We start from the raw sequence: 72,089 nt of genomic DNA on the forward strand, positions 1-72,089 counted from the left end.
TTATGTTTGTTTTTGGTCTAAAAAGTGTTTTTTGTGTAATATGTGCATTTTTTATCAAATAATTTTTCTTCTGTAACATTAAATTTTTGTTAAAATCAAGCAAGCAGGAGAAAGTTCATAAAAAAATACACAAAAAAAATCCATATTTAAAATTTTTCAGCCTAAGAATGTTTCACAGTATGTATAGAATGATCAGCCATAACATTAAAACCACCCACCTTATATTTTGTAGGTCCACCTTGTGTCACTAAACCAGTTCTGTTGAGGTATGGACTCCACAAGATCTCTGCAAGTATTCTGTGGCATCTGACACCAACAAGTTAGCAACAGATCATTATTGCTGTCCTGTAAGTTGTGCAGTGGGGCCTCCATAGGTTTGATTTTCTGCCACAAATGCTTGATCGGATTGAGAAATTTAGAGGCCATATCAACCCCTTGAACCCTTTGTCATGTCACTCAAAACATACCTGAACAATTACTATTATTTCATAAAAGAAAGGGTGTCCTTCGTGTGCGAAAATTTTAGAGAAGGCCAAGACCCAGAGTATTGTTCAGGTGACAGATTGCCTTTTTTCAATTGTGCATCCTAGTGACATCTCTTCCCCAGCTAAGCGATGCACACCCACCCAGCCATCAAAATGATGTAAAAGAAACTATGATTCATTAGACCAGCCAACCTTCTTCCATTCACCATAGTCCAGCTCTGATGCTCACATGCCCATTGCAGGGGCCTTTAGCACTGAACAAGGGTCAGCACCATGACAATGATCTCAATTTGATTGAGCATGTGTGGGACATGCTTGACCATCATGTCCAGTTCATGGAGGTCCCAACCCTAACAGGACTTTAAGGATATGCTGTGCCATATACCACAGTGCACCCTTTGCTCTTGTGGAGCCCATGCCTTGACAGGTTACAGCTGTTACACAAGCTGTGACACAAGAGATAGCAATGGGCATGTGGTTTTAATCCTTAGTGTACATATATATGGGTGAAACATCTAAATCCATGGAAATCTTACTTTTATAAAATTAGATTTTTTTGTCTTTTTGTTTTAGACCCAGGATGGCTTCGAAACTAACAGTAGTAACAGATCTAACATTACCCCAAGTTTTTTATTTGGGGTAATCTAAAGTCAATAGCTAATTAGTATTGGCCCAGAAAAATGGTTGCGCTAAAGGAAGAAAACATCTCTTCATGTAGCAACATCAGTTCTGATACATTAAAATGTTTGAAATTCTTGTCATCAGCATATGCAATAGTGACAGTCTGAGGATGTCAATTTGATAATTCGCAATAATTTCTCCTTTAAACAGATTTTTGCTTATGGGTTCAGACTTTTTGGCCACCCTGGAATTTAATATTTTGGAAACAAAAGTGGAAATCTACAATGTGCAACATGCAAGAGGAACTTCCAGTGACTATGTTTCCTTTTTTATTACAGTTGACACTGGAGAAAGCAAAAGAAGAAAACTGCAGGCAGTGTTACTTTTCAAGCTGGTTGACTTATTGCACAAATCATGTACTCTCAATACTCCCCAAAAACAAATTACCACACACCCACCCACCCACACAAACGACACACACAAAAACACACACTCATCCGCACCTTACAAACCACAGAAGCCCATAAAAGCTGTACGAACATAAAAGTTTTCTAATAGTTGCACATCCACTAAGGCAATAGTCCACACAGCACTGCAGTGCTTGGTGACTTTCATGAATTCATACTATGATCAATTCTCAATGGCTTTAGAGATTTCTCTTATCCAGCACATGTTACCATAGTTTTAGAGTTCACTTACTTGTTGGGTAATTTTAAAACACACACAATTTCTCTTTTATTCTGAAAAATTATGTTTTTGGTTAAGCAGTATTCAGGGCAATGTGCTTTGTTCATTGTATTGTATATGAAAATGTTTAGTCTCATCTTAAAAATGTGCAAGGGAATGATAATGAATTTAATATGTTGTGGTTATACAGTTTAGGCACTGAACGTTAGGCAAAATGTTCTGTTATTCTATAGTGTAATAAAGTACAATACGAATGTGGTAATATGGCAGTAGAGTATAAGTGGACTTGTATTGTCCTGATTGTTTTTAAAAGTGTGCATTTGGCATTTGTGGTTTCTTGATGGTAAACCCAGCAAACTACAGCGCACTGACACGATCACTGAGCATGCTCATTATGGCCTCTTCTGTCTCCACCTCCTCAGTGACATCAGCGTGAGGGTTAATGAGGTGGGTGGGATACTGCAGGCCATTTTGCTCAGCAAAATGCTCCCAGCGCATATCATCACTCTCGTGTGTAATGTATCGCTCCTGCATCTTACACTCTAGATTACGCAGGTCCAGCCACATTTGGAAGTCCTGTCAAAGAAATAGTAAAGCTTATTAGCTGCAACAAGTATCTTATTATATCTTATATTCTCATTTCCTCCACTACCTACACATTTATATATTAATGGTTTATCATCTTAAATAATAGCAAAAAAATATTTGGGTTTTAAGACTAAGCCATTTCAAAGAAATAATGACATAGAAAACATAAAAAAAAAACTATACATGATCATGGACAAAAGAAATGTTGCACATGTAAATGCAAAACTTTTTTTTCCTGTTATATAAGAAAGTTTGTTTTTTGCAAGGAAGTCAGAATTTGGCACAAATTCACATTTTTGCAGGTTTTGCTTAACAAGAACAAAAATGCTTACTTGCTTCTCAGTAAACTCACTTTTCAATGTGAACATGAAGTAATTGCAAAAATATTCACCTTTTATGGATCAGTAAGTATAAACTGCAACCATATTAGTAACAACCCTACTGAAGTTTTTTCTTGATATAAGCATAAAGAATTAATAAAATAATGCTTTTTAATTGCAATAATATAAAATCATTCCAGGAGAGTAAAAGGGTAATTTTTGAAAAACAAATATGTTAAGAATAATAATAGTTTTTAGTATGTGTACAAAGACAGATTTATGTTCCGATAGAGCTGCTACAGACATGCAACTCTCTGCCTCAGTGGTGTCACACACATGCCATGTGATAAAAGCAGGAACAGTTTAGCTGTCATTTTACTGTTTGTAGTTTCTCCTAATTATGTTGATCAGATTGTTAATGTGTCATTGAGTTCTTTGATTTTCTATCTATCTATCTATCTATCTATCTATCTATCTATCTATCTATCTATCTATCTATCTATCTATCTATTTATCTATCTATTCAATATTCTATTAATCAGACTCACTTGCCCTCTCTCACTCACTCACTTACTTACTCACTCACTCTCACAATATCCCCGGCTATTTCTGGACAGGGTCATGAGAGGCCTGGACCCAATCCTAGGGGACTCTGGCAGAGTACATCCCAGACGGGGCTTGTTCTATATATTACAAAGCTAAAATTACAACTAAAAAGTCTCTACCTGAAATTAACTAAGCAAATCAACAAGTTATTTAACTGATGCAGTAAGTAGCTTCATACTTATTAAACAACCATGTCAGAAGACATATCCTGTGGTTATAGGAACGATATTACCCTGTTTCAGAGGGGTCAAATTATTGGTCTGAATCAAGCAAAGAAAAGAACTAAGAAGATTGCTGAAACTACTAAAATTGGGTTATGAACTGTAAAACATATTATTAAAACCTGGAAGTACAGTACACTGGTAAACCATCATCTTCAAGAAAGAAATCTGGTAAGAAAAACATGCTGAATGAGTATGATTGAACATCATTTAAACGCTTAGTGAAATCAAGTCATGAAAAAAATATAACAGTAGAACTCACAGCTATGTTTAATAGTGAAAGTAAGAGCATTTCCACAAGCATAATACGAGGTGAACTCAAGGAACTGCCTTAAGAAAACCACTTATCGGTGAGGCTAATCAGAAAAAAGGCTTTGCTAGGGAGCATAAAGAATGGACTGTGGAGCAATGGAAAAAGGTAATGTGGTGTAATGAGTCCAGATTTACCTTGCTCCATCATGCCTAGTGCGTACAAACCTATAGGGGCATTATTATCTTTGGTTGATTCTGTTGGTCAGATCTTGATTGGTCAGCAATGTTATGTGCCCAAAAAATTAGGTCAGTTGACTGACACAAATATACAACCAAGGTTGAAATGACCAGGTTTTTTCCTCTCAAAGGAATTTTTTCTTTCCTGACGGCACAGGCATCTTCCAAGGTGACGATGCCGGGATTTCATTAGGTTTAAATTCTGAAAGAGTGGCTCAGGGAGTATGAGACATCATTTTCACACATGGATCGGCCACCACAAAGTCCAGATTTTAACCCCTTTGAGAATCCCTGGGATGTGCTTGAGAAGGCAGTGGTCAAACTGGTCATTAATACAAGATCTTGGAGACTCATTAATGCAACTCTGAACAGAAATAAATGTTGTGACATTGCATAAAGATACTGAAACAATGCCACAGCCGTAATCAAAGAAAAAGATCAATACATTTTGAGTGTGTGTGGCAGGGCAACAACCACATATTCCACATTATCACATAATGTTAACCATTGTTTAATGGTTTTTAAACAAAAAAGGAAAAGAGTCTAAACTATTGTTTAGCCTGATGAATTTGGAAATTAAATAACTTTATAATAATTAATAATTATTTAATAATTTAAATAGTTCAATTCAGTTCAGTTTTATTTAAACAAGGCTTTTAACAATGTTCATTGTCACAAAGAACTTTTAAAGAATCAGATAATTATAAAAATGAGAAAAGTGTGAGGAAATTAACTTATAATTATCAGTTTGTCCCTGATGAGCAAGCCAAGGGCAAGCCAAAGGTAAGGAAAAACTACCTAAGATGGCAATAGAAAGAAGCCTTGAGAGGAACCAGACTCAACCCATCTTCATTTGGGTGATAACGGATAGTAGCGATTGATCTGATCGTTACTGATCTGATCGGCTGGAAGTTCAGTATAACAGGAAAGGTGTTTTAGTTAATATGGAGTCCACTTAAGACTATCGAGGAACCCTATCCAACTATATAACAGCCTTAATATGACAACAAAAATTATGCTGATATTTTGTAGGTTCCTCTTAGCAGCAGACTGACATTTTTTGGCAAGATTTGCTGCAATGGCATAATTGTTTTAGGGTTTTGTGGTTTTAGTGTTAATTGTATGGCTCCATCACTATGCATAAAATCATGCATAAACAGGTCAAGAGTTCACATTAAACATCAGTTTGGGTAAAAAGTGTGATCTGTAATTCTGACTTTGACTGTGGCATGATTACTTACAGAATTCAATAAACTGCTGATCTCCTATGATTTCCACACACATATAACAGTCTATAACAGTCTCTGGAATTTACACAGAATGGTGAAAAAAAACAACAACACTGAGTGGCAAGACTGTAGGGGAAAAGACTTGTTTATGAGAGAGGAGAGATGTGAATGGCCAGACGGAGGATGTGGTAACTCAAATACCCACTCTTTACAACTGTGATGACAGAAACGCTTCTCAGAATGCACAACATGTAGAACCTTTAAGCAGATGGGCTACAACAGCTGAAGACCACATTGGGTTCCACTCCTGTCTGAGGAATCTAAGGCTACAGTAGGCACATGCTCGGCAAAACAGGAAAATATTGTGAAGAGCTAAAAGAAATGCACATTGTTGCAGAGGAACCACAAAGTGTCATGCCCATTGTCCTGAAGACTCATCTTTGTCCATAGCTGCTTTCATCGGTCTTTGTCCATAGGTGCCGGTATTTGGTTATTGGATTCACACCAAAAATAAAAAATAAATAAATAAAGCTGGAGGCGCAAAACATCCAGTCCTAATCAAATGTAAAATTGGTATAAAAATAGAACAATGTGCAGATAGGATTTTCAGCACCATCAATTAAAAAAAGCATAAAAAATTTCAAAAATCAGCCACCTTCCCACAACTTGACCCTGCTATTTCATTTAAAGTTTAATAACTTGTTTTAATAGTAATACTGCTGTCTAATACACTACTACATCTCACTTAGCACTACCTAAAAGTTAAACACCATGGTTTACCCAATTTGGCAACCATACCTATGCCTGTTACAGATTTACCTCTGACTGCTTACACTGGAAACTCTTAAATAAATCTTTATTCACAGAAAATTAACAACAAAAAAAAAAAAAAAATTGAATCAACATTGATTGCAGTATATAGAATGTGTCTGTGTGAATGAGTTACTATAGCAACAACAGTACTATTGTCAGAGCTGTGTTGTTATTTAAAAAAATAAACCTTAAGACCAACCAGAATCGAGAAATCAGCAGTGCTGAGATATACATTTATACATATATCATAACCTACAGTGGCAAAATAAAATATGTGAACATTTGGAAATTTCATAATTTTCTGCATTAATTTGTCATAAAATGTGATCTGATCTTCATCTTAATGTGCCTAAAATAATAACACAAAATTTTTTTATATTTCATGTCATTATTGAACACACACATTCAAAATTCAAAATGGTAGTAAAACAAATAAGTGAACCTTTGAAATCAATCACTGTCTTTTTTGATGTCTTAACTCAAGGATTTAGATTTTTTTTGCTACTAGCACTATAATGTTTTATCATTGTTTCTAATAAAGACATCAGAATTCATTAGAATTTTATTTAAATCTTATTTTAGGCATATTATACAACTCTTGACAAAAAAACATGAAATTCCAAAAGGTTCACATACTTTTTTCTTGTATCTAGCTAACAAAGAAGCAACCTCCATTGCTGGCAGGCGAGCTATCTCTGATATGACGCAGGACAAAAATTTAGCAGGACAGTTTGACCTTGCACTTGTTCATAATGTACTCGATATGAAAGATGATTAATTGACATTACCTAAGAAATGTGATACAAATAATATTTAATGCAGTGTTGCCAAATGGCTCATATGTTGCTCCTCATCTATTAAACATTTGAATTCCATGGCATGTGACACCATTAGAGGCAAGAAGTTCGTGTCTGCAGAAAAACCCCACTCGATTTTTGCACTATTTTCACTGTTCTGTAACACCCTCAGTTCCCCAGGCTGCTATTGTAAATATCTGAAAAGACAACCCAGACCTAAATACACATCAAACGAGATTATTCATTATAAATCTTTTTTTTTATAAATGTTTTGCAAGCTGTAACACTAACTTACCTGTACATAACTGTTATTACCTTACTTTGCTTAGTTGATTCGATATTACATACCATATACCATAACAATAAACAAGTAAACAAGATTTCTATCCACATAATCTCACTTTGGTTGGACTGGATTCTGACAAACAGTGGAAAGCCAAGAGTTATTGTAACTCACATGAGCTCTTCTGTGCGGAAATGTGCTATGAGACAGGAAAACAAGACTGACCTGTAGCCAGGGATGACTCAGGGACTTGTCCACACTGTAGCGTTTCCTCATTTTGACTTGCAGCAGGTTATTAATGAGGTCAATTGCTGGAACAACAAAGCAGGCTGTCAGTGGCTGGGCCATGGTGGGAAAGCCTCAGGATTAGGGGCTCATAGGGATAACGAGCAAAACCAACATTATTAACATTATTTCAGGGGTCACAGAGCTCTGAGAAAACCTGAGAGTCCTTCACCTCGAGGCCTTATCCTGAGGGACTGCTGGGCATTACATGAATAGGCTATGACAAGAACTGAACACACTCTTACTGACCCCTTCTTTCTTTAACCCCGTCCTTCTACTCGCCTTTTATTCCTCTTTCCGTCCCCTTTTCACTCTCCATCAGTCTACACGCCTGCACCTATTTCAAAGAGTACCAAGCTTTTGAGATTTTTACACAACATACTTTTGTTGCCATTATAAAAAAAATTAAAATTAAATACTAATAAATTAAACATTTTATTTATAAAATAATGCAGATTCAACCAAAGGTAATAAGCAAATATAAAGTATTATCTATTTATATAAATAAAAAAAAATAATAAATAAAGGTTTTGTCTGTACATGGGTACAGGACTTGCTCTTTCAATGATATCTTATATTCATATATTCATTTCATACACCGAACCCGAAACCAGTCTCAGAAAATGTCTGTATGTCTCTACAGAATTTAAATAAACTTTTGCAATATTACATATCTGCTTGAAGTTTAACCGGTCAGGGGTAGCTGAGTGGTTAAGGCATTGGACTACGGTTCGGAAGATCCCAGGTTCAAACCCCACAACCACCAAGTTGCCAGTGTTGGGCCCTTGAGCAAGGCCCTTAACCCTCAACTGCTCAGGTGTATAATGAGATAAAAATGTAAGTCGCTCCGGATAAGAGCGTCTGCCAAAATGCCTAAATGTAAATCAAAATGTTGAATATTTATAACATAACAATGTTATAAAGAGTTCTTTGCCGGATTTAATAATCTACTCTAAAATAAGCTACTAATGCACTACTTGCTCAATGCAAACAAACACCTGTACTGTACCAATAGACCAATATTAATTAGAAAAGCTAAACTAAATATTTATACTGGGATTACTTAATATTTTCACAAAATTTCACGAAGAAGTGAATTTAAGTACGCTGGAGTCGTTTTAAGACATACATTTTTATAAACCCTTTTCCCGTCAACGATGGAGCCGCTAAAACAATTCATAACGCAAGTTCTAAATATTTGTGTGTTAATAAGCTGTATAGGCAGTACGTGGAAGTATAAATATACAGTATAAAGCATGAAGTAAGTATATTCTGTCAAATATCAATTAAACTTACATAGTCAGTGGCAACTGCTTTGGATCATTAAAAAGAAAAACAAAAAATATCTGCAAAGGAATAAAAAAAATATCCCAAATCCATTTCCACATGCTGCATAGTGCAGTGTGAATGATAGGCAATCTAACAACATTAGATTACTGATTGACATGCAAGTCTTTAGGGCTCAGCCGAAAGTAAGGGAACAAAAACACCTTGAAAACCACTTTTCCCCCCTCGAAGAATATATACACTTACAAAATACAATTATTCACACTTTACTCATAACATGAATAGTTGGGTTCTATTCAAACTTTATTGAGAACAGATTGTTCCCTAATAAAAAATACGAATAAGTTTTCTCTACAGACAGTGTTTTGTGGTTTAGCCAAACCGATTAACAGTGATGAGCTCCTTTACACAGACTTAAATTTTCAATTAATTGATCCTTTTTTACAGGGACAGAAACACATTTTGCACTCTCACATGCACAGCAAACATGCAGTGTTTTCATTTTTGTTTGTGAAGAACATGTTTCAATTTTGATATAGTCTACTAAACAAGTGCATTAACATAAACCTGTATACAACGATACATCTGCTAGATGATAATGTATTTATTGATAACTAACTCACTCTTATTGATAATTAGATAAGACTTACCACAAACATTAGGACGAGTCTACAGTCTAAAGAGTTTCCCTGAGCCTATCTGTGCACACACCTGTTAAAACTGGATTTTTCCTGATTTGAAAGATTAAAAAGAAACATCTGCTAAATAAATAATATAAATAAATAAATGTAGAACGACTCCAGCTTCCCTGGTGAGTCTCTATTAATTTACAGCATGAAGCACTGAGAGTTTACATTACTGCTACCCAGGAAGCTGGGATCACATTGTTTAAATAATAGGAGATGTGTTCACAAAGCTTGTTTAGTGAGGTCAGACTCACATATTTAATGTTCTTCTGCAAGCTCATCTAAAGACTAAGAAAGTAAACATATGATAGTGTATTCTTGATTGATTAATCAGTAAGAGTCCCTGTATAATTTTAAAAGTTAATTGCAATGACACCTGCATAATCCTGTACCGTGCAGCCATGAAGTATTTAAAACAGTAGACTGTCTATGTAACACTATAATAATGAAGAGGTAAATGCAGTGTGAACAGGACTTGAGATTTGCATAACACTATGTGGCTATTAGTGCTTTGTGCAATTCATCTTATATAAGTCAAGGTGCTTGAGCTCATTTTAAATATTCTCATTATAATGGAATATAGCATAATGCTCTTCATTATGTTCTGTCCATTTAGGCATTCACACACAATGCTTGGCTTTGAAAAGATGCAACATCTAAAATTGGGTGAAAATATGTTTATTCAAGCAGTTCTGGTTTAATCTAGCAATATAGAACAGGAAATAAAGTCTACATACTGTACAAAACCAGCAATGTAACATTATTGTACAAACCCACATAGAACCTGATTGCCTAATGCCACAGAAATGCTTAAACAAAGCCATAAAGTTACTGGTCATGCTTAGATGTGATCGATTCATCCGCTTTGATGTAATGTTAATTATTACCTACCCGAAAATTAAAACCGGTCATATGTTTTTCATATGATGATAGCCCTAGCAATGACTATGTATTTTCCACATTCTCAACTCTAGTGTGATCTCAAGATGATAGAAGATCAAAGGGCCTTCTTCAGAAAACCTGTCAGAATTAGGTATGATCAATGGCGTCAAATAAAACAATCCTACAATACTGAAAATGTAGTTGAGTAAAAGCAATTACTAAGTTGTTCAGGGTTTGCAGATGATTCATCGACTACAGGTGGTTTATGCCTCCTTATGATGGATCGTAGAGCCCAAAAATATGCAGAATTTATTGTCTATTATGAATATCGATAGCTTTGAGCTGTAACTAAATCACATACAGGAGATGGAGCACTTCTGCAAAAATGAATAAATCCAACCCTGCACACTACATTACATTTTGCAAAATTATTTGCAAAAGTGTGCAACAGATTCATAGCTTCTGTAGTCATAGTTAGGTTATGGAGCCCCTTAAGGAACATGTATAAAGAATAAATATTTAAAAAATATCTGTGCAGACAAAAAGGTTTTTGAAGCAGACAAGAAACTGGGTGCACTAGGTGTTTTGGAGCTCTTCATTCCTGGCTATCAGAACTAAGCTCCAATGGGACCACATGTGAACTGGCGATTGGGAAGTTTGGGAATTTTCCTAATGGGCTGGTCTTGTGAGGGCACTTCTTTTTTAAAAAACAGAAAAGTGTCCAAGATAATGGATTTATCCATGTGCAGACAATTGTCACTATGACAGTGGTGAAGATTCCAAATCCTCAAAGGGGAGAGGGCAGGGAGCAGGTGCTGTCTCGTGCTTATATGCTATGTGTTGTCAACTAGCTAAATGAACTAACAGAACAAAATGTTTTTGTTAGCTTCAGTGCTAGAGTTCCACTGCAGGTTTAAATAGACAAACGTCTTTTTACAAAAAAAAAAAAAGGATTTTACGTAAAAAAAAAAAAAACATTTTCAAAGTGTTTTAAAAAACAGTCATCAACTTTGTATTGTAAATTACTAAAATAAAATTATAAATTTATTTTCTTCTAGACTACTCTTTTTGCGTCTTATAACATATAGGGCATGTAACAGTCGATAGCCATCTACTGAACAATGTACAATCTAAACTAACAGATGAACTTTTTAGGGAAGGAGAATAAAAGAGGGGCTACAACCTGCACAGATCCAACATGCACTATTAAATGTCCTTCTGTGACTTCAAAGTACATTCGAGCACAAAACAAATAAATTTAACAGTTATTTGTTGTTGCATTCTTATAAGATATAGAATGAATGGCAGATATATTCCATAATACACCACATATGTATTTGCCTGTGTTAAGGCTGGACTATTCATCATGAATTTAATGAAGGCAACAATATTGAATGCTTATGCTGGACAGCCCAATTGACGTCTGTTGCATGCATTATTAACAAACAGATGAACCTGAGTCAGACTGGGAAAGAGGAAGCCTTTACAGAAATCTCTATGGAGTCCCATATTTTACTACAAGCTAACAGAGGTCTCAGTGGTCCCCCAAAATGTGTTAATGATCAAGCTGATATACCCATTAAGTGATGTATTTTTATACCCTAAACTCCCTCTATTCCAATCCTCGCTCAACACGTCATTTCAGTTTCTGTGTAAATGAGCTACTGCCGAGACCAGAGAGCTACTACTCACCAGAGAACTGCAGGGCTGAGCAACAAGGGGAGGGGATCCCTTATATGAGGTCACGTTAGGGGAAATCTAAGTAACTTGTTTAAAGCTCTGGCCAGTACAAAAATGGAAAAAGAAGAAAAAAATTAAATAAACTAAAAAAACTTTTTTGGCTAGAACTCCTTCGGGAACAGGAGCTGGAACAGTCTCATATACACCTTTATACCATGGAGGTGACCTAGATTTTTTCATTCCTTTATTCATATTAATGATATTCAGGTTTCTATATGTGTACAAATGTACATGTGTAGGTACCAGGAGTATAATACAGTTATACACCCCATAGTCAAATTTGCACTGGATGTTCGGTTCGATGTGTGTTATGAACCGAGTGAATACAGTCTAGCTTTAACTTGTGTTGGGGGATCATTTATCATTTTAGAGCTATGGAATTTGTACAGGTTTGAAATGTCAGATGCACCATTTTAGTTAAAATATTATTCAGCATTCCACCCTAAAGACTAATTTGCTGATAAGATTGATGTTATTTCTACACAACTTGTGTGCAAATTTATACATTAAACTCATAATAAACCAGGCCTGAATGTTAACATACCTTCTGGAGTCACCTTCTTCCATGGGTTGGGTGGGTACATAAAGGCAGCATTTTGGATCTGGTCATGGATATCCTCATCTTCATTAAATGGAAATGTTCCACTGAGGCTGACGTAGATGATGACACCAACACTCCACATGTCTAGTGAGCGGTTGTAGCCCTTGTTCCTCAGCACCTCAGGTGCCAGGTAGGCTGGCGTGCCCACCACTGAACGCCTGAAAGACTTCTCGCCAATAATCCGGGCAAACCCGAAATCGCACAGTTTTACCTGTGTAAAAGATAGAAGTGTGGTCGCTGAGTGCCAAGACGTTGATGCTGGAAGCAGACAGCCCCCTTAACCTGACTGTGGTACAACAAATAGCATCTGTTATTTCTCCCCAACCCCCTTTTCCCACCACAGACACTATAATGAGCAGTTGCCAGAGACAGTGTTAAACTCAAATGAAATTATCATGCAGTTAAAAGCAGTTACAGTACAACTCTCCTGCTGATTCTCTTCTTCACATTTTACATGCACAGAGGAAGCAATGCTCTTTGAGGGCCATCACAGGACCACTGCTGCTGAGCTGAAATTATGCAAAGTGCAAATGACAACTATTTTAGCTATTCTGTTTTCATGTTTTTTTTGTGCTTGTTCTCGAAAATATTTGTTGTAAATAATGCAAGAGAGATTTGGTTTAGTATTCCTCTGAGATGTTTGCTGGTGCCCAAACACAGTGAGTCATTCGTTCTGCTCGAGTGCTTCCAGAGCAAGCTTCACACGCTAGACGGGTAAAACAATGAGGAGATAATTTAGCAGTCTTTCAGCGCAGAGATGCAGGCACACGCTCTGTGTGCCGAATGCAGAATAAACTGTAATTATCATCGCTTATTGTTATTCTTTTGCTTTGGTAAAAGCAGATTAATTTATGTGTATTTTACAGTTTTCTCCCCTCATTTTCTGAATGGTTTTCTGTCAGCATGCTACTCACTTGTGGAAAGGAGTCAGCAGACGCTAGTAAGACATTCTCAGGTTTAAGGTCACAGTGTACAATGTTCTTGAAGTGAAGATGGCGTAGTGCGACAAGGATCTGTCCAAAAACAAACCGTGGCTTTAGTGGAGACTTTCACACTTTTTCATACACTCACTGTTAAAAGGTTTGAGTTTACAATGGAGCAGTGGGACCATTGACCTGTGTCTATGGTGTTTGACGCTGCGTTAACTCGGTATGTGTCTAAGAGACTTACCTGTGTGACAAGAAACTTTGTGATGCGTTCCGGCAGCCTCCCTTTCTCACTAGACAGGATCATCTCTAACATGTCACCATGGAGCTTCTCCATGACAACAAATACACGCTCTGGTGTCTCGAACATGCATTCAAGGTTCACCACCCCAGGGTGGTGAAGATTCTACAGAATACAAAGACAAATCTCTGAGTAAAATATAACAGTATTGATTTTCACTGCACATTTGTGTTTTTAAGTATAAAGTATACCTACACAGTGAAACCTCGGATCGTGAGTAACGCGGTTTGTGAGCCGAGTTTTTTTTTTTTTTATTTACTTGGAAAACGACCAAGTCTTGGTTTACAACGAGTACTGAGTATCATGTATGTTTTACCCGTCTTGCGCTGCGGAATTGTGGGTAATCGTCTCCCCTACTGGGTCTTAGTCCGCGTCTCTTACTGGTATAATCAACATCCGTGCACGCGTTTACTGTTTACTGTAAAACTGTGACCATGTGTGTGCGTAAAACATATTTAATTTTGTGTCTATATGCGTGTGTGTACAGTGCGCGTGTAAAGCAAAAACAAGTCTCATTAGAGAGGTTAAAAAACCCCTTTCTCTCTCTGCTCAGCCTGCTCTTTGTGTCTGTGTGCGCCTCCTTCAGTTCCCCGTCTACTTTCGCCTTCACAGACACACACACACACTCTTTCTCTCTGCTCTACACAGAAACACTGCTCTGTCACAATTCTTTTCAAAGGTGAAGTGCAGGTTAATTTGTTTTATTTTTACTTTACAGCAGTGATTCCGTTAGTGTATTGCTCAATCAAGTGTCATTAGAGAGATTTCTTGTTTATTTTTCCGATAAAACAGTGTTTCCGTTGTGTGTGCGCGTGTGTGTGAAAAGCGTGGAGAAAGGGTCCATCGCAGGGCACACACACATGCTCATTCACACACTATAGGCAATTCGAGAACGGCAATTATCCTAACCTGCAGGTCTTTAAAATGTGGGAGGAAACTGAAGTACCCAGAGGAAACCCACCAAGAGCGAGTAGACCATGCAAACTCAATGCACACAGAGACGGGAATCGAACCCTGACCTTGACGGCGACAGTGCTAACCAATACACCACCGTGCTGCTGTATTATTATACAGTATATTATCATTTTTAGAGGTGCTGAGTGTTTTCTATATGTGTATGTACTTTTTATTAGCATCTTATTTCTTCATCGGGGTTCATAGCTATTATTCATCATTTATTTTATTTCATTTATTTTATCTAGCGAGTTTTAGCAGGAGCTAGAGTTTTTTCCTGGAACAATAGGTGCAAGGTGGTAATATATCCTGGAAAGGATGCCAGGCTATTAGAGGGCACATGTCCATCCACAGGGTTATTAGCATAGGCAATTTACTTAACAGTATGTTATTGGGAGATGAGCGGAAATTAGAGAACCTGGGGTGAATCCAGATAGACACAAGAAACCAGGCAGAACTCCTAATAGACAGTAATCTGAGAACCCATACCAGGCACCCTGGAACTGTCAAGCAACTTTGTGCCATTATACAATGTTTACATTTATAATTTTGACCAATTGGGCAGACACATTTATACCAAACTGCCCTACAATTTATCTGATCAGATAAGAGTTAAGAGCAGTATGCATGGGTAGCTGTGACGGCCCAAAGCCTTTAAACTATTCAGCAACCAGCTATCTATTTTCATATACTTATAATATTCATATATAACTATTCATCTTCTCAGACTAATTACTTAAACGCTTATATGTAAATGTTTGTGTGTGTGTGTGTGTGTGTGTGTGTGTGTGTGTGCGTGTGTGTGTGTGTGTGTGTGTGTGTGTATCCACCTGCAGGATGGCAACCTCATTGCGCAGCTGACTCTCTTGTTTAGTGGGAAAGCGCAGTTTATCTATAATCTTGATTGCCACATCTCTTCCTGTTTTTCTGTGCTTTCCTGCAATGTATAAACCAAACAAAAAAAACAACAACTTGGTACATATTATCATCTTATGAATTATTTTTAGAAATACATCTTAAGCATACTGCACTCATTTGCTATGCTCTTAACGTATTATGTATTACTGTACATCCTATTTATGTATCACCAGACAGAACGCCACAGAGTAAATAAAGTTTAATTACCACCGTAGACAATCCCAAATTGCCCAGATCCAAGAACTTCATCAGGAAATATTTGATAAACTGTGCTAATGTCCTAGACGAGAAGAAAATAAACATGCAAGCATTACTGTGAAAAAAATAATACAGTGCATCAATATTTCAGTTAAATCCCTTTGCTGTGTCTAATCTTGTCTTTAAGTCTTGTCCAGTTACAGTGTCTGAATTCAACACAAATATCACTAGGACTCTGCCAGAGAAGCGTGGGTAACTATGGCAATCCCACGGCCACACGGGTGATGAAAATAAGCTCCAGCAGAGGTATTGAGTGTTTATATTGCACTGAAACTCAAGGCTACAGCTACTGGCAAACCAACAGTTTTCTCCAGCAAACCCAAATACAGTTCAGAAGGAGAGAGTTTTAAAAACATGACATTCATCCAACCCTTTTCAGATTCTGCTGCATGAAATAAATTTGCGTTGGAGGACTGGTAACTCATGCTATTCCTTTACACATAAAAGATGCATCTTATATTATATTTAGAGTAAACACATTCCTGCTGTGATTTGTTTATGAGAGCTATATGGCACATGCAGTCGAGAGCAGTTTTTATGATTTATTATTTTATTCATTAAAAAAGTATTAGATTATGGGATTTGGATCTAAAAAAAAAAAATCATGCCTACCACATTTTCCTGAATCTGACAGTTAGACACAGAGATGCTGATAGAGATGTCTTCTGTTGGAAAGGATTACAAATGCAGTTATACTCCCAAAGACCAGGTCAACATTCGTGTGTTACTTAAATAACATTTCAATACAGTTGTCTGTATATAGTGGTGTACTTCCCCTCCTGTTCTTTTCAGGCAGTATTATAGATAACTACTTCTTTTAAACAGGATAGTGTAGGTTTGCACAATTAATCAATCAATCAATCAATCAATTAATCAAATTATTCTCTAATGCAGAATTAAAATATTCAATTTCAATCATCTGTTTATAACCAAGACAAACATGTATAGCTGCCAATACATGTGCATTTTGTATGAATAAAAACCTACAGCTAAAATTGTAGGACAATATATTAAAAAAAAAGGCTGAAATTAACACAAATTTTGCTTTTTAACGACCCGCTTATTAATAACACTAGAAACACATTACAGTTAAGGCTTGATCTCAAGTTCAGACCCAACTCTCCATGTACATAGAATAAACTCCAGAGGAGCTTGAATATTTTTTTCTTTTATTACAATGGGCCTTTTTAAAGATATAATTATGGAGCTAATTGTGTGTGATTAACAATGTATTGCAATATGTTATCTGAAATGTGTTACATACAATACACATTCCCACAGTATGCTTCCTCAAATTTAAAAGAGTTGAAAGGGTTTTAAAAAGGGTTTGTAATATAACAAGATTAAATGCATTTCAGAGTAATGGTCATACTGTGGTAGCTGTGTCGGCTGCTGTGAGCTGTGCCCTTGGAAATAACAGGCATGAGGGCATGCTGGATGGCCATTTGCCACATGTGAGCCACATCCTGGCCGGTTCCGCTGATCAGCACGCTGCCGTGGAACAGAGAGTAGTCTTCCTGAGACAGGTTTTCTCCTACATAATACACTAGTGTGGCGGTGGCAATCTCAAAGCAGTGAGGGTTGGCACCGTCGGGAAGCAAGCTGAAGTTCTGTGCAGGCTCGAGGGACAGAACCTCAGATAAAGGGATTTCCTATAGAATAAAATGAAATATAAAACTTGTGATTGGAATAAAAAAGATCATGAAATGAAGCACCACATTAGGCATATCGAAGAGAATGATAATATTATTTCTGGTAAAGGAAAAATCCAACCTGGATGAGTTGAACAGATGAGTTGATCTTCAATCTTTAATTGAAATTATTACATTGAAATTTAATAATCAATGGCGTCCTAAATTAATTTTCTCATTGAATGCTGTTCTAGTCCACTGTGGTAACAAAGTTTTATTATCCAGCTCTCATGTCTTCAAATGTATATTCTGCTCAAAAATCTATTTCCAAAGCTTCAACTTAGATAATATGCTAAAATAACCACCAACTGCATCAAAATTTAATCTAATTTCTTCCTAATCTTTTACATATTCAACTAAGGAATTGAAATTAAAGGTGGTACACAGGGTTCTGTGATGCTTTAGAAAAAAGGCAATAGAAATTTTACCTTGCATGAAAATAGCATTAATAGATTGCAACAATCAAGAAAATCTTTGCATTTGTTTTGCTATTATAACTGACAGTAGAAATCATGGTTATGTTTAATAGTGAAAGTAAGCGCATTTCCACATGCACCGTGTGACGAGAACTTGCAGGATTAGGGCTGAACCACTTTGTGGCCTTAAGAAAATCACTTCTTACTAATCAGTAAAAATCACTTAAATTTAATCATAAAGATTGGACTTTTGAGCCATGTGAAAAAGTCATGTGGCCTGATGAGTCCAGACTGACCCTATTGCAAAATGAAAGGTGTGTCAGAGAGGTGCATAAAGCAATGCACCCATCCTGCACCCCCTGTACAAGCCTCTGGAGTCAGTGTTATGACCTGGAGTTGCTTCTGTTGGTTAGGTCTGGGCTTACGCATCATTATTTGACAAAAAGAAGAGATCAGCTGACTTCCTGATTATTTTGAATGACCAGGATATCTATGAACTTTTCAAGTCCCTTTTGGAAGTGACATATTCCAGGATTCAGTTGGTAAAAATGTGGTAAAAGAATTCGTAACCGTCAACTAATTTTTTTTTTTGTGTGACTTTTTTTTTGGCCAGGCAGTGTATTTTGTCGAACATTTCATAGGATTTGAATTTTTAAGCACCTTTTCATAACCGAGTCAAATTTTTTTTTTTGCTGCCTTTGTTCTGTAAACATATTTTGTGCATTGTCAGTGTTAGCCTTGTTACTTGCACAGAGATTAAACTGTCAACCTTTTTAATGTACAAGATGATAATAAGTTTTTATAATAATAGTTCATCAAGTGCCTTTTCGGTTTTTGCATTTGACAAAGAAAGTATAGTTCATAATTTATGGAAAAAGTAAAAAATTAAAAGGTGCAGCTTATACAGTATGATAGGCTTACATGCTTTAAAAATAACAACGTATGTTATTTTTATGTATTCTGTGACATCAGAGCACCCAATAAATAATTTTTTACCTGGATGATAAAATTACAATAATTTTGCATGTAGAGAATCACTATACATATCATAAATATTCCAATCTAAAAACATTAAGTGGGCTTTGCTTTTTAAATCTGATTAAACTGATGGAGATACTGTAATGTTACGTAGATAGTTGATAGTTGATGAAAGGTAGTTGATTATCATATAATTGATATGTTTATGTTTACTAAGTGATTGTACTCACCTTATAGTATTTGCTCCCAGTATCATTCTGGAAAAGAGTAATGCACTTGCTATCCAGTCGCCAGTAATGTCTCTTGCGCTAGAAAAAAAAATCAAACATTGATCAACTGTGTTTTTACATACTTTTGACATTTCAGGCTTTTTTGGAGCATTTTCCATTTCTAATACAAAAAAAACAATTCTTAACTCGTAAGATTTTTTTTAACTTTAGTAACACCCTCTTTTTATTTGTGCATATCTAAGACGTAATAATTTAAGGACACTAAGGGCCAGATTTCTCACCAGTGTGTCCTTGCTCGTGAAGTGAACAAGCCATCCCTCCTTTAGGACATTACTGTTTTTCCTCTTGATGTGTTTCACTGACTGGACCACTCGCATGAGCGGGATGTTGTTGCTGGTGCATGGACTTTAAAACACATTGGCAAAAGAATGGATGTCATTCTTGTTGTTAAAGAATGTCTGTGCTCTGGATCTTGCTTGGTGAACACAGATTGACCTAATATTCCTGTCAATAACCTCAACAGTAATTTATTTAGTTTTGTTGTGTCAAAAGAGTATTTTTGTGTTAAGGGGAGGGGTACCTGATGATTCTATTAGACTCATCAGGATCTGGATCATGGAAATCTCCAAGTTCACAATGGCCTACATCCAAGAGGCCTGAAGAGTCTGCAACCAGGGCTTCTTCCAAGTCATCTATTATGGGACTGTTCCTCTCACCATCGTGGTCATCACAGCCTTCTGCCATCAACATATCCAACTCAGCTCCAGGACTCAGCAGGTCTAGAAGAGAAGAGAAGAGAAGAGAAGAGAAGAGAAGAGAAGATTAAGAAATAATGTCACAAAGCACTCATACCTAATACTATTTAAGGAGACTAAAATAGCAATAGAAACGGAAAATGGTTTCATTACAGACGAATTCACCATATACATTATTAAATGATGTGCTTTGTTAAATAGCAGGACATGTTTATTATTAGATCATATGTTCCTGCGAATTTCTTGTTACTATAGAAACTATAACATGTTAGAACAAGTACGGTAATGTAAACCTGTGATTTAAATAACAGCTAAAAGATCTGACTGGGCGAGAAATGTCTGTCTGTCATAAAAAATGAAAATGAATCTGATTGGTCAGAATAACTCCTTCAGAACACACAGATTTGGAAATTTAACAGCAGTCTGATAAAACTAACTGCAACAATGACCTTTCATAAACACACAAGCATTCCCCTAAATTAAAGTAATCTATACACTAAAAAAAAAACTGGTTAATGTATTACCATATTTAAATTAAAGGGGGAATTTCTACTTACGTAATAAATGTAGGGTGAAGAAATAATTAATAGTGAATGAGAGTATGTTTATGTTTAATGAATTAAATAGAATTATATACATTTACAAGCTTAATTTAGTGTAATAACATTTACATAATATCAGTATGTAAATGTAACCCAATATAAAATTCAGAGTATCTGTAATAACGTATAATTATTATACAATTGTTACATTTGTAAATTATTGAGTTTAAAACAATTTCTTAATAAAAATGACAGAGACAAGATATCCTTATTTCTAAAAAGCATACAGATATACCGTTTTGTTTTTCAGTTATTAAATGTACTGCTTAAATATTATTTATTTATTCACCTTAAATAACAATAACTTTATCCTGCTTGTGGATATAAAACAAGCAAAACATTACAGTGACAGTAACCTGATCCCAGGCAAAAATTCTAGTAATGAGCCATCATGCTGAACTGATCTGATACAGAAAATCTTAAAACTCTGTTCTCAATAAATTGTAGCTTATTTAGTAATACCTAGCATGGAATAACTAATGAAAAATAAATAAATAAACAAACAAACAAACAATCATCATCATCATCATCATGATAGAATAACTAGATAACTAGATGGGCTATTCTGTATGCGGATTCTTAATACTAGTTATGCAGACTCCCTATGTAGCTAGATCACAAGGCTATTTTGTTTCTAGCGATGCCTTTGTTAATCAGAAAGTAACCATAAAAGTGGATTCATGGTAACAATTGGGTTTCAAGCCTTGCAATTAGCCTAAGTAACTAGCCGTTTTGGTAGACATCGGTTTTGATAGAAAGCTACATCACAATTCATAGCATTCACTTAACCACAAATCAACAAATCAACATAACCCTAACAAATACAGTACATATAGTTATGTAGTTATATATACATATAAAAGACAGGAATGAGTGGATTGGTGTGCTTTTGTCTTATTTCTTTACATGTATTTGTAGACAGTGTTGTGCTCATTCAAACTGCATGAAGATTTCTGTATTTTGCTTTGCATTTAGTGTGGAGTGTAACTACTAGAAACTGAATGTTTATTTGGGCATTATACTTTGTGACAGACTTTTATTCTTAATACATACTACATGCTCAGTGTTTTGAAATGACCTGAATATGAATAGAGCAAAGCTGCATTTTCACCGTAGATTAGGACAAATATTGTTGTACTGTATTTGGTGAGAAAAAACAACGATGTTGATTGTGAGATTAAGGAACACGTATAGGCTCAAAGTTATACTCGCCTCCATTCCTTGACACCTCTCCAAGGCAGTTGTTTGGCACTTTAGGTGCACATCGTTTGTGGCAGTTGAATTTGCAATCTGTAACAGTGTGAGGGGGAAAAGGAGATGAGAAAATCATGGTGAAGTGAGAGAGAGAGAGAGAGAGAGAGAGAGAGAGAGAGAGAGACCTGGCACACTGAGATGAGCGTGTGTTGTGCTACTGGTTGACAGGCTGAGACCTTGCACATTGCCAAAGCACATTAAAGCTGTTTCTATCAGCAAGCTGACAGCACTCTTTACTGCCTGACACCCACTATACCTTTCACTTACATCAAAGCAATGTAATTACACTTTGGGCCTCATATCAAATGTAAATTTTAATTAAAATTTTAAATCAATATTTATAATATTTATATTATTTTATTATCTGTGTATCTTAATTGTATTCACTGTCTAAAACTATTGCATGAATTTGTGTATCCATACACTGCAAATATTTGTAATGGCTTAAATAAGGATACGGCTTAGTGATTTATTTCAATACATACTATGTAAATGTGAAAATAATTACTCATTTACAATTTACTAATTAATAAATGTGTAGAATGAGCACTGGCATGTGGTTATTATTATATGTAGTTATTATCAAAATGAACAATTTTGTTTTATTCTTTAAATTACTGAAAACAAACCTTTAAATAAAAATATTGTTATTTAGAGCATTTAACACGTCAAAATAACAGTAAAAAAGATTCTGTGCAGATCTTGAAAACTTCAATGGTGACACGTTCACACATGCATTTTTAAACAATATGGGTTCTAATGTTTTAACTAAGGAATGTTCAGAAATCAGCACTTTGTTTGAATAACCCTGATGTGCAAACACAACTTTCATGCGTCTTGGCATGGTCGCCGCCAGTTTTTCCCATCACTATTGGTAACTTTTTGCCACTGTTGGTGCAAAAAATTAAGCCAAATGAACTTTCTAAATGTTTATTCTTGGGACCAGCCATCTTCCTCTTGTCCACAAGGGGGTTTCGGTGGGGTCCTGATCTGGCGGCCCTTTATCTACCTCTGAGAGACCTGCCTGTGTAACAATCCTCGGAGCTAGAGAATCCATAGACACAGCAGAAGGAAGCAAATTGTCCCCTTGGAATTATAAGGATATACGTTTTTTTGCGTTCTATAGAACAAAACTGTGCTGTTGTACCAAGAGTCCAAAAATGTCTTCACAAAGACCAATCTGCCTGATTCCAGCCTTGCTGATGCAGCCCCAGATCACCACTTTCTTGTTGGCCTCTCCAGGTCTTAACATAATACAACAAGGTGTTGACCTTTTCCTGTGGACGTATGCAAACCTCAGTCAGATGAAGGGCTTTTTTTCTGGCTTTGCATGACAACCCAACCCCTAGGAGCCTATTTTGAACTGTCCTCATCATACAGCTCACCTGAGTCTCAGTTTGTCACGGTTCTGAAGGTCATCTGATGCTATCCTATGGTTGTTGAGTGACATTCAAAAGGGTTTGCAATCATTCCTTTAAGTAGAGATTTGTTTTCACGCTCAGCCAATCTTTAGCTTTGTTGTCCACAGTGTCTACTTGATCTGGTTCTTATGTAACGGTGACTTTAGGACCTTAAGGATGGAAACAACCTGATGCTCACCGAGGCCATGTCACAGAGAACCTCTGCTTCTACAGTATACTCAAAACTTTTCTTTCGAACTCTTTTGGCACAGCTATTTTTAAAATTCCAATTACCTTTGAGGTACCACTGGAACTGCTTTTGGCATCCAGCTGGTCACATTGCCAGAGGTGAGTGATGATCACAGCAGTGGTTTTTATACTGTTCCTCATTAAATAAGATTTGATTTAGATGACCACCTAATCAGTAAGGCAGAAAGATGATGAATTACTTGTAGAGATGCTGATTAAAGAAACATTTGCAGTGGCCTCTTTTCTTTCCATAGCTGTACATGTGTAAACGTATATATACTGCATTTATGTGCATTTCTATTCTTTCTATTAAGCATTTTAAACAACTATCAGGAGAAAGTACTGGACTGTTCGACTGCATTCTGGTGGAGGAGTCCTTGTCTTTTTACCTTTAAGGTACCCTGGCATTCCTAAACCTTCACTACTTTGAGGCAATTAAATTTAATTTAATATGTAAAATTGATATAGTATTTTACACATTTTAATATATATTTAATAATATATTATGTGTTTGCTATAGCCTTTTCACTCTACACACACTCAGGGTACCACTATAGGGTTTTGCCTGAAATCTAAGAATAGAGCATGTACATACTCACTTGTGTTTGATTTTCACCTAAACAAATCTCAAACTAACTGCCAAATGCATTTCACCAGCAGTGAATCATAGCGAGACCTTTGAGGATGCAGACAAAGTGAGCAAACAACAGTTTGATTCCCCCAGCATGGTTCAGGTTTACACAAGTCGAGTGTGAGATCATACCTTTGCACTGCAGGCCCTGGCGGAACAGACCCTTGAGCAGCTTCTTGCAGTGCTGGCAGACGGTGGGGCGCGTGTAGGAGTGGATGACAAACGTGTGAGGCACCTTGACTTTGGACAGCAGGATCTTGTCAAGCTCAATCGGGCGCCCTATGTACGACTGCGAGTTGGAGCGCCCTCTTCCAGAAAACATGTCTTTCTGCTGAAGAGATGCAAAATAGAGGCTGGGCAAAAAAAATAAAAAATTCTGTTCGCAGGGGAAGAATGTACTGTTGGTTCTCATGTAAGCTGTGCTTTCTTTCAATGGGGCAGATCAGCAAGCATACTGCCAGGTTAATTCATTTTGGATCAAAGTGTCGATCGCACTTTTTTTTTTCATCATGAACACAGAAAAGTTGCCTGTGTGAAATTACACCCAGAGCGTACACTGAAGACCAGTTTAGCACACTAGGTGTTCATTTAACACTGGTGAGTTAGCTGTGCACATGCTTTACTTTCTACACACACACACACACACACCATATTTTAGACAGCTGTCACCTCAAGTCTTGTGCACGAGACTACATTCTTGAAGAAGCAAACAAGAATATTTGTCAAGAAAAACAGGTTGAGGGGGACGGGCGGTAAATTTGCATTAAACTCAGAACAACAAGTTTCCAGCACCAAGCTGTTTTTAATGTGCCACTGATTGGCAGTCGTGCAGATGTCTTACCACCTGTTGAGAATAGGCCTGACATCATGCAGGTGTGTCAAATCAACTGCACACTGCACTCTAAAGAAAGCAAGCAATCAATATCTTCCTTGTCTTTGTGTTGTACACTTGGCCGGGAGACTTAAATAGCTTAATGTCATTGAGATGATTTTACAGTAAGCATTAGAATTATGAACTTTAATATCCGTTAAGAGTTAACAAACATCATCTTACAAACAACTGTAACTTACAGGTGATGAAAATATTATAATCCTTACACTAATACGCTATGTTAAACCATTAACATTGTTCTTGTGCAACACTTTTGCTACAGGACAAAGTCTTTAAAAAAAACAACCCAAACAATTTTACCAAGTATGCAGTGTTGTGGAGGAGGTGGCTGTTTCATTTAGTTCTTTTTCCTCATATTTTTTGGCTGCTTCCAGCATCTCTACTGATTTGTCTGACAGCTCCAGATTATTCTGGTGCATGACACACATGCTTGCATAATACACAGAACTGTCATGGCTATTAAAGTAAATGACCCACGTAAGATCAACAAAACATATGCAAGCAAATAGGTTTTCTTACAACTAAACTAAACTTCCAACCCAGGGGATTTCTTTTAAAATATTTGGTCAAAAGTTGAGTACCCTGACCAGAATCCTTACTCGGAGCGCTAAAACAGTGTTATAACATAGATCTTTTTTACTTTTCAAGGTGTGACTTTTATAACATCTATTCAGGGACAAATGGATGAAAGTCAGCCTCTGGCTAACTCTGCCACATTGACATTTATTTTACATTAATGTGTGATGTCCTGGTCAAAAAAAAAAAAAAAAACATCTATCTACTAATAACATGATTCTTGATCAAGGCTTCTTAAAACAACAATCTCTTAAACTGTCTAAATACCAACAACACAGAATGCCTTCATTCATTCTTTTCTTAAAATTATTTAAATATTAGACTCATTATTTAAATGAAAACAATAATATTTTGCCTATTTACTGATGTCACAAGGCTTTCATTCTTGTACTGCCCTACAACGAAATACCTTAAGTTGACATTTTAAATAAATAAGTTAGTTTCTTTTTAAACCAATGTAGTTTGTAATAAACCAGTTATATTCATCTGACCTATCATTTGAGCTTAAAAATAACACAAAAAAAATCTTGTACAGCCAGGTACAGTACTATGTCTGCGATAGAGCTCCTGTGGGGGGAAAATGTTTAAGTATGGTAAATAATATTTAATATTTAACATTAAGGTCTATGCATATGTTTTTGTTTTGTTTTTCTTACCATTTTGTAGTTATTCAGGATTATATGTCATGGATTTTTACAAAACCAACCATTATATGTGCTGGAGAAGCAGAATAAATATAGTTTACAAAATTATTTACAAATGAAAGAGCATCGAAGTTGTGATTGCTTAAGCATTCACCCCACTGCTGTAAAATCCCTAATCCAACATACTGTAGGTGATCTGCCTAATCAGGTAGACTGATTATCTGGAGCAGGTGTGCTGGATCAGGGTTAGAATTAAATTGTTACGGTAGGAAGGTAGATCTCAGGGAACGGGCTAAGCGATCAGTGCTCTAATATGTGATCTGTGAGGTAAATTGGGCACAGTCAGCAGATGTTGCTTTTTGCAGTCAACAGTTGATTAACAGTTTCCTTTAAACAAACTCAAGTGTGTATCACAGCATTTCTGGTGTCAGGATAAAATGTCTCAACCTTTGGGAAAGAGGGATTTAAAGCCTGCCGTATGATGGTTGCAATGAAATGAAAGAACACCTTTAAGGAATAAATAAAGCCTGACAAAGCCATGACAGTGATTACTTTGTGTTTGTTTTTTCATATTACTTCACATATTATGACCATTAGAGAACAATAAAGAATAAAAATTTGTTATAATGCCCACAAAACTATTAATTCCTGATATTGTTTGCATACAGTGCATATGGAAAGTATTCACAGCACTTCACTTTTTCCACATTATGTTACAGCCTTATTTTAAAATGGATTAAATTCATTATTTTTTCAAAACTTTCTACAAACAATACACCATAATGACAACATAAAAGAATTTTTAAAAATCACACATACATAAGTATTCTACAGCCTTTGCTATGACACTCAAAAATTAGCTCAGGTGCTTCCTGTTTCCACTGATCATCCTTGAGATGTTTCTACAACTTGATTGGAGTCCACCTGTGGTAAATTCAGTTGATTGGACATGATTTGGAAAGACATAAGGTCCCCACAGTTAACAGAGCACAAACCAAGCCATGAAGTCCATGAAATTGTCTGTAGACCTCCGAGAAAGGATTATATCGAAGCATAGATGTGGAAAAGGGTAGAGAAACATTTTTGAAGATGAGCACAGTGGCCTCCATCATCCGTAAATGGAAGAAGTTTGGAACCACCAAGACTTTTCCTAGAGCGGGCCACCCGGCCAAGCTGAGCGGTCTTGAAAACTCTGAAAGACTTGAGACTGCAATTCGTCCCAAAAAGGCTTTAAAAAAATGTTTCTCATGGTCTGAGAGTCCTTCATGTGCCTTTTGGCAAACCCCAGGCAGGCTGTCATGTGCCTTTTCCTGAGGAGTGGCTTCTGTCTGGCCACTCTACCATACAGGCCTGATTGGTGGAGGCCACTGTGCTCATCTGGACCTTCAATGCCGCAGAAATATTTCTGTACCCTTCTCCAGATTTATGCCTGAATACAATCCTGTCTCGGAGGTCTACAGACAATTCCTTGGACTTCATGGCTTGGTTTGTGCTCTGACATGCACTGTTAACTGGGGGACCTTCTATAGACAGGTGTGTGCCTTTCCAAATCATGTCCAATCGATTGAATTTACCACAGGTGGACTCCAGTTGAGTTGTAGAAACATCTTAAGGATAAAAACAGGAAGCACCTGAGCTAATTTATGAGCGTCATGGTAAAGTTTGTGAATACTTATGTATATGTGATTTTCTCGTTTTTTTTTAAGATTTCAAACAAACTTCTTTCGTGTTGTCATCATGGGGAATGGTTTGTGGAATTTTTAGAAAATTTTGGAATAAGGCTGTAACAACAAAATGTGGACAAAGTTAAATGTTGTAAATACGTTCTGGATGTGCTGTAATAGAAGCTACAAGCAGTCCATCACCAGCCTCTCTTTTCTTCTCTCTTTAAATTAATGTGAGCGAAAAAAACTTTCCCATGTCAGGAAGCTTAAAGGAACAGCTGATCCAGTGTGAGATTTTAATATAGAAACAGAAATGCATTAGAACAAACACATTAATATAAACCTGCAATTTACCCTGCAGCCAACATTTCTGTTCAGGTGATTTTATGACAATTCATCTTTACTTTCAATTCTCCGAAAAATGTTTAGCTCATGTGTGAGAATTCAACAGTGCTGTGAATAAATATTATAAATACTAAAAAATACTTATTTTATAAGACAGTATCCCATTAAATTACAGCATATTATAACAACTAATGGAAAATGAAACCCATTTGTATCCCTTTATAAAAAGTTCACTGGGGACATGTGTATAAAAGTATAATTCCTGAAAGTATGAGACTATTTATGAAGGTTCCTTACCTCAATGCTGGGACTGACAGGAGACTGAAGACACAGACAGAAAAAAATATGGGGAAAACTTATTAAACACCAACAGTGATAAGTACCATGGCATGTTATTAATATGCTTAGGCATTATTTTAAATGTTGCATTATTATTATTATTATTATTATTTATTTATTTATTTATTTTTATTATTGTTGTTGTTGTTAGTAGTGAAATTCAACACATAGATTCTTAAACAAAAAATTGATCCAATTAATTGAGCAGATTAACTTTTTTTTACTATATTTAAACGTCCATATGTCAATTCATTCATTTAAATATCTAAATGTCAATTAAACAAACAAAAAAAATCTAAGCATAGAGAAAACAAAGGTGATGTCAAGAGAAAGTTTTAAATGCTACAGTTTTGCTCCTTAAAACTAAATAAGTATACGCTTGTGTATTATTTTTAAGTGCAGTGTGCATAGGGCTGCATAAAAAAACACATGAATTATAGTACTGAATCAACGCTATATGTTATTGAATAAAAAATGATACATAAAGGCAGAAGAAAAGGACAAAATAACATATACCGTTATTAATAATAATGCATTAGATACGGCATATTTTATAACTGACATTTTAAAAGACCCAAACCAGCTAGTCTGAAGGTGTAGAGGAAATAAGTGCAGAATTTCCATTTCTTCTTCTCACCTCTTGAACTCATCAAGGAGAAGCTGTCACAAGCTAAACACTACAACAATAAACAGTGCATATATAGACTACAGCCTAAAACTCACAAGTAAAGCTTCGTCAGACGGACTGGGGGAAGGTTCAGCAGAAATAGAGCGCATGTTGGTCAGGCCAGTGAGGGACACGTTCGACAGACGCCTTTTACGAATACCACTGCAGTTGTTTGGAATCTTGAAAGCACAGCGCTTGTGGTAATTCAGTCCACAACCTTTATCCGAAACAGAATGATAAAAAAGAGAACACACAAATGGTCTACAGATGATTACTGTAGGGTTTTGTAAGGCATTACAAAAGATTTTATGCATTTTCCTGCATTTCTAAATAACTAATGCTGGATATAAAAAAACACTAATTGGTTTAAAATTAGTCAAAGCTAGTAGGAGTGAGTTAACATCAGACCAATATGTCATGTTGTTTTCTTTAACTGTTAGCTCTACTTAAAGTATTTAATTAATTAATGTTCTGATTGTAGAATCTGGATTAAATGCTCATATAAGTGGTTTAAGACGTGAGATCACAGAATAAGAAAAAAGAGGCAGAGACAATACATTAGTGAGACAAGACATTTCATAACATAAGATACAGTGAACTCCGTAAGTATGTGGAACTCCATAATTATTTGGACACTGATGCAGGTTTTCTCCATTTTTCTCTCTCTACAACACTACAATTAATTAAAAATGTTTAAGAATTGAAGCCATTTTTATACAAAGTCCCACAGTTTTTACATACTTCAAAGTAATTAGGGAAAGCTAACACACAATCATAGATATAAGGTTTGGGTTTTGTAGGATTTGACTAACTCTGAGCAGAAATTATAGCTCAACACACGTCACAATTCAGCTGCTACTTCTCTCAGCAAAAAACACCAGTGACTCAGTTTCAGTGGCAGTCAGGCATGTTTATGCGATTGCACTTCCTCCACTATGTTTGACAGATTCTAATTTTATGCTTTAGATCATGAACCCGTCCTTTCCTTCTCCATATTCTTCTTCATTCTTAGTTTAAGTTGCAGTGATCAGGACTGTGCAGACTGTTCCAGGAACGTGCAGGCATTTTAAAATGTTTAAAATCTTTTATGCTTACTTTGGTCTTTGAATGTGGTTTGCATCTTGTGGCAAACCCTCTTTATTTAAATTCTGTAAGGCATCTCTTGACCTGAATGTGTACCTCCTTAACAGTGGTTTTCACCTGCCTAGATGTCCAGAAAGAGATTTACTTTACCAAAGAAGGAATTCCACTTTAGTTGTTTTCTGGCCTCTTCCAGGCTTTTTGGTGCTGCTAAGCTTACTAGTGCATTCCTTCTTTTCTTCTCATCCTAATCGGAGCCCATTTAAGCCGTATTCTGAGAGCTCTAATTAATAGATATCACATGCAAATTCAAAACTTCAAACATTTACCTTCTTATTTTGTAATGAAGTAATGGGAAACCGGCCACATCAGACCATAAAACTATTTAATGGTCAGTTGTCTGATTACTTTTGAGCATATGTAAATATAAAAAACATGGCTGCAATTTCTATACTGCAAATGTAATATTTTTGTTAAGCCCCTTAAATTAAAATGTCTTTGAAAGTTCACATTACAGTGATATCTTGATTACTTTATTTGCAATGTATTGTGGTGGCGTACAGAGACCAAATTACCAGTTATGTCTGTGTACAAAGATTTATGCACCCAAATGTATATAAGCTGATCGGCCATATCATTACACTCACTGTCAGGTGATATTTACATTAAGTAATTAGTTACAATGAGATCTGTTGAGGGATGGGGTCTGACATTTCATGGCAGAAAGAGAACAGTCAGTTCTCGAAGTTATGAGTGATGAAATTGCGTGAAGGCTAGACTGGTTGAGAGCATCTCCAAAATGTCATGCCTTTTTAGGTATTCCAACTATGCAGTGGTTAGTACTTTCCTTAAAAGTGGTTAAAGGTAGAACAACTGATGAAATAGTGATGTAATCTTGGTGTGCATGTGGGAATCAAAGGCTAACATGTCTGGGCCAATTCACAGAAGAGTTACTGTAGCCATAATTACTGTAGCCTGGCTCTAATAAAAAGGTATCAGAAGATTCAGTGCATCCCATCTTGCTGCATACAGCCCTGCACAGCCACAGACTAGCCCCCCGCGATCCTCTATACAGGATAAAGCACTATGGACGATGATGAGACGATAAAATATTATGCAACAATCCTGGCAACACAAATTTTTATCAACATGTTTATCATCTTAAGCATGGAAAACCATTTCATGAATGTTTAAAAAAGTTCATAACAATAAATGGAACTGCAACTAAGAATTAAATATTACAAAAATGCCAATGCATTTAGGCAATGATTTTGTTCTCTTAAATAGGTGGACCTCATATAATTTGCCCCCTTAAAAAAATTTAAACAAAATAGGACAGCACTGATATAGAGTTTACCTTCACACTTGAGTCCCTGCCTGACCAGACCCCATAACATCTCTCCACAGTGGTCACAGAAGGCTGGAGCCCGGTACGAGTGGACAAACAGAGTGTGAGGTCTGATCTGGAAGTCCTCGACTGTAGCTGAAGCTATAAGTTTGAAAACAGAAGGAAGGAAGGAAGGAAGGAAGGAAGGAAGGAAGGAAGGAAGAAAGAATTTAATGAAACATTTAATTGTACTTGATAAACATTTTTAGATTCACATCATAAAAACTTTTTTCTGTTACTGCAATAAACTGCCTTTTTCCTCACCCTACTTGCCTATCACATCACTAGACTTTGAACTTCATGAGGGAATTCAGTTCATATAAATCCCTGCCATTACGAATCAACATGTCATAAGTTTTCGGAAGAAAAAAGGCAAACAAATGGTGCAGAGGGAGATATTTTTATTCGGTAGTGTCTCCTCTCCCGGGGCTTCCCTCTGGGGAGGTGCGCCACCGGAGGTGCAGATGGACGAGAGTCCTGGCCAAAGCCTATGTGTCAGAGGGCGGACTGGCACGGTCCATTCTCGGCAGCCTGGCCCTCTTCTCCTCACATGAGCAGAGCGCGTGTCTGTCAGGGTTAATGGGCTGGAGATTAGTGGCTCCCCGAGAGGGGCTGATGGTCAGTAGCAAATTAATTAAGGGTTTGATTTAGGCCATCTGAATGCTGCGAAGGATCACAGAGGAGCCAATTCAAAGCTTCATGGCACTGACTTCTCTAATGAAAATGCGTCAGGCATCCTTTTAATCATGTATTGCTAAATTTCACATAGACATTTTATCTTTTTGAATTTCTTTCTTTTTTAATGTAGACCTGTATGCAACTAAAAATACAATCAGAACCTTTTATTAGTCAAATATACGGTGATTAACTAATTTCTAATGGGTATTGTTGATTTCAATAATACAAAGAATAACATGAGGCTATATCTGCCATATATTTTTTATCCTTATATAAAACTAAAGTCCCATATACAATTGCCATGCATAATAGCAAAGTAAAGATATGTGTGATGCATGCATAATGTTTATAATCCTCCAATCCACCTAAACAAACCCAGGCATTATTTATATTTGCAAATTATGCTATGAAAGAGCGTTTCAGGGGAGACGGGTGGAGTGCTTTGATTGGCTCTTGTTGGCTGCATGTCGGTGGACCAATAGCAGCTGAGTGGCAAACCCAGCAGGAGGACTGCTTGCTGGAGCATGTGCCCTTAGCCTCCTCTCCAACATGGCTTCCCCGCAGCCTGCTCAAGTAGAATACATTCTGATTAGCCATTCTCTGGCTAAATTGCCTCAATTCATTCAAATTATTGTTTTGCCTTTTGTTTAAAGGCCAAGATATGTTTGCAAGTTTGAAATACCTGTAAACTGTCATTAAATGCTTCAGGGAAATGAGGGTGGCACAGAAAAAACACCATGTGCTGCTGAGTTAAATTAAGTAGAAGACTTCTACATGTGTCTCTGTGCGTGTCCACAAACACAGCGTTTTTCATCATATTTTTGATGGGGAGAAATAATAATATGTTTTTATTTTTTTTTATATTCATGTAGAATACTCTAAAATAAAATGTCAAAATATATGTTTTATATTTTGCAATATTTCTTGCTGTAGGTTAGGATACCTGAGAGGACATGAAGCTCTCTCTTTGCGCAGTGAATCAAAGACTATTACACTTTTCATTTCAAGGTCATTCCCCGTCTTTACTTTCTTTTTACAGCATTTGCTGCAATTATGTCAGTCTTGATGTAACATATGGGTCCATGTTGTTGACATGACGTGCCGTGTTGAACTTGAGTATTGTTATCTTTATGCTTTCTGTTGGTGGGCGAGTTTTACCACAATAAATTACATTGGAGACTGTTTGTTATTCAAGAGCTGATATTTTTATTGCACACTGCCTGTGCTAATCACTTTTGCAAGATATAATCAAGGTTATGATATGCAAGGAGCAGATGTGTATTGACAAACTCACTAGAGCAAAAAGCCCTTTCAGTCAATCTGTGATTAAGAGAACAAGCTATGATTTAAAATGTTTTGCTCGCAACTGCTTTTCTATCTATTACAATAAAGGAATATAAAAAAATCTGCTTCCAACATTGTAAAATTAACAATGAAAAAACAATAAATAAATAAACAGTTAAATAAAAAACGTATTATTGTTTTGTTTAATATTGAGAGAAAAGATTTTTTTGAAAGAATAAAACAAAAAGTCCTGACGCACACTATTGTCTTTACTGGATCTTTGAAAATTCCTCCATGATCAATAAAGTATCTATCAATCAATCAATCAATCAATCAATCTATCTATCTATCTATCTATCTATCTATCTATCTATCACAAATAGTGATGGACTAAAAATGAAAAAAAAAAATGCCAGGATTTTTCCCCCTTTAAGCCAGCCACGGCAGGAATTATATTAGTTACTTTTAATTTACAAGATACTAATAAATGGCATTCTTTTCAAACCCCTATAATGAAGTGCTAATCTACCAGTGCACACCACATGTGTTAATACATAAACTTAATAATCTACTACTGCAAAATGTTTAAACATGAACACATTGGTATACTGTAGATTAATGATGCCATAAAAAGGTTGTGTAGTAATGTACAGTATGCATGTCAGCCTTACATATTTAAGGTGAGGAAAGAAACCTGGCATAATTCTTGATTAATGATTGCACTGTTAATATTTGGCATGTTCTCCTGATAACAGCCCCATGCTGGTAAAGTAAATTCAAAGCTTTTACCAGGCACACTAGGAGCAGTGCTTATTCACACTTAGGGACCTGTATTCTTCTCATGTGGAGAGAGAATGGCTAACTTGGCATTCAGACGGAGTGAGGTGCTTCCCAAAATCAAACCCCAGATATCTGGTGCTGAATTCCATCCACATAAGAAGCTTTCATAAGTTAAAAACCCAAGAGGCACAGATCAGTGCTGGTGACACAGCATAGGTCAATAACAAGTAAAAAAAAAATAATAATAATAAATATATAAACACAGAATTGTTGACATTTTTGCAGATTTATTAAAAAAGAAAAACTAAAATATTACATGGGCCCAAGTACCTTTAGACCCTTTGCTCAGTACATAGTAAAATCACCCTTTTGATCTAATACAGCCATGAGTCTTTTTGGAAAACACCTGGATTTGGGGATCGTCTGCCATTCCTCCTTGCAGATTCTCTTCAGTTCTGTCTTGTTGGATGGTAAACGTTGGTGGACAGCCATTTTTAGGTCTCTCCAGAGATGCTTAATTGGGTTTAAGTCAGGGCTCTGGCTGGTCAGTCACAAAATTGTTGTGAAGCCACTCCTTCGTTTGATTTTATATGAGAAGGATAACGCAAAAATGTAGAACTCTTAAAATGAGCTCTTTTTTTTGGTCAAAAAAACAAGTATCTATGCTATTTTTTTTATTATTTGCTCAGTCATGTTGTATAGTTGGTGTGATAATAAGTGCAATAAAAATCTGTTCATCAGATTGTGTAAGTTGTGCTGAAAAAATGGAATCTAAACTGCACAATCCTGAGCTCTATATATTTTTATTAATAAAAAAACAGCAAAACAAAAGATGCCAAAAACACTAAGGACTACAGCTCTCTATAACATACAAACACGTGTCAAGGTAAATTTATTTGTGATGACTGCGTCTACATCATGTGTTTCCAGTGATAAAATATGTTCAAGATTATTCCAATTGCAAGATTAATAATATTTCTAGATCACACTGTCATGGCATAGCATTGACAGTGTGCTAGTTAACCTGCTAGTTAACCTTTTAATGAATTATAAACAACTTTTATAAATATGGATTATATTTGGAACTGGTCATGATTTAACTGCTAGATAAAGATAATAATGGTGGAATCCTTTTAAAAAAAAAAGGTTAAAAAGTAAAAAGCTTGCATGGAATAGAGCTTTTCATTAACAACACAAAACCAACATTACAAAGAGAAAACATTGGTGAATAATTTCTATTTGTCCTGTACTAGTGAAACAGTATATGAGTGAAACACCACTGCCGTTTTGAGTTTTACAGAATCGAACTTTTATCCTGGTTGTTAGAGAAATTATACCCTCTGAGGAAGTGTGACGAGACAATCATTATAAATGATTCTGGCTGACTTGGCTCTCTCAAGACGCAGTCATAATTAATAACTGCTGATGTAACTTTCCAGCGGTGTATTATGTTATTTTACAGCAAGATTACCTGCTCTGTGTGCTGTTGAGGAGCGTCACTTGACAATCCCTAAGGCTTGTCTTTGACATTGTGTGCATCTGGGCATGTTAATCACCTGGTTTTCTCCCTTCATCGAACACACGCGCAGACACACAAACACTAAAACAGGCTGGAGCAAAAAGCGAGGTGTCAGTCCGTCTTTATCTCCTCACAACATACTGTACTCAATTACCTGTCACAGTTTAGAGGAAAGGAGGAGTAGCGAAAGAGAGAAAAAGGCCTTCCAAGCATTTGTAGAAACACTTTACCAGTGTCAAACGTGATACCTCCACCGCTTCCCCCTCCTGGGTGACACAGCTCCGGCTTCGCACTGCATGCAGCAGCCAAACTTGGATGGGCGTCAAGTTTCTCGCATGCCAAAAAAGAGGGGGTGACAAAAATAGCTAAATGAGTCTAGTGTTGTCGCGTGGAACCTCAGTGACTGACGACTTGCGAAAATGGGCACAGTATATTCTATGATTTTTTTTATTTTTTTGGTCCATGTGTTTATAAGCGACTCCAATACTGTTAGATGGACAACTGTCAAATTTCAGCAACAGTGCTAAAACCGAGGAAAGCATAGTCTCTGTTATCACCTTCAGCTTTCAGGTCAGTTCTTATGGTCATAAATATAACCTGTTCAACTCATCAATATAACTGTTCAATATGTCTATTAAAAACGTATTAAAATGTCTGCAGCTTTAATGGAATTAAGAAGATATCGAGAAAAGCCACTCTTACCTGACAGCACCACCTCCACCAGGTCTCCCTCCATGATGTCAGCGGCACACTTGACCAGCTGCAAGATATTCTCGGAGGTTGGGTCATGACGAAAAAGTAGGATCTTGTCATATATCCCATAAAAGCCACACTCTGGAAACTGCAAGTCAAAGCAGGTTGATTAATTAAGTGTTCCTGGTGTTTAGCTCAAATCTGTTACTATTCTCTGACTCACTCACTCACTTATCGTTTATACCGCTTTATCCTGTATACAGGGTCATGGGGGGCCTGGAGCCTATCCCAGGAGACTTGAGGCACAGGGCGAGGGACACCTGGGACAGGGTGCCAATCCATCTCAGGGAACACATAGACACACACTCATACACACACTATAGGCAAATTGGGAACGCCAGTCTGTCTAATCTGCATGTCTTTGTCTAACCTGAGTGAGGAAACCCACCAAGCACGGGGAGAACATGCAAACTCCATTCACACAGACCCCGAGGTGGGAATCGAACCCTCAACCCTAGAGGTGCAAGGTGACAGTGCTAACCACTAAGCCACTGTGCTGCCTGTTAATATTTTCTGTGTTTCATTAATCCACTGTTAAATATGCACTCTTTTAAATATCACATACTTTCTATGTTACACCGACAAGTGTTTTGGTTATCTAGGAAACCCTGTCATAAACCCAGCTTCTCTAGCATGTCCTCCCACAATAGTGTCCAAACTGGGGTCAGAGTTACACTGGTTACTACACAGAAATCCCTTTTACACCATGTCATGTCATGTTCATGCAAGTTCTTCTCTCAAGTGTATCAGCTGAAATTAGTAAACCATCGTACTGTAAACTCTTGAGTTCTGTATCAAAAAGCACATTAAACGTCATCACACACGGAACACATAGCCCCACCTTCGCCTTGTTTATTTATTTCAGTTTTTTGCACATTTCCTAAACAGTTTTACTAACAACAGTCTCACAATCAATTCAATGTCAAAGAAGAGAGCAACATATTGACTGACCCGTGTAGGCTGCTGGGGAAATGACCTGCTAGCCTCGTTCACTATTGATCGCTGCTGGGCTGAGTTACAGCTGCACGGCATGGAGCGCCTGTTCTAAACTGCACTATTCACAAAGAAAACACATACTGGGCCAATTATTGCCTCTATTTACATACTAAAAACCATGGAAACTTGTATTTGCACAATAATTACTCTGCAGGATATTGTTGCAGCACGTGCCAATAAATATTTTGACTCTTCAGTTATCCAAATACTGCAAACACATAAGAAAAAACATGGAATGTTCAAGCTGCATATAAGTCATTTTATACTGTATGTGCATGCAAAGGGATTATGCCATGAACTGTATATACAGTATAAATGCACACACACACACACACACATGCTTTTGGTACATAATAATTTATATAGTGATTAATATGTTTTAGCTGTCAACGGACTTCTTAGCGAAAGTCGTACCCAGTGGTCCTGGAAAAATGTTACAGTTTTCCAAAACGGTCACTTACATACAAGTAAATAACACAATTGATGACTGACATTAGGTTGAGAACTGTCCAGCGCATTATTAAAACCTTGAAGAATAGTGCTGAATTGTCAACTTCATGTAAGAAATGTGGTTGGAAAAAAAATCATGATCAGAGATCACTTAAACGTTAGGTGAAGGTGCATCATAAAATATTATCAGTACTAATTACAGCTATGTACAAAAATGAAAGTAAGAGAATTTTGTGTTGAGAACTCAAAGAAGCATAACGCTTTGACTTTGGACCAATAGAAAACATGCATGTATTCCGATTAGTTATGATTTAACGTGTTCCAGAGCATCAGGGTAAGAACCAAAACACATGAAGCAATGCATCCATCTTTTATCTTAGTGGTATGATCAGTTGCGTTTCAGTTGGTCTATGTTCAGCCCCGTTATGTAGCAATACAATTATTTTAACTGACTTCCTAAATGTACTAAATGACCAGTAATATCTCACTAATGGATTTGACCTCCAAATCTCAGGAATATTCCAGTGTAACAATGCTAAGATCATCGGGCTCAAATTGTGAAAGAGTGGTCTTGGGACATTAGTAATCATTTTCATACATGCAATGGCCACCACCATATTCCTGACCTGAACCCCATTAAGAATCTTTGGAATATGCTGGAGATGACTTTAAGGAATGGTCAGACTCTCACGCCATCAATACAAGGTCTTGTATGAAAATAAATCCAGCTCTGGGAGGAAATAAAAATTGTGATGTTGCATAAGATTTGAAATGATTTCACAGCAAATGCATGCAATGCAAAAGGTGATCCAATGAAAACAAAAGCATGAAAGAATTTATTTATGTATTTATTTTGGCCAAGCAGTGTAAACATAGTATAAATAAAAATATATTACACACAGCTTCAGCCAGTAACTGCTAATTTTTCTGACTATATTCTTGTCTATATTTATATATATATAAGGAATGTTATGTGAAATTATGAATTATAAAAAATATGATTCACCGCATTCGAACACAAGTAAAACATTTAAATATTTGATTTTATAAGTACCATGTCATTTATTTTAAAGGCAACATACAATGAATGGCATTAACGCAATTTAATTTAAATTGCTTAATTTTTATATTTTTTTCATTTGAAGATCACATAAAATCACATAAAAAGGAGACAGAGCTCAGGGATATTAGAGTTGTTTAGAATGCATTTAAGGGCACTGTGTGTATACAATGCTCTACTATATCTCCTGTGCAGCTGTGACTGACTGCAGTAAAGTGTACAATACATAGTGTACTAGCATTAAAGCAAAAAAAATAAAACAGCTCCAGTCAACACAAACACAGATCCTATTCTATTGCTGGTGATGTGTTATGGCTAATCTATGAATGCAGTTTTACATGATTTACATGAGGACTGCTGATCAGTAAGGACATGTGTGGGTTTGTATTTTTCATTTCGCTCATTCTAATGAGTTTTGTACAATAAAGACACACAGAGGCAAGTGAACATTCTGAGGTCGCCATGACAGCAGCCTCACTGTAGCAGGATAGGTTGTCATGGCAGCAGAAGCCCAAGGCTCTTTCCTGATTGAGCACTATTCATTTATTGGAGACAAATGGATGTGCATGTACCGAGCCATCAAAGCCAGAGCAACACCCACCGATCCTTATCATTAACCCCTTGGGAGATGCCTGGCTCTGAGCTCAGGAATTTTCTATAACTCTATGTTATGGCCTTTCAGGGTGCTTCACAGTGTCGCCTTGAATGCTGCATCTTCAGGGCTGTCATTTTCAACCCCCTTTCTCCCTTTCATTTTCTTCTGCTGTTTTTGTGGATGACAGACTAGCGCAGTATGCGAGGGACATCAATTTGGACGTTGTCTTCCCCTTAAACACCAGGTTCTTGAAGCTGGCTGTCAAGGTGGAGCAAGGCTGAAAGAGGCAGGTGTGCCGATGCAGAGAAGGGCCAGAGAGAGAAGCAGATGTAGACAGAGAGAAAGAGAGTGAGAGCAAGAACATTCTGAAAGCTGCTGGGAACAGTGATTCATCCGTTCTGCTTTAACTGCTGAGACTCTCTCTCTCTCTCTCTTCCACCCCTGCACTTTCTCCATGTACAGGTTTCCATCCCCACAACATTCTGTCAGTCTTACTCAATGCCTATTTTAGTTGGCTATTTTTCAACTTCTTGAAATCAACCTGCTTGGATCCACACCTAGATCATCATGTCCACTGAGTTTAGTATGTGATAAGTCGTAGCCCAGTTATTATGATATAAGATGATATATATATATATATATATTGAGGTCAGGACACTGTGCAGGCCAGTCAAGTTCTTCCACACCAAACTCGCTCATCCATGTCTTTATGGACCTTGCTTTGTGATTTAACAGTAAATATACAGTATATCAACATGTGATGGAGCTCAATATATATATATATATATACTGTGCTGTACTGGTGTTTAAAAGATTGCATACCCTGAAAAAACTGTTAAACATACTGTATGAAATATTTTATATCGACTCCTTTTTAAAACGTAATGATAACTGAAGTCACTCAAGCAACCCTGATCAAAGTTTACATATCCTTGAATGTTTACCCCAGATTATAAATACACAGGTTAATACACACAGTGTTTAATGCCTATTAAAGGGAAGTCTCCACACCTGTGACTCACTGTAATTGTAATTAGTGTCTGTGCATAAATAGTCAGTGAGTTTCTCAGCTCATAAAGTAGTTGCACCGAAGGGCTGGATACTGCACCATGGAGAAGACAAAAGAACTGACATTGGACCTGCGGAATGCGGTAGTTGAACTTTATAAAGCAAGAAAGCAAGATATAAAGAGATATCCCAACACTTGAAAATGCCAGCCAGTATTGTTCAAACTCTTAAGAGATGGAAAATAAGAGGTTCTGTTGATACTAAGCCACGGTCAGGTAGACCAAGAAAGATTTCACCCACTACTTCCAGAAGAATTGTTCAAGACGCAAAGAAAAACCCACGAACAACTTTGAGAGAAATACAAGCTACTCTGGAAAAAAAAGTGGTGGTGTTGTTTCAATGTACACAATAAGAAGGTACTTGAAGGCAAATGACCTGCATGGGCGAGTTGCCAGGAGAAAGCCGTTACTGCGTCAATGCCACAAAAGGGACGCCTGATAGCACCTGCTGTACTGTAGACAAGCCTCAGCAATGACTCTGAGCAGAGTCATTTGGTCTTATAAGATTTGGTCTGTATATGAAATGTGCCTTTGTATAGTGTATAATAGTGTGTGCCTGCTCATTTTATTCTATGTGTCTATAGGTGTAGATAGTAGGTGTTCCAGATTGATTTGCAGCAACACCTACTTTCTCTAAGACCATTGCTTACTGTATGTCTTTCCCTCTTGGCTCACACGTTTAAACATGTATAAATAATAATGATCAGTTTGTCCATGATGAGTAAGACGTGGTAAGGGGAAAACTCTCTGAGATTGCAATAGGAAAAAACCTTTATAAGAACCAGACTCAACAGAGAACCCCTTTCTCTTTTTGGTGATAATAGATTTACTCTGGACAGGAATTACTCTGCAGTCATACTGTGTGTTGGACTGGACGTACAGTACAACAGGAAATGTTTCCATGCTTTAATAGCTTTTAGATTCATATTTTATCTATGTCAGGGAAAGTTCTGAAGTTATTATTATTATGTATTATTATTTATTATTAATATTTCAACTACTTTTACTTTAGCTTTTTCAGGATCATAAAGTATCAGTATTGCAATGATATTATTATTATTATTATTATTATTATTATTATTATTATTAATATTGACAAAACCATTTTTTTTTTTGCACTGTAACATACTGTATTAAAGGTAACAAGATAATGTTCAACAGAGCCTATACTGATTTTAATATTTTGTCAATCCTGTATAAAGACAGGCGGCACAGTGGTTTAGTGGTTAGCACTGTCGCCTTGCACCTCCAGGGTCCGGGATTGATTCCCGCCTCTGTGTGCATGTTCTCCCCGTGCTTGGTGAGTTTCCTCTGGGTACTCCGGTTTCCTCTCACAGTTCAATGACATCCAGGTTAAACTAATTGGTGTTCCCAAATTGCCCGTAGTGTGTGAATGAGTGTGTGTACAGTATGAACTGGCACCCTGTCCAGGGTGTACCCCATCTCGTGCCCTAATTTCAAATCGTGAAACACATTTTCCCATAGGACATGAGGTAAACGCAGATAATCCGTAACAGCCACCCAAAATTATTACTGATATTTCCAATGTTATAATTATATTTTTGCATATAAAAACAATTAAAATGTTTAGACTAGACATGTAATTGAAATTTAATTTTAAATGAATAAAAATTAAACTTTACTTAACCTAAATTTTGCAAAAGTTCACAAGTGAATGTGGCTCCCTTTTCTTCTTGCTGCGTGATTGTTTCTTGCACAAAATGCAAAAATCCCACATAAAAACGTCACTTGGCTTTCGACTGACACAAACGAGTTTCCAACGGCTCCCAAAACTGCACACAACGTAGACAAAAGACGGCAGTCGGTTCGGCTCGGTTGCTCATATGACGGAAATGCTTCGCATGCCGAGACAAATTTCTTGCAAAATTTCAGTTCAAAATTTTTAAGGCGGGATGCGGAGATAGGCCGAGGTATGCCAAGATACCACTGTACACCAAATGTTATTGGGGAAAAGTGGTTTAATTGTGAGGTTAAATCTGCATTATTCTGCCGAAGATAAATTAGGAAGAAAAGACTGTGGTCATTGTTCGAAGCTTACTGTAGCACTGAGACCATTGACAGGATGTGCAGAGCTTTTCATAGCTCAGCCAGGGCAGACTGAGCTGAAGCACACTGCTCTGAAATGACAGAGGTGTGAAATCCAGGTGCTGGGCAGCGGGGACTTATTTAGATAAAGTAAAGGTGAGTTCAAAGCACACAGCTGAGGGTAGCAAGAGTACAGAACATGATGTAATGAAGTGTCAAATGTCTGGATGCAGTGATACAATGCTTTACACTAGAGCATTACAATTTTTTAATAATGACTACTTTGTATGTAAACAAAATGTTTGTATGTAAACAAAAGCGATTACCAATACGGGAATTTAAAAAAAATGCTGCAGGAAAATTGAAATATTAGGATTGCAATGAATCGTGTCTATCCTCAGATAGACTGTACTATCAAAGTAACCTACATACACTGACTGTATCATCATAATTCTGAGCAAGCCAAAAAATAAACACACTATAGTTAATGTTTTATATTGTAGTGTTTTGCACATTGTATTACTTTAACCCAACCATCATAAAAATGTCAATTCCCTTCCATGAAAGGCTGTTTAATAGGACACAGTGGTATCAACGTCAACTGAACTTTTAGAGTTTTTATTTTAAAGGTTAGTGCATCATTAACATGCTGCCATGAAATATGTCTCGGCTTTGTAAAGTGCACTGAATCATGCTGGTTCTGTGTTGAGGGACAAACTCCCACAGTTTCAAAAACTTAAGGCTTCCTTTTTATAAATGGCTCTCTCCGTCCCTCCGACAGTCAAACTTCTGTATGTGTGATGTATGATTTTCTCTGTGGTGTTTGAAAAGAAAAGAAAAAAGAAAAACAAAAAAAAAACGGGGGAAAAAATGGCACATTTATTAATGCAGTTCTTTATTCCTCCAAAAGGAGATATTCCCGCTTGCCCTCTTGTATTCTATCAACCACATTTTCAAGGATTAGGTTAATATTCACCTCAATTAACCTTTATTTCAGCATTAATGCCGTGTCCTAATTAAGAAAACACGCTACATATGTTATAAGTTCAGTTTACTGACTCACTCTATACTGTCTATACTGCTTTATTCCTGTATTTAATGTTGCAGGAGGGCCTGGAGCCTATCCATCCCAGGATACTTAGGGCACGAGGTGGACTACACCCTGGACAGGGTGCCAATCCACACATACATAGTGTACACTCATTCGCACACTACGGGCAATTTGGGAACGTCATCTAGGCTTAATCTGCATGTTTTTGGACTGTGGGAGGAAACCGGATCACCCGGAGGAAACCCACCAAGCATGGGGAGAACATGCAAACTCCATGCACATAGACCCAAGGAGAAATAGAACCTGGATCATAGAGGTCCAAGGCGACAGTACTAACCACTAAGCCACTGTGCTGCCTAGACAGAAATTGAAGGTGTATAAATCTTTAGATGCCTACAACTATGTGCTGAATGATCAGATACAATACTTAGAACACATTGATCTAACAGATGATCTGTAGTACAGAAACAGTTCCTGGTATAAAACCATATAAACCCCTTGACTGTGGACGCGCTTGGTTTCTCTAACAGGTTGGTGTGTAATTGTCTGGCCGTTCCATTTGAAACACACACACACACAAAAGGCATAAAACAAAACAATCTGTCTACAGTAAAGTACTTAAATACTGAAAGTTGCATGATTGCATGAAATCCTAAGGACATGTGATTTTAAAAAGAAAGTAACAAGAGTTTGCAGGTTCTAACTAGATATTTTTTCATATTTATAAGCAAGTATAAAAAAACATGGAGGCAAAAGTTTAATGAGCAGCTTCTCTATTTTTTAACCCACCAGACGAGCACCCACCTAGTGGTTTCTACAGCCTCACAAAACTAACACTCAGGAATTCCCGGGTCCATGTTCACCTGGACAAAGTTGCCACAAAGCAGAAGTAACAGCTGTTGAAAGCAAACACATGCCACATATCCTCTCTGCCTGGCAGATGGTTTTTGCGCTTGGTCTAATGGCTGCTTTATGTGAGAAATGTGTAGTTTTCAGGTTGCAGGTGGTTTCAGTTTTTCACCAGAGCAGTATGTTACCTACAAACTGACCTCTCTGTAAAACTCTATGTAAATTAGCATGGGCAATTGCGTCATCGCAGTTCGCATTCACATAACAGGAACATTACAGGTACAACTAGTATCAGAGCATCTGTGTTATTCCCATTAACTCCAAACACCATTCTTTAATTCTGTTTTTGTCCTATAGGTTCATTTTGTTTCCTGAATTATTCACTGTACTTAGCAAATATTATGTTGAAAGATGAATGGTAAAAATAACTCAAGCAGTTCAAAAGCTCAATGTTCAGTAAAACTGTAATCACACAAATCACTGCTTATTCTTCTTTTTACAGGGATGTCATTCAGATCCTTTGGGTTTTACAACAACTAAATATCTGACTGGGATGCTTATAAATTAGTTACATGAATGAATAAATAAATGAATGAATGAATGAATGAGTGATCTAAATATGGATGAACGGCTGCTTACTAATCTAATGTTACCTAGATAATTTCAGAAAATGCTGTCTATAAACTAACCGGTAAATAAATGCATGTGAAGTGCAGCATTTGTTTGGCTCAGAATGGTTCATTGCAATTTACACAAAGATATTTACATCATCTGTATATCCATCTGTGCTCCCTCTTACATATTCAGCGGTCTATGAATCAATGGAGAGTATAACGTAGCTTATTTTACATATGCAAATATATTTCATTTTAAATTATATACATACAAATATAATGAAGGCATTATTAGTGAAAAAGGATTACTTCCAGGTGATCATATGTAAAACTAAACAGACCTGTACAGTTTATCACTTGGCTAAAATTAACAGACTTTCAACTAAAACTAAACACTTCAGGATCCAGCATCTACTTTGGAACATAAACATTTTTTCCATAATCTTTTTATTTCTCTATTTTATTCATATCTACATTTATACATATATACATATATGTTTTATCATTATTGTAAATTATATTTTTTATGTAACTTTATTTAGTGTGGATGAAACAAAATTAAATTTTATTATATATTTTTTTTTAAGATTTTGGTCACAGTTGCAATAATCATTTCACTACACATCATCCTGTAAATTGTTGTGTGCATGTGTGTGTGTGTGTATGTGTGTGTGTGCATGTGTGTGTGTGTGATGAATAAATTTGAATTTGAATTCCATGCATCTGGTACAGATTACACCTCGCTGCACTAATCAATATGACTGTGTCACTAATATACAGCGAATGTAAATGCATTTTTATTTTTCAAAAATCATCAGCAGTACAATAATCACCGGCAGTACAATAATCACCAGCCTGATCATCTGTCATCATCTGCACCTGTTGCTCACTGATTCATTCCTTAAAATGTTTTTTTTTTTTTTATGCCTGTAATGGTTCATATGTCTTTGTGGGGCTTAACAAACAAAAAACATTCCTCTGAAACTGGTCAGGTACAGGAAGACCCCAAAAAGTCGTTCAGAACCTGGAGAACTGTTCCTCAAGACTACAATAAAAATACAAAAACATAGGGCTGTGGAATAAATTGATTATGATTATTAGCTAATCATGATCAAGAAAACTAAATGATCCAGATTAAATAATTATTGTGCCACATTCCGTTCCACAATAAAGTTTCCGTTTTGTTAACTTTGTTCTTTTCAAGTATAAAAAAATAACAGATCACATTTTCATCACATTTTTTTTTCCTTGCAAAGGACATGTGGCCAATTAACACTGTTAGCGATTAGTAATTCAAGAAACTAGTAAACACTTTAGATAAGAATTAGAGAGTATTTAAAGGACCTGCTGCTTACATCTTGGTCTCTGGTACAACAGCGCATCCGAGGTCTTGCCACAACGCGGCAGCTGTTTTGACAGCATAAGGCTGTCCTACACAGGTGGACTTAGTCTATATATATTTATATATTTATATATAAATGAATTTCTATTTGTTATATTTGAAGGATAAATCCATGTTCTACAGTCAATGAATAACCATTCTTTATGATCGTGATCTCAATATTGAGCAAAATATTATAATTTTTTGCTATAATCAATCAACCCTTACAGAAAGCCTGGCTAGCTAAATATGAAGATTTATCTAAATATTAATTTTTTTGGTAAGCCCTGTGATGTCGTACCGTGGTAAATGAAAACTGGTAAATGACTAGAGGAGGAACTATTGAAAAGTGATTCCTACATATAGAAATATATATTCCTATATATTTCATCATTTTTTGTTCTGAAGTACAATCCAAATAGTGTAACAGCCACTAGCTTTACTCACATTCACCTTATTTTCTAAAATACAATAAAATGCACACACAATGTTGTAAAGCTTTTTTCTTAAATAACAATAATTAGTTGGCCATAATATCTCGTAGAGGGTTAGATACACTCTTCACCTGTACAGAGAACGAAGCCCGAAACAGTCTGTCTTTTCTCACAGCGAGACCAACACAACAGGCCATATTCCTACTGATCAAGCGATGGAGCACACACAAACCATCAAGCAGTCAGAGCCATGGCTAACCATGTTGAGTCTGCAGGCTAGCAGGTGCTCGCTGTGCTGTGACAACCACTGGTCAATACTGTTGGAGCATTGTGCTTTTGTTTTTCTACCTCCCTTTGTGCCTATAAGGGCAAAAAAGCCTAACCGTTTTGCCAATGGCAGGCATGGGGCCACATTCAAGGCCTAACAGAAAGGGCAAACAGATTCTCTCCAAGCTCTGTAAATACTCACGCCATTTGATGTTCAAAAACTATGGCTATATTCTGGATGTAATTTGTATTCGTTCATTATTTACTGTGGCATATTAGTCATGTTTTGCTGATCTGACAGGGTCATTAACAGGGTTCCTAACAAACTTTAAAGGTTCTGAGTTTACCTAATGCATGATCAGTGGCAAGATCAGTAATCTTGTAAGCAATCTTGCTTGGTAAAGACATTTTTTCTTTATTCACGAGTTCGGCATACAAAATGCAGTCGAAATATCTTAAAATTTTTACTACTTCTATGCACATGATGACTATTCTTGGATCGTTCATGCCTACAGGTGCCAACCTTGAGCTCCACAGAACGACACTGCTTGCATACATTAGCATTTCGTTAATACTGTGGGGGGGGGTGTAACCTGGATAAAGAGAATAGTATCATCTAAGGCAAAGACGACACACTATATCTAATTAATGCACTCTTTTAGGCCTGCTAAGATTCTCATTGTCACCTTAATAGCTGTATGTTCACACATTATTAGTGAGTGTTTTGCAGCTCTCCTCTTCAGCGCCAGCATGCCCACTAACTAACCCTTGGCACAGCAAGCTCGCACTCAAGCACCGCACAGGTTCTACTGGGCTTTGAGGTGCTATGGCAGATCATTAAAATTACATGACGGGCTTAGCAGGTGGTATGCCTTTAAATTGACATTAATTCAGATATTTCACTGATGATGAGCTTTATTGAGCTTCTTTGCGCAGTATGTGGTGTAACAATCGTTAAACAAAATGATAGCCAAATTTAGCTGCAAAGGCAAGGAGGGAAAAGTTGTACAACTTTCTACCGTATCAGTGACTACACAAACGCTGACAAATATTACCTGCATAATTATCCCTAACAACACCGAATCCACACTGATTCTCCGTCACACATGGATGATTAACAGACATTTAGAGAAATGAATCACAATTTTTGCACCGTATTCTTGTCTCTTTTGTTTCTGGCTATTGGCTGATCTATTTCCAGTGCTTTTGTGAGATAAAAAAAAACTCAGCAAATATATGCAGGAGCTCTGCATTTTGGTTTGTGAAGTCTCAGCACGTTTCTTGTGAAGAGATAATTGTGTTTTGCAGGTCTTGCCTAAACAACCATGGAAATGAGGTAACCTTTCAGCGAAGCACATTAACACTGAGAGAAACCACTGCATATTTTTGGCCATTTCACCTAACTGCAATATGCAATGTTTACTTTATTACCAAAAGCAATTAAAAAGATTCCTTTTGTTGGCCCTCCTGCTTTTCTCGGTGTGAAACAGAAAGAGTCCTTGTTGCAGCGCTGTTGAATTAGTGAAGACAAAGGATGCTCAGACACTCTCTTTGATGTGTAACAGCCTTCTTAAATATTTTGCATCATACGTGCCATATAAAAGACGGTACCAGACCACTTTGAGCCCAAAAGAAGCTTTTTGTGATAATCTCGTATCTTTTCAGGGATCAGAGGAGCTAAGGGAGGAATCATGACCCTCCAAGATGGACAAGCTGTCTGTGCATGTGTAAATACAGATGCAAAGAATACAAACACACGGTATCACATCTATCGATGCTAATGAAGGCAGCTCTTTCAGTGATCTCTAAAACAGCTGCTCCACAATGGCCTCTGTACAGTACTCATCTCCTGCCAGTGTGTGTGTGTGTGTGTGTGTGTGTGTGTGTGTGTGTGTGTGAGTGCATGACCTCGCTGCACATGGCTCTCGTCACCATAATGGCACTCAGATGAGTACTTCACAGGCAATCATAATCAGTTGCCAAGCAACTACAGGGACCACTCTCCTGCTCACGCAAAAAGACCAGTGTTGCTAAGATGACCATATAAGCTAATATCACCAATTCACAGCTACAATCTCTGGTGACGTGAATATATAATTTGCTCTAATACCTACGTCTTTCAAAGACGGCAGTATGAAACGCAACCCATTCAGGTTTTGCACAATGCTTAATGGTAGAATATGACTCTCTTTTATGGGAATGAATGAAAAGGCTCTGTCAGCACAGAACCATTGTTATTAAAGCTTGGGCCTTGGAGATAACATGGTTTAAACTCATGCCAGGTACAGATAGCTGTGCTGAAAAAAAAAAGGGTTGAGTTACCAAATTATGGAAATGGTGCAGGTTTTAGTACCGTTACTATTAGTACTTAACCTGCATTGAAGTCACTGAACTCCTGTACGCGGCCAACAATATGTTGTATTTTTACTAGAAGGCAGTGTTTAGCATAGTGTTGCTCTTAAAATGATACCGTCGCAATAACGGATATAGTCCAATATTTTATGTTTCCATAGAAATGATGATTCAAATAAACTTTGGTGTGAACGTTAAGGATGTTCTCCCCTTTCATACTGAGTGCTAACAATGATGTGGATATACAGTAAATATGCCAGGAGCACTGGTGACACCAAAAAAACTAAACCAAATTGAATGAAAGGCACCATCAACTGCTCTGCTCCTTTACCAGCCGTGTCTATGGACTGAGCAATAGGAATGGTTAGCGCTTAGCATGAGGAGTGCCGCTACCCCACTGATTAATAAGAACGCTAGCAAGTGGTAATGCAAAAAGGTGCAAACTTGAAACAAAGGCGCCATCACTTTAATTAAACCTGATAATCCTGAGCTCTAATGGATTCACAGTCTATTAAGCATCCCCTTGATAGCACTAAGGACTTTTGTCAGTGTGAGAAAGAACATGGTTGAAGGAGATTTCGGTTTTGGCTACTCCAGATCAAAATGGAAATTTTGAAGCTTGAAGGATTGGAATCTAATTTTGGTTCTGAACTTAAGGAGGAACTGCATTCTTTACTGCCTCTTGTGCCTCTAAATACTGAAGACTATATATATATATATATATATATATATATATATATATATATATATACGTGTGTGAATAGTAACTGCCATGACCTGTATGTGAAGTAACTTAAGGCATGCATTGTTTGTGGGGTTTGTATCTTAATTGATTAATTCCCTAAAAACAATGCAATAAGTCTGTTCATCTCTAAAATCTTTACCAAATCATTTCACACTGTTCACACTATAAATGTCATAGACTTAGTAGAGCATTATTTATGAGTATTTCTTAATAGCCATCTACCAAGCTGCACTACTGTATATGGCACAAAGTAAAGGTGTGCTGGAACTTTTAAATTTCCCTAAAATGTCCATGTGTATGGCAGGGTCCGTGAAGACATGGTTTAACAAGATTGGTATCTAAGAACATGAGTGGCCTGCACTGTCCTGACCTTAATCCCATTACACAGCTTTAGCATGAATTGGAATGCCAAATGCACCCCAGGCCTCCTCGCTTGGCCTCACCGATGCTTTTGTGGATGAACAGCCAAACGCCCACAGCCACACTCCAAATCTATTATAACAGCAAAGAAAGACTAAATCTAGAATGTGCACTTCAAAAAGCAGTGGAATGGTCAGGTGACCACAAACCTTCAGCCACATAGTGTAAATTTCTTTTCCAATTATAAGCGAGCTGCTGATTAAACATTTATTTATTATTTTTTCATTTAAATTAAAATCACCTTCAAAGTATTTGAATGGCAAGATCTATTCTTTTGGTTTCACTATACACTGAAAACATCTGGGTTCGAGATCAAAGAATGAATATGCAATATTAGATTAGATACTGTATGAGAAATTAAATCAACGTGTGTTAGACAACTTAGAGCATGACACTTTTTTAAAATCCATCCAGGTTTCAAGTTATTAAAAGGTGTTTTTTTGTTGCCTTGATGCCTTGATTGACACTGTGACTGTGTGAAAAAATACCCCAAAACAACAGTGAGTGACATCCTAAAACATACCGCTAACACGATAAAGGACAACAAGAGAAAAAATGAGAAACATTGGCCAAGTCAATCACCAGACTTTAACCCGCCCCAATGGAACCAACAACTGAGAGAAGCTGGGGTACAAACCAGGAAAAGCATCACAAAGGAAAAATGCAACAGTTTGGTTATGTCAGTGAGTTATTATCTCGATACAGTTATTGTAAGCAAGGTACACGCAATAAAATATTAAGTAAATCAAATGTTTAAATTTAATTTAATTCATATTAGGATGATCTGTTCCAATATTTTTGCTCACCTAAATATTATATGGTCTTCCCCCCAAAGGTACCAAGTTCCAAATCTAGTGACGAATATCAATAACTAAAACCTGAAATTATGTTCTATCGTCTAATATTCATCTTTGATCTTGACCTTCCAGTACTTTCACAGAGAACTGTATATTATAAAATAACTACAGGGAACCTGTAGGTACAAAAGTACAGTTTAGTATTGTGTAAAGTACTAAACCTAAAATGCCCACATCAAATCATTTTATGTGTGCCTAATTAACTACCTCATTTACACATATGAAAATATTACATTTGCTCTCAGAAGTGTACAGTTCCAGTTCCAAGTTCATATTTATTTCCTACATTCTAGAACAATGCTGGAGATTTCCAAACTATAAAATAAGCATATGTATTTGGGTGATTAACTAATAACAAGAGTAACAACAGTCATTTTAAAACACGATGATCAGTTGTTCTGGAACAGTTCTTGCAAGAACAGTATTGTAAAGCTCTAACAAAGCACATGCAAAACCCATAAAGCAAACTCGCTCTCAGGAAGACCTTCACAGGAAAGCAAGATCAAAACAAACCTCTGCAAAGGAGAAGTTCATTTATAGGCAATATTGTGCTTGAAATGAATTCTGAAACAGGTCTTTTTCAAAGAAAGATGATTATCCAACATAGTCTGGTGAATCTGCTGCACAAGTTTTAGTTTTCAACATAGATTCAAAGTTATAAAGTGTCAAATATATGCATACAGTGCACCTAATATTTGGTGGAATGTCACTTAGCAAGCTTGACCTTCAGCAGACACTCTTGGTAGCAATGAACAAGCTTCTGGCAGAATTCTCATTGGCAGAATTAGTACTGTTTAATTAAATTTGTTGGCTTTCTGGCACATAACCTACTTTTAAGCATAGTCCACAAAATTTTAATAGGGTTAAGACTCCAAAATCTGTAAGTTAGCCCGCTTTATCCATTCTGCAACCAGTGTTGATGTGCGTTGGGGTCATTGTCTTGTTGAAACACTTAATTTTGTCCAAGTTTCAACTACCTAACCTTGGCAAAAAATGGCCACAATAACATGCACTTATGCATTATCAATTATCTGAACTGATCTTGGAATGGTAGCTCTTTAAAAATCCATCCAATATGATCCTCCTTCTTTCTGAGCTCTTTGGACTTCCCCACTGTTCTGTGTTTCATCCAATCTAGTGAGTGCTGTCAAACAAACCATTTTAATCTTGGCACAGAGAAACTACCAGCTGAAGGCAATCATGATCACTAACAAATACTTCATAAGTAAAAAATACAGCTTAGTGTAAAAGTTTGCACATAAATAAAATTTAAGTCATTTAAAGCACAGATCTTCCTTCGTTAACACATCATTCTCATTTTCTCTCCTACTGTAACATGTATACTTTACTGTATACATCCAACATCTTTTCAAAATTTCTGGGTCCTGCTAGTTGTAATATTCAACCCAAGTTTCTCGAAAAACCTGTTATAAATCTTGGTTATAACTTTAGTTGTAACCAAGATACTCATATTTTACTCATACTCATATTTTAGCTCATATCTGTGGGCTAACGAAATATTATAAAACCTAGATACCCTGGGAAGTTTTTGCTCTGCCAGTTTGCTGAAAGGGAAAAACCAGTACTCGATAGAGTAACAATATTATGGGGGAAAAAACAATGTTTTGACTCTGCCTTCAGTAAAAAGAAAAGGTACTCATCTCCTGACACTTGTTACTGCTATCCAGCAAGGAAAAGACATTGTGCAGAGTTAAAACTTTGGCCAGACAGTTGGCATACACACACTTCCTCTCCTAGCAGCCAAGCATTTCTTGGAGAGATTACACCACGCTCATACACCCTGCTTTTGTGGTTTCTTGAGGTCTAAGTGAGGGTACAGAAACACACTATGTGCTTCCTCTAGCCTCCTATTTAGGGTCTGAGTTGCAAAATACTGGAGTGATGTCTTTTTGCGTTTGCAGCTGAGGCTGCGATACAATGGACAAGTGCTGCATTGACTTCAGATGATAAAAGAAAAGTCAATGAGTGGCTGAGGTCAGGCCTTGTTTGTCTGACATGCTAAACAACAGAAATCCACTGAGATCCGAGGTACATTTCATGACTTTTAATCAAAAGACAAAGATCGACTGGTAACGTAAGCAAACTCAAATAATACCGATCTAATTGAAGGGACAAACAAACTGAGGAACCGGTTAACAAAAAAATATAAACACCCACTTATCCACTCTGGTGAACAGGTGTGTATATGAATCCCTCTGACCTAATCACCATGGTTACAAAGCCACAATGATAAAGACAATTATAAATGATGACAAATATTTTCAATCTAATTAATTCATGGCTCCTATAAGGGCATTCAAGGATATTTTTTTTTTTTTTTCTTTCTGATTGTCATCATTCTCAGTAAACTTGAATATGTCTGTTAATGTGACTGTAGTCAGGTCATGTGAATAGTGCAATGGCTGGCTGTATCTTCACACACTGTTATCACCTATCAGTTTTTCTGCTCTATGCTGTAATACATGTATCATTATAGCAGAGCTGAAGACAGGTGTAACCCAATGTGTGGGCAGAGTGAGCTACTACAATACCAAGGCAGGTCCATCTGTCTGTGGTCGAAATACAGTAAGCAACGTAGGTGGTCTTACACTGTACAGTAAATGTCCATTAATGGGCATTCCAACTGCATCCGGCAATGAAAAAAACACTGAAGACATTACAAACACATACAGTAGATGCCTGCTGCTCCATGCTCTGACAATGAAACAGTGACAATGAAACACCATTTTCTGTCTCGCCTGTACAGCAATGTCACCGTCATTTTCATGCACAGAAATCAACATGTGACTGTTTAATGTGATAAGAGCTCTGAGCTCTTATACTCCTGAGACCCTCTCTATTTGAGAAAGTGTCTACAAGGTGCTAAAGGATTTAAGGTTAAATCTGTTGTTCGAAGCCCTTCTCCATTTTCTTTCAATATATTAAACACATCCGTCTATTTTTCCCAAACACAAGCTGACAACCTCAGGCCTTGAAAAAAAGGTGTTCCTTGTTCAGCCGTACATGATTACAGTTATCAAAATGCTGTGGCACAATCTAACACCTATACTTCTAAAAACAGAGTGTAAACAGAGTGAAACTGTTAAAAAGTAAAACAAAACAATAACAAATAAACAGATTGCAGGGAAGTAACAAATATGGAAATAGAAAAGGCATCACTTACTGCTGACCTGCAGTAACATAAGAAATAATAACCAATTAATAGCAAACCTTTCCACGGCATTAAAACCTTATATTAAATGCAGACTATTTTTAAGAGTGTTTTACATAAATATGATAACCTGTAATTACATATCACCCATTCTTTCATCTTCTATACTGCTTATTCTGTCGTGGGGAGGAGGGGTGAGGGGTGCCTGGAGCCTTTCCCAGGAGCCTTTGGGCACCCTGGACCGGGTGCCAATCCATCGCAGGGCACAGACAAACACATACAGACTATGGACAATTTAAGAACACCAATTAACCTAATCTGCCAGTCTTTGGACTGTGGGAAGAAACCGGAGCACCCGGAGGAAACCCAACACGGGAAGAACATGCAAAGTCCATGCACACAGACCCTGCAGGTGCGAGGCCACAGTGCTAACCAATTTAACACTAATTTTTATTTATTTTGTCAGGAATAAAACATGCCAGGAGCATGCTCTTATATGATGATCAACAGCGCACTTATCAATCTATAGTGGAGTACTCGTCTCACAACAGAACATCTAAAAAGTGTTAACTCCTTTCCTATCTCAGTATGCCAGGAATAACAATCTTTACATTGTAGATGAATTTTTCATGCTTTTAAATCACTGATATACAGTTAATGTTACTGAATGTCTGCAGACAAGTTAGTTCTCATTATCACATAGCAGCTATAAACAGCTGTTCCCTCACAAGCCTGTATTTTGTCTTTCTTTACTGAAATGTATGGTACTGTACAAGGAAAATCTCGTAATATTACAAAAAAAAACCTGTACTTATGAAAAACTCACTAACGGTTACAAAATAAAGACACCCCAAAAAAAATTTTTTATATAAATGTATAAATAAACATCTTTTTCTAATGTTTCCTTTTCTTTTTTAAAAAGAAATCTGTTTTGTGATATACATTATCCTTATTTTGTGTCCTTCTGCATGAGCTTCTGGTTTTATACATTAGCATGATGTAAAAATTAAAATAATTGCACAAGTATAAATCTGTGATTTGTATTGCAGGTGGCACTATTGTCAGAGTTGCGCTGTTATTGAAAATAAGTCTACACTTTCTGACCAATCAGAATCAAGACTTTCAAAATGTTGTCCCATAAACATTATACACTCACCACAACCACAACCACTGGACTCTTAACAATGTCACTTTAAATATATATTCAAAATACTTAATTGCATCTTGCACTGTTATATGTAAATACTCAATTATCTTTAGCCTACTTGCACATACACATACCTTTTAAATAATGTTTTTTCCCTCTTCTATATTTTTATATTTATATGTTTATGTAAAGTTGGGGAACACGGGTCTAAAATTTCATTACGGTAATGATGCCTCATTGTTATCTGTATATGACAATAAAACTTAAAACTTGAAACTTAAAACACATATAGGCTACACTCTATCAAATGCTCAATGGAAATGAGCCCAAAAACTTTTTTTTATTACTTTTTGATTTAGATTTATTTGCATTTAAGAAATATAGGAAATATAGTCTGCATGTTATACTGATGTTACATTGTAGCACATCCTTCAGTTTCCATTGCGGCATTAAATAAATGAACAGGAAACTTTTTAAGCATTGTGTTGTGTTTGTTCTTGTACTCTGCTCTAGACTATCCAGATTTAGATTCAGATGCATCCCACAGCCCTCTTACTGATATATATATTGTTGACATTGTATTTTTCTGGCCTATTTTTCATTAAGGGTTTATAACTTACTGTATGAAGTCTGCAGCACCATGATTATAGGCTAGGCTTAGTTCAGTTATGAATGATGTAAGAGATAAGATCTCTCTTTTTTACCATAAATGTAAAATTTGCATATGAATTTAGTCATGCACATTTTAATGGTGTGAAACCATGCCCAACTCTAATTTAGTTTTGCAAACTTTGGAAGTTCAAACTTTTTTTTCATGTTGTCAGTTAGCTCAAGTGTAGCTTTATTTTAATGTGACTTATTGGTCAGACAAAAACATTGCTAATATAAAATCATAACCCAGGACTTATAAATAGTATGTCATTAGCTGATTTGACCAGTCATCATATTAATAATTCACAAAAAATAAGTAGGTCTACAGCTAATATTAACTTGGACCTATCTGTGGACAATCTGTGACTGAAATCTTCAAGAACAGAAAACAATAGGACTCCAATAAATATTCAGAATATTACTGCCCCAATTGAATATGTCCAATATTTGAGAAACTAAATTGTTCATAAAATAAATCTGTACTGATAGTGAACATTTAATCTAGAGCATGATGCTGCCAACACCATATTTAATTTTTCATGCAGGGATGGTTTTAACTAAGTTGTGGCCAGCAACAGGTTTATACCACACACAGATACATACAGTATATAGTGCTTATCTTAGGCAAGTATCCTAATCTTTGTCTCTTGACTCCTGTGCATTTATGTGGCTGTGCTTAAGCAATGTTTTCTTTCTAAGTAACCTCCTATACAGTCCTCGATTAGGGTGGTATAAGTTATTTTGCCTTATCTGTATATTACATAGAAGCTTTACCTCTTTAATGACACATTAACTGAACTAGTTTGGAAAACTGGAAATATATTATCTGTATAATATTTTACATGTGTCACGTGTTAGATCACATGTTAGATCACATGTCCAGCGTACATTGTCACATGCATGCAGTGTGCATCCCAGGATGTCCGGAAACAAGCGTAAAAGCAGCGGCGATGAAGCTAGTGCTGCTGAAAAGCGCCAAACAATAACAATGGAGACGAAGGTGAAAATAAATGAGAGAATGGAGCGAAGTGAAAAGATGGCAGACATTGCTCATTCTTTTAACTTCAATCGTTCAATCACCGGTACAATTATAAAAAACAAGGACAAGATCATGGAACATGTTAGATTTATACTGTGTACTAGTTTGCTAGTACCCAGACAATGTTTGTTGGACTTAGGAACAAACTAGACTTACGAACGAGCTCTCGGAATGTGACTCCTTCGTATGTTAGGGACTTACTGTACATGCAGACAATATTTAGTGCGGTTTAGAAAAACCATGTGCAATATCTATTAGAGACATCATGTTAGGCCAGTGGTGGCTCAGTCTATTAAGTCTGTGGGTTACAGGTTGGAATGTCAGGGGTTCAAGCCCCAGCACTGCCAGGCTTCCACTGTTGAGCCCTTAAGTACAGTTCTCCCCCAGCTTCCTAACTGGGATATGTGAAAAAATCATTTCGCTGTGCTGTAAGGTACATGTGACAATATCATTGTGTAATATTACTGGTCGTTGTTGCTATGTAATTTCTACATCAGAACCTGGTTTCTGCTACTTTTATTGCTACCAGTTGCTGCAGTCTACTTTGATGGTTGTTACATTCTACTTTTGTCTATCCAATGTCTAGTTTGTTGTTTTTTGTTTTTTTTTACTTTATTTATTATTTCACTTTATTGCACATTTATATAATTTTTACTCTCCTTGCAGTTTCTGGCACAACAATTTCCTATCTTATCTTATTTTAAAACTTTGCAATATTAAATTTAAATATTTGCAATATTTAATAAGCTAGATTGTTTATAAGATAAATTTACAAGATGATCTATATGGGATTAGTGATTAGAGTTAAAGGATGCAAAAAGGTTTGTTATTAAAGGTGGAAACAAATCACTGACTTGATGATGAAATGAACCTGGAAGCAACAGATCCACAGCCATGAGCCCTGGAGTGTCGGGATCATCAAGTCGTTTCGGTTCGGTGTTTAAACCGACACCATGATTCACTTCACTCCAAAAAAGTTAACGCTTCACTTGGTGCCCGACTCACTCGGTTACCATAAAGACTATGAATGTGAGAAGGCGGCGAGCATCGAAAGCTCGTCAGAAGACGAGACATAACGGTTACCTTCTGGTCGACGATGGAACACGCCATTTCCCGGACCTGCGCGAGGCTGAAGTCTCCGGAGTCGAGCAGCACGGGCTCGCGGCTCAAACCGATCTGCATGTGGAAGGAGACTCCGTGCGAGCCAGGCACGGGGCTCGGAGCACGGATCACCGGAGGGACACTCATGGGGAATCCGGGAAACGTGAAGCGCGGTCGCGGCGGGATTTACTCAACTAATCAGTCAGTGCGCTTCGTCAGGGCTCTCTGCTCTAATGAACGCCCACCTGCACGCGCGCACAGCAAAACTTCCACTGGCCCCGAATTCCTGCCGGTGTGTCATCAAGGTAAATAACGGAGGTAAAATATTAATTACATTACATTTAGAGGCACTGATGTGGGGGGAAAACCGTTGGCCGTTGAAGGGCGATGATGATGATGATGGTGGTGGTGGTGATGATGATGATGATGATGGTGGTGGTGATGATGATGATGATGATGGAGTCCTATAGACGTCAGATAGGCTTAATGTTGGGGTCTGATAGACACCGCCTCCCGGCTGTTCCGGTGATTAAATTAGGAAGATCAGCGTGTGCAACACGTTTCCTAGGTTAAAAATAATTCTAAGAATGAGCACAGCTCCGATCAAATGTGTGCGTGAGTGTCCCTGAAGCAGCCTGGTATTCACAGTAAGTGCACTTTTAGTCACCTTTTCGGCATAAACCATATAAGGCCTTTTTTTTTGCGCACAGTCCAAGACGAGTTTGCTTTAGAGGGGGTTATTATGGGGAATACTCACTGAAACCTGTTGTTTTACATGTGAGACCTGAAGGAGCTCAATTCAGGTGACAATACTGTTATTTTTATGGGTTACATCTACATAAATAAGTGAACGTTCTTGTCTCTACATTTCATACATGCTGTCCATCCATCTAGGAACCTCTGTAGTCCAGCTATGGACCGTGGAGGCCAATGGTGACCACTGTATTTAATCCCATTTTTACGACCGTGGACATTAGGACCTCCGGTGAACATTCACACACATGCATTAACATTCACACACACCAACCGAGGAACGCCAATTAGCCTAATTTGCATGTTTTTGGACTGTGGGAGGAAACCGGAGGAAACCCACCAAGTACAGGAAGAACATGCGAACTCCATGCACACAGACCCAAGGCGAGAATTGCACCCTTTGACCCTGTAGGTGCAAGGCGACAGTGCTAACTCCCATCCCACCATTTCATACAGTACATTGGAGGACCTTAAATCAGTCTCAGGAAACTTTCAGTATGTCTGTCGTGATGGCGTGATTTAGCGTGATGCTGTGGCAAATGCTGGACAGATATACACAAATTAATAAAAATTTCACAGTACTTTGGTATTTCCCTGAAGTTTAACCTGCTCCATAAATGAAATTAAAATGTTAAAGGGAAGTTATCAGCAGTTTTTGGCAAATTACAAACCGGATGTTTTGACAACGTACTGCACACGCGTCCAAAATCAACTGCTGGAGAGAATTTATTGAAACTTTTGCAGTACGAATAATCTTGCACTTTTCAAGTTTATATATATATATATATATATATATATATATATATATATATATATCACACTAAAAGAATTTATTGAAATTAATATTAACGATAGTAAGATTAATTAAATACGAACTTCCCCCTCTCATTTAACAAAATTTTTGAAATTGTGTTTCAAATTTTGTGCCTGATGTACTTATTTGATTAAAACTTACTGGGTCAAATAAGTAATTCTGGTAATACTCAACCTTCCAAAGTTTTATTTCTTTGTATTAATAAGTAAGAAGAGTTCTGCCGTACAGGAAGACAGTCAGAGTCGTACGTGGGCCTCAACCTAAAATAATAATTTCCCTGATTATATTAAAGCTGATCAGCTTATTTTTAGCTTGACACTTTTAACTATTTCCACTAACTCTTCCTACTCTAACCTACTCTAGTTATTACTATATGATTACATATTCTATTTTTGTAGTGTAGCGAGCCTTTAAATGGGAATTACTACAGCAAGCAGGAATGTGGAAACATTAAAACCCTATTTTGACCTGATCATTTTATGCATTACGTGTATAAATATAACCTAATATAACTATATTAACACCTAAATATTTGTTCACTTTTGTTATTGTTTTCTATATACAACTGCGATGAGCATGAAGGTGCTTTCTAATATTCCCATGGACAACATTATTTATTTGACACTCAAATGGAAAAAAACTTTAGAGCCGTATAAAAGAGCTTAATTGTTCTTAACAGTACAATTGGTTTGATAATACGATGGTTGAAAGTTCATGAAAACACAACTACAGTAATCCTCCCTGGACCCTTGCACCATCCAAGATTATACAACTCATTCTCAGATTAAGTCTTTCTAACATTCTTAAATTTAATACTGACCTGAGGAAATCTTAGGAAGATCATCAGGAAGTTTGTCAGCCAGTACAATTCAAAACCAAGTTGTGAAAAGTAGTCTAAAAAAACATTGTAGTGAATAAGTAATTTATAGGAGGATCATGCCTCATAATCGACCACAGATTCTACTTCTCAGACAAACAAAATTGCTAGTTTTTAACTACAACCCTTTCTAAACTGTAATGAATAATTATATTCTGGGGGTGTTGCGTTCCTGGAAGACTCGCCCCTGCTTCTTCTGTTTGCTGTGATATTCTTTCTCATCTGTGTATTCCATAGAAGCCTTTTAAATATTTAGATTTATAACTTTTCCTCATACTGACACATCTCTTTAATGACACATCAACTGAGTTAGTTTGGAAAACTGGAGATATTGCTTATCTCTGGAAGAATATGATCTGTGTAATAGTTTACATGTAAAGGCCTGTTATTACATCCTCCCTAAAAAAGCATCTTCTATCAAGTTTATATTAATAAAGTGGACCACACAAGACTTTAAATCATGTTTTGAGGGGCAGAGAGCAGTGTGACTTTTTGTAGTACAACTGAGTAACAGTTTACCTTGTCCCCTGTTTTAGTCACACCAGTAACACAGGCAGGGTTTCCAGGGTTGAATCAAACAAATACATAAAAAGACATACAGTAATGTGTACACTATTGCAAACTTTCCCCTCATGCAAGTCAGAGCAGTCTGAAAATAGTAATGCCAAAAACCACCATCCTAGTCAAAATCTCATTAATTCATTCATTCTTTCATCTCCTGTAAATATTTTGTCCTGGTCTAGCTTGTGGTTGGCCAAAAGTTAAAACAAATGGTTGTGTTTATCCATGTTTATTTTGTATTCTTCTAATCACAGTTTTTATTTTGTCATATGCTGCTAAGAGTCCAGATGGATCACACAAACTGTCTCATGATTAAGTTTCAACGATTGTACTTTTATTATGTTGAATGTTTTAATTAACTGAAAACTGAAAACATTGACAACTGGGGCTATACATTTCTCATTTGTTACAAAAAAAGTCAGGGGATAAAGAAAGTACATCAGATTATACACTAAATGAAATTGTGCAAGGTTTTACAGTTTATGTGTTTTATTCATTTTATTGCTGTTTTTCCAACAATATCTTTCTCTGCTATAATATTTTATATCATGTTCTGGTACAAAGCAGCATGGGAGGTTAGCGGTGAGCACTGTTGCCTCACACCTTTATGAACTTTGCATGTTCTCCCCGTGCTTGGTGGGTTTTTCCCGGGTTCTCCGGTTTCCTCCCACAGTTCATGCAGACATGTAGATTAGGCTAATTGGTGTTCCCTGTAGTGGATGGTGTGTGCATGTGTGCCCTACAATGGATTGACACCCTGTCTGGGGTGAACCCCGCCTTGTGGCCGAAGTTTCCTGGGATGGGCTCCAGGCTTCCTGCGACCCTGTACTGTATACAGTATAGGATAAGCAGCAGAGAAGATGAATGAATGTTATAATACCGGTTGAGTCTATAATTTTTACAAGACATAGCACCTAATGGATAGATTGTCAGGTTGGTACAGTAGGTTGATCTGAAGATAGTTATAATTGTCCCAAATCTGTTTCAGCATGACAATGCCCCAGTGCACAAAACAAGGTTCATGACAACATAGTCTCCTAAGGACGTAGTAAAAAAAGTGGCCTCTATAGCGTCCTGACCTTTGCCCTTTTTAGGGTCCCAACATTTTGGTACGGGTGACAGTATTCTCAACTGTTTGTTTTATAGAATATTTCCATCTTTATACTACACAGTGCCGTCTGTAGTTAAATACCATAAATGCAATTGAACAAAATTGAAAACTTCATGGCAGGATGTGAGGTCCTTATTCCCTATTGTTTGTGTCGTATTTAATGTACAGTACAGTATATACTATCTCCTAAAATTGCTACTTTTCACCCCAAGCATATTATGTATACCTGTTCAGTATACATAGATATAGATTAGCAAGAACATATCTGGATAGCTTTTAATAATTGTCATTTTAGGCATGACTTTTTATCCTTTGTGTGTCATTCTTTTAAAAATCTATTTTGATTCATTTCTTCTTCTGAGAACTTTTTGCTCGGAATCCTCTTCCTGTTCAGATCGATTCAGACACTGCATGCTTCTCTTTGTTTGTGAAATAAGGGGATAAGAATCGACTGAAGTAAAGAATTTAGCCACAGTGGCATAAACAAGCATTTTGTTTCCACTGCAGGTGACTAACCTTTGTGGTGACTTGCATGTCCTGTCACGTTTCGATGCCTCAATGTCTTCTTAATGATGTGCAATTTCTGGCTTGACAAAGACAGCTAAAATTATTCCACTCATAAGACCGTAAAAATAACCTTTAAATCAATCCAAATTACCAAAGACGAGAAGTCAAAAGATTATCCATGCATGTCACACAGGCAAAAAAAGACGAAAATGCAGCACTGGCAATGGCATGTGCCAAAGCACCCCTTTGATGGATAATAAGGTTTCTCTGTGTTAGGAGTTATTACGGGTCAGGACCCCTGGTGCATGTCATGATGACTTCTAATTGCAATTTACGATATAAGTGGGAGAGAGTTTTGGTAACTGGTCGAAATGGAAAAGGAATGATTAAAGACTTGTCAGAAATGACAATTTTTAGTTAAGCAGACCTTCCCTTTAATTCTGTTCCCCCCCCCCTTTCTCTCTCTCTCTCTCTATCTATCTCTTTGCCTTTCTCTTTATCTGCATTTTTAACTGTGTTAGGGTCTCTCACACAGCAATTAACTCAGCTCCAAGCAAATCTTGCCACAGTTTGATTGACAGGGCGAACATCTACATTCATAATGATAGAGACAGAAACAATTGGCCCGTCACTGTATTTTTTTCCTCTGCTATGGTTTGGACAGATCCTGTAGTAGCACTTTAGGCCATGGGGTGTTGTTTTGGTTGTTCTTTGGTTTTGTTACCTAAAAAAAAAAAATATATATATATATATATGTGTGTGTGTGTGTGTTTATATATATATATATATATATATATATATATATATGTGTGTGTCTGTGTGTGTATATATATATATATATATATATATTAGGGCTGGGCGATAAAACGATAACAATATGTATCGCGATAGACATGTGATCGATATCAATAAAAAATGTGTTTGATAAAACGTTTATAATTTTTATTCTTTGTCGGAAGAAAACAGAGGTCGCGAAGCTAGTTTGGTTGCTGTCATGCGCACTCGCTCCGCGACCGGCACTAGGACCCTGAAGTAGTACGGTCGCGATTCAGGAAGTATAAAAGGAGACAAGATGGCGCTTTACATTGCTCAGTCATTGAGTCTGCCCATGACGTTTCCGACACTTCGCCGAATCTTATGTGATTTTGGGTCCAATTCCTGATTGAGTGTGTGTTGCCAGAACGCGGTGTTTGGATTTACCATCCACGCTACAAGGGCTAACTGCTAGTCTTCTGGTCCGCTTCCGGTTGCCCGTGACAGCTGCATTAACAAAGGCACTCGCTCTCTGGTAACCTAGCAACGTAGGGAGTGATACACTAACGTCAATCATGTAACAGTATCACGTTTGGTTGCGTCATGTCATTGTCTCATGCTGGTCTGCTGGATTCCTCTTCAAAAGCAGAAAATGAAATTTGCACTATTTTATTACACTTTATTAAGCATTTCTCACATTTTCTTTCATTTTGCACCTTAAATGTTAAGAGATAATTGTTAAGTGTTCATTGTGACTTTAGACTTATGTTTACATTTTAATTATTTGAACATATTTTATTTTGTGTCTGTATGAGTGTGTGTACAGCGCGCTGGTAAAGCAAAAGCAAGTTTCATTAGAGAGGTTAAAGATCCATTTTCTCTCTCTTTATCAGCCACGCATCATTGGACACTGTGCCACACACACACACACACACACACACACAGACTCCTCCTACTTTCCCTTTTACAGACACACACTCTTTCTCTCTGCTCTACACATGCACTGCTCTGTTGCGATTCCTTTCAAAGGTAAAGTGCAGGTTCATTTGTTTCATTTTTACTTTACAGCAGTGATTTCGTTAGTGTGTCGCTCAATCGAGTGTATTTAGAGAGATTTCTTGTTTATTTTTTAGATGAAACAGTGTTTCCGCTGTGTGCGCGCGTGTGTGTAAAAAGATTGGAGGAAGGGTAACTGTGTAAGACAAGAAGGGGGAGGGGGAGAGGGAAGGGGAGGCGGGGGTTTGTGGTGCTGATGACGATCTTTAGAAATCTGGGAAGACGATGCTGATTTCCTTTTCACCCTCCCTCTGACAAAATATATATTATATTATATAATAATAATAATAATAATTATAATTAATGATACATAAAATTGCTTAAATTAAATAAACATTTATTAAAGAGTGTAATTATTTAACAAATTACAGTTAGTATTTTATTTTTAAGACATTCATTTTATAATTACATTATTTCAAGCATATTACAATCTAATGCCTACTCTGTGCTAGATAGCATTTTTTTTTTCAATTAATATTATTGTTGTTGTTGCTGTTGTTTTGTTATTATAACAAATTCATAACTTTCCTGTTCACAGCTCCTTTCTCACACTACTGGTTGCTTTACAAGTCGGTTCATTGGCAACGGTGCCATAGTTCCTGTTTTTGAATTTTTTGCCAGAAGCTTCTTACCTGTGTCAGCATTTATATTAAACATCTTTTGTTTGTTTTCATCAATAATTTTTCATTTTCTCAAAGAATAATTAAGGTTTTGGTGTTGAGAGAAAGTGGATGTTATCTGTCTAGAATAACTGTACGATTTTTGACTACATTAAACTCTACATGGCAAACATACTGCTTGTTCGGTGTACTGAGTGCAGGATGTTTAGTCATTCTTCCTCCGTCATTACTGAAACTATATATTTTTTAATTTTCTGATAACATAAGAGAAGAGCATCCAGACTCTGGAGAGGGTTAGAGAGCAGCATGCTGTGGTTTCTGTAGAGGAAATTCTGGATGCCTTCGGTTAAGTTAGCAGTCCCCCATCTCCAGCACTAGAGCCCTTACAGCAGGATGAATGGGTGAAGGCTTGGCAAGATAATCACAAAGAAAAAAAATCCTCTCTGCTTCACATATCCGTTAGGTTTATTCGCCTCAGGGAAGCACCTGCTGAGAAACCTGAAAGAGCTCTGGTTATAGGCGACTATCTTAAGTCACTTGAAATTAGACATGTCTTTAGGGGTTCCAGCATCTTTAATCAGGTGTACACCGGAACCCAGAGCATTGAACAGAGCGGGTAATCTTAGGATCTTAGGTAAGCATAGGTTTTCAAAAATAGTCATTTATGTAGGAGTTAATAAAATGAGGTTAATAAGAGATTCGAGCGCATCCTGTTACTACGCTAACATGTCAGGCTAAGTGAATTGCATTTCAAGTCAAATGCCATGCAAGCACAGAACAGCATATTATAATAACGTTTTTCATGAATGAAGACCTAAAAATCATTGACATTGATCTGGCTCGGGCATACTGTGAAAACGTTCTACCTTGATGGTATCCAAGCACTAGGGAAACCCTGGAAAAAGTGTGTTAGTGTAGCAGGGAAATAATAAAGAAATAAAAGTAGGTTTTACTTTTATAACTGTATTCTATTATACTGTACAATTAAAAGTCACAGAAAGGCTTGAAATACAATACTTTCAACAAACATACTTAAGTAAAAGTAAAATTACAGACAAAAAAAATTACTTTAAAAAGTTGAAGTACCTAAAAAACTACTCAGTTACAGTAACGCAAGTAAATGTAATTCTTTACTAACATACCAAGATTCAAAAATTTCACTTAATTCCGCTAATTAAAATTTGCGGGACCACAGGGCTATATTCTGGAATGCTTTTTTAATTTAAAGGTTTTTTTAGACAAAACATTTGCTGTAAACTCCAATATTCATTTTGATAATTCAAACGACCCTCTGAGTTTGTTTGTACTATAGATTCAGTTAGGGTTAATCATAATTTAATAGGACCCACTTACAGTACAGTTGGGGGCCACACTCTTCATCTAATACTAATATTAGAAATATTAGGAGTCTAAAATCACAGTTTCTCACACACTCTGTGTATATCTTGGGTCTTGTGTACACAAAGTTTGCCATGGTTGCTCTATTGCACCAAAACAGTGCTAGTGATAGAGGCAAAATAAAAAGTATCAATTAGTAAGTAAAACATCCCACATAGCTTTATTATATATTAAATAAAGCACTCACACAACATCCGAATTGCATAATTTCTCTTTTTACAGAAGCTATCGCCAATGTTAAGCAGCACATACATTTACTCCAGCTGCAATCCGGGGGTAACGCCTTTTTTTTTGCCTCCAACATTCTCCAAAAATCCACTGAATGCATTTACCCTACTCATGGCAGCCTCCGTTTTGCACAGCATGTAGTTTCGATTCACTGATTAAATGACAGAATGGATTGGCTTTTCAAGGCATGTCAACTTTTGCTATAGTTGCTACACTGCCACACAGAGTCTTACACTCAAAGATTTTGTTCGACCGCCTTTAGCTTTGATTACAGCATGCAATGTGGTGGCCAATTCTTGTGTGAAAATGATTCCTCATTCTACCAGAACCACTCCTTCACGGTTTGAGTGCTGAAAAATTTCTACTTGTTGATTTTTTATGGTGCAACCTCACCTTACTCTTCAAGTCATGAAGTGATCTCTATAGCTGATTTTTTTCCAATAACATTTTTTTCCCCACAAGGTTGACAGTTCACCACTATCCTTCCAGGTTCAACGTGTTGGAGGGTTTTTTAACCCAATTCCAGTTTTTTCAAATCCCCTTATTTGCTTTCTTTGCTTGATGCAGCCCAATAATTTTATGCTCCTGAAGCATCGACTTATTTTCTGGCCAGGTGATGTAATTAACTTTATTTTCTTTTTTTATTCTGACAAGGTAGAAGTACTTGTAATAAGACCAGCTCTATACCAAGAGTAGGAGGGTTTCTGATGAACGACTGATCGCTTTATGTAGCATATCTCCTCATGTCTGCATTACTTTCTAGCTCTCCATTTTAGTTATTCTGTCATAGCTAGTCTTATTGGAGTCCCTACTTGCACTCTGCACACAGTGTATATTGTTCTTGACCATTATGTGACAATGAGTATTCTTAATAATCTGTGCTTTTATCTTCTTACCTCCCTCTCTTCTTTCCCTTTCTCTCTCTCTCTCTCTCTCTCTCTCTCTCTCTTTCTCTTTCTCTCTCTCTCTCTCTCTCTCTATCAGGCTACACAAGCTACTCCTGAAATACCAGTGATCATGAGCCCTTCTGCTCTCCATACCAGCCAGATCCACCCTGATGCCCTACATCTGTTTGGAGTTTTTGGTGACTAGGAAACCAGTCTGCACTGTTGGGCGTGGGCCCCATATGGAGAGCCTAAAGATACACTTGGAAACCATAAAGATGCCTTTACACTGTCAATGATTGCAGCATTTTTGCTACAGTAGTGTAAGGCTACAATTACTATGATAGATTTAAGAGATAAATTAGTTTTTTTTGTTTGAGATAAATTAATAAATAGAAATGATAGGTAGAATTGATACATTTCTGTAAAGCTGCTTTGTGACTATGTAAATTGTTAAACGAGAATACAGCACCATAAAGTCGAATTGAACCGAAAAACAAAAATCTTCCAAAAGCTGTTCATGGCAGCACTTAGTTTTCACAGTCCCTTTTGACAGGACAGCCATGCCCTCACAATCGAAGTGTGTGCAATTGCACTCTGTTGTAAAACTCACATCTCTACACAAAGCATCATACTGAGTGAATACAAGTTCACTATAACTATATTAGGCTGTTTAGACAGCAGGGAAGTGGAGCGGTGTGAATCCCTTTTCTTTAATGTACACAGGCTGTAATGCTCTGTAATACTGTGACAGGCGGGAGGATGAGCTGAGGTTGCTCTTTAGGTATCATTAGTATATAAGATGATTATTATATAAGCTAATGATGTGGGTGGACCAGGATGATGTACTGTAGGCTCTGCTCTGCTCTGACTGATATACACACAACTCTAGCAAAGCTGCGTATACTGCTTATATTATAAAGAGAATAAAGTGCATATAAAGAGAATTATGAGCCTAAAAACACAATTTTGCATTGTGGAAGTAAGAACTGGTCATCGGATCACTGTTATCCCAGCGATCAAACTAATGTAGTCTGAAATAAGTCTATATTAAAAGGTAACAATTTGTTCATTAGCCAAGACCTAATCTACATTAAATTGATACATTTAGTTCAATTGCTATTAGGTTTGGTTTCACACTGCGCATAATTAAAAATGAACCAAAAACGGTGGGAAATGGCTGAGAAGTGTGTTTGTTAAATACTGGTCAAACTATTTTTTTTTTCTTTGTTCAAAAATGCGTCCATTAAAAATCTCAGCAAACCTTTGGCAAGTGTGTTTTTTTTTCCCCAAGTGCATCCCAGATTAGCAGCTGCAGCTATACAAAATGCTGCCTGGAATTAAACAGCACTACAGGACTACGAGTAGACCAAAAGTCATAAAACAGGTTGGTTTCACATTTCATCTCGAATATGTCATTTTTATTATTATAGTCATTAAAATTAAACTATATTCTAGATCAGTGTAATTTAAGTACAAGGATATAGGATCATCATCCTCACTCTGATGTTCTTTGATCGTCTTGTTGCTGTTACAAAATAACACTCATCTTGTATGCAGCCCTGTGCTGCCAGCATAGCCAGCCTACCTCTGTAATGCGATGCTAATATATGATGCAGCATCTGTGACATACACAGCACACAGTCATTGCAAAGTGGGTGCATCAAAGACAAACAAGCATTTCTGATGCTCAGCCAGAGAGGCACAATGGCTGCTTATCAATCTTTCAGGGGTCTGTTTAACCGGCACACCTCTTCCGATTGATTCGCCAATTTACAGCCCATTTTGTTCACATTTGGCAATCTTATCTAAATATTTATCTCAGTAAAACTAAAAAAAATTTAAGGGATGGGATTTGAGAGATAATTGCTCAATTGCAGTACAACTTTACTGTCGGTCATCAATAATAATAACAAGATAAAGTAGAAGAAAATAACATTTATTGTCACATATATACAGTAGTACAAGTAGATTACAAAGAAGAACAGGGACAGCTATAATATGGCATGCATGGAGCTCAATGAGTTGAAAAGCCTCGCCTTTGGGATTAACACTGCCAGCATGGTGATACTGGGGCTTATGCTCATAAGGTGATGAGTAGCTTAAAGCCTTAACTCTTAAAATCCAAACAGCACTAATCAACGCAGCATAGGTCAATGATTAAAATAAAAAGGGTACATATGGAAGGCCTTGCCAGTGTGTGTTAACGGGGAGGATATAGATATATATATATATAAGCATATTATTATTATTATAACTTTTGGTCATAGAAACAACCGAAAACAGCCTTAAAAACGGGATCTGTGCTATTTCTTTGGCTACTGTATGTGAACCATTTTTACATTTTTTGCTCAGTTATGCTTGTATAATTGGTTAAAATAAAATAAAACCCAATTCATCATATTTCCTATTTTGTGCTGAAAAAAGGATATGTCACTCTATATGCACAATCCTCACTGATCTCTATATATGTTTATTTAAAAATAATAATAAAACTTAAAATAGCTAAAATGCTCTGGGCTCTACTACCCACTTGCTTTGCACTGTCCTTTTTCAACCCTTAAAATATGCACTGGTCGTACAGATTCCTTATTAGTTTAGGAATTATTTGCCATTGGCCCTTTCTAAAAACTGCATTTTACCAGAGGGAAAAACTGGAAGCAGGAAAAGGTCATGTTTGTAATTCCACGTGTAGCTTTACAGTTTAGCAATATAAGTTTTTTTAAGATTAAAAGCCAACATTCTGTAAGCCTGTTTTTTTCCCATTTATTTGCTTTTTTATTATAAAGATGTACGGTATACAGCTGGCACACAGTTTTCAAACAACACATTTATGACCATTATGATTCAGTTCCTAAAGCAGTCATGCAGCTGGAAATTCATCACCAGGCGTGTGAGCATCATAGAACTATCTGTGCTTATATCAATCAATATAAACACCACCTATCTTTTTGCAAATGAGGTAAGTTTTAAAGACTGGTATCAAAAGGTGTGAAGATGACCAAAGGCCTCTAGGAGTTTTGGTCATTTGTAATTGATGATAAATAGATCAGGTAAAGTGCCATATAAAAATGCCTTATTTGAAATATCAAGGCATAGAGCAAAATGCAGGCCTTGCTTGGAACAGTTCCGCTTTGTCCGCTTGTGTTTATGATACAATGGTTGCGCTTTGGCACAGCTTGCAGTCCCCATGGTGAAAACACACTTTCTGCAATGACACCTCTGAAGGCTCCACAAAAAAGGTCCTGTTTATAATCCCATAGTTTGCTGGGTGAAATTCAAATAACAATGGGATGCATATATACTGCCTGCTATAATGCCAGTCCCCTGATTGGAGTGTGAAGTAAAGTGTTTTGGGTAGGGCCTGACAACATTCCGTCTGTGCTTCAGTCCAATGCTCAACTGTACTGCTGGTGAAAAAAAACAAATGGCTCTGGTGGAA

The 72,089-nt window shown here is 36.9% G+C and overlaps 1 protein-coding gene across 3 annotated transcripts; it reads right to left on the minus strand.

Moving 5' to 3' along the window:
- Positions 1–1,571: 1,571 nt before the first annotated feature.
- Positions 1,572–59,220, minus strand: prkd1 (protein kinase D1). 3 transcript variants are annotated; one of them, XM_053510619.1, is made up of 19 exons: positions 59,068–59,220; positions 36,741–36,879; positions 31,748–31,879; positions 29,367–29,527; positions 28,602–28,625; positions 24,316–24,514; positions 21,862–21,939; positions 19,873–20,071; positions 19,574–19,697; positions 19,293–19,370; positions 17,350–17,629; positions 16,590–16,642; positions 15,927–15,999; positions 15,632–15,738; positions 13,791–13,952; positions 13,535–13,633; positions 12,564–12,831; positions 7,365–7,450; positions 1,572–2,369 (listed from the first exon to the last, which is right to left on the minus strand). In XM_053510619.1, the coding sequence occupies exons 1-19, from the start codon at positions 59,164–59,166 to the stop codon at positions 2,151–2,153; spliced, it is 2,580 nt and encodes an 859-aa protein (XP_053366594.1). In that variant the 5' UTR covers positions 59,167–59,220; the 3' UTR covers positions 1,572–2,150. The 3 variants fall into 3 exon arrangements, with proteins under 3 accessions (XP_053366594.1, XP_053366595.1, XP_053366596.1); XM_053510620.1 differs by having other exon boundaries at positions 24,316–24,511; positions 59,068–59,199; XM_053510621.1 differs by having other exon boundaries at positions 16,593–16,642; positions 59,068–59,199.
- Positions 59,221–72,089: the final 12,869 nt, after the last annotated feature.

This window comes from Clarias gariepinus, chromosome 13 (assembly GCF_024256425.1).
Source record: "Clarias gariepinus isolate MV-2021 ecotype Netherlands chromosome 13, CGAR_prim_01v2, whole genome shotgun sequence".
NCBI lineage: Eukaryota > Metazoa > Chordata > Actinopteri > Siluriformes > Clariidae > Clarias > Clarias gariepinus.

Excerpts from the sequence above, each read along its gene's own strand:
- prkd1 (XM_053510619.1), bottom strand. The coding sequence starts at position 59,166 with ATGCAGATCGGTTTGAGCCGCGAGCCCGTGCTGCTCGACTCCGGAGAC. Across the intron at positions 20,072-21,861 it reads AGAGGTGTCAAGGAATGGAG|ACCTGCTGAGTCCTGGAGCT; the intron begins GCGAGTATAACT and ends CTTCTCTTCTAG. Across the intron at positions 19,371-19,573 it reads TCACGAGCAAGGACACACTG|CGCAAGAGACATTACTGGCG; the intron begins GTGAGAAATCTG and ends TTTTTTTTCTAG.